The sequence below is a fragment of the Triturus cristatus genome, chromosome 2_2 (genome assembly GCF_964204655.1).
Source record: "Triturus cristatus chromosome 2_2, aTriCri1.1, whole genome shotgun sequence".
In the NCBI taxonomy this organism is placed as follows: domain Eukaryota; kingdom Metazoa; phylum Chordata; class Amphibia; order Caudata; family Salamandridae; genus Triturus; species Triturus cristatus.
The window spans coordinates 1,238,304,362-1,238,376,450 of NC_140582.1; the positions used below are offsets into that span (position 1 = coordinate 1,238,304,362).

Sequence of the window (72,089 nt, forward strand, 5' to 3'; positions counted from 1 at the left end):
GGCACTATGGGATTTGTATTTTCCATACTAAGTCACGTGATGTAACAACTTTAAAAGCACGCATGAAAGCATTTTGCAATCTGATTCCCACCTGTGAACAACGCCAATCAGTGCCGAAACGTTAGAAGGGGAAGCATGCTGTGTTACTTGGACGCTGAATAAAGCTTCACTTCAACTATTGAGCCTCAAGTTTCTTTTTTTGTTCAATTGATGGGCTGCTCCGTGCCCATTGTGATTGAGGCTGCCCTGAAGGGTCGGGTGCTCCAGAATAGGAGAATGGACTTTGTGATATATCTATATATATATATGCATGAAATGTCTCTTTATCGTTCTTTTCCTCGAACAAAGACACAGCGAACCCAGGTATGGTGCAGTTAATTCATTTCGAACCCATGCACCCACCCTGTTATATATATATATATAAAACATTTGTCAACTTTTAGGAAACACTCATAGTCACTGAATGATGTCATCAGTGATGTCATTTGAGATGTCATCAGTGATGTCAATGACCATGTCATGAGTGATGTAATATATGACGTCACCAGAAATGCATTGCGGGTGAGCGAGTTGGACGAATTTCTCTGGTTTTGTATGAGTGAAATGTCTGACTAACTGTAAAGTCCCTGAAACTTATGGGTTTTTCAATGAATTTCTAAGGTTTTTTAAATGTTAATCCCTAACTATAACATCCTTGAAACCTGTGTTGTTTTCAATGAATTTCTAAGGTCTGTTAAATGCTAATCCCTAACTATAATGTCCATGAAACCTTTTTTCTGTGAATATCTATATATATATATATCTCTCTCTATATATATATATATATATATATATATAATATATTGATTTAAAGGCTATTTTCTCAGAATCTACTGAACAGATTTACACCAAACCTACAAAAGGCACTTCCTTGACCTGAGGACTACCTCTCTGCCAAATTTCTAGTAATTCTGTTCAGCCGTTCGGGCTGTAGCTGTGTCTAAAGGTCCTATGGAAAAATGCATGGGAAAAACGCGTTTTGGGACCCCCCTTTTATCTCAGCCCCCGCTTGACGAATCCCCCCGAGACTTTCAGGGTAGGAGCGGAGCGTAGCGCCCCACCTATTTCGAAAAATTCACGAGGATTCGTCAACCGGCGCCAAAGTTATTCAAAATAGAATGTTGCGGATTTCCTATGGAAACGTGGTCCTAACTATAACTACCTACTGGCGACCGCCAGTAGGTAATAATATATATATATATTACCTACTGGCGGTCGCCAGTAGGTAGTTATAGTTAGGACCCTGTTTCCATAGGAAATCCTCAACATTCTATTTTGAATAACTTTGGCGCCGGTCGACGAATCCTCGCGAATTTCTCAAAATAGGTGGGGCGCTACGCTCCGCTCCTACCCTGAAAGTCTCGGGGGGATTCGTCAAGCGGGGGCTGAGATAAAAGGGGGGTCCCAAAACGCGTTTTCCCCATGCATTTTTCCATAGGACCTTTAGACAGGGCTACAGCCCGAACGGCTGAACAGAATTACTAGAAATTTGGCAGAGAGGTAGTCCTCAGGTCAAGGAAGTGCCTTTTGTAGGTTTGGTGTAAATCTGTTCAGTAGATTCTGAGAAAATAGCCTTTAAATCAATATATATATCTGAGCCAGCTTACGGTACGCTTACCGTAAGCTTACCGTACGCGTACGGTGGCGTGCGCGAGCGCGATTCTGATTGGCTGTTACATCTAAGTAAACATTCGAATCGGTCGAAATCAGGAAGCGGCGGCCGCCATTTTCTCTCTCGCACTCTGAGGGGGGGGGCTGTAAACAAAGGCAAAAAACATATAAAGGGGCTGTTTAGACAGCGCCCATGCACATAGCCATGTTAGTTGAGTCCTCAAAGATCCCCCAAGGCCAAAAACGGTAAATTTTTATTTTTTGAAAATTTCGCCGATTACGCTTACCGTACGCGTACGGTGCGCTTACGCTAAAAATTTTAATAAAAAAAAAAAAACACTCTCTGTGCATGGCATATTATTGTCATCACTTACAAATTAAATTTAACAGATTACCTATCACAAGGAAGCGCATAATATGTCCTCCATGTGCGCACGGTGCGTAACGTGGGCACGCGGTGCGCGTAGCGCACTGCGTGCCCACCTTGCGTGTACGGCACTAACTGCGTAAAGTGGGCGAGCGGTGCGCGAAGCGCACCGCGTGCTCAATGTGCGCGCACGGTGCGCGAAGCGCACCGTGCGCGCACGGAACGAACTGCGTTAAGTGGGCGTGCATGCCACGAATGGCGTAAAGTAACTTAGCATTTAAAAAACCATACAAATTCACTGAAAAAACCATAGGTTTCACACACGTTATAGTTAGGAATTAGCATTTAAAAAACCTTGCAAATTCACTGAAAAAACCATAGGTTTCAGACATGTTATAGTTAGCGGAAATTTTACTGATAAAAAACCAATGAAATTCCCCCGTTATAGTTAGTGCAGGCAACTATAACTCACGCGACCGCAATCTTCTGCTGATGACATATGTGTCTTTATGAAAAAAAAATATTTGTAATATATGTATAGCTAAAAATTTATGGAAGAAGACATGGGCAAATAAGTGTCTAAATACAGTATTAGCATCAGCAGAGGATTGCGGTCGCGTGAGTTATAGTTGCCTGCACTAACTATAACGGGGGAATTTCATTGGTTTTTTATCAGTAAAATTTCCGCTAACTATAACATGTCTGAAACCTATGGTTTTTTCAGTGAATATATATATATATATATATATATATATATATATATATATATATTTATATATATATATATATATATATTCACTGAAAAAACCATAGGTTTCACACATGTTATAGTTAGTGGAAATTTTACTGATAAAAAACCAATGAAATTGCCCCGTTATAGTTAGCGCAGGCAACTATAACTCACGCGACCGCAATCCTCTGCTGATGCTAATACTGTATTTAGACACTTATTTGCCCATGTCTTCTTCCATACATTTTTAGCTATACATATATTACAAATATTTTTTTTTCATAAAGACACATATGTCATCAGCAGAGGATTGCGGTCGCGTGAGTTATAGTTGCCTGCGCTAACTATAACGGGGCAATTTCATTGGTTTTTTATCAGTAAAATTTCCACTAACTATAACATGTGTGAAACCTATGGTTTTTTCAGTGAATTTGCAAGGTTTTTTAAATGCTAATTCCTAACTATAACGTGTGTGAAACCTATGGTTTTTTCAGTGAATTAGTACGGTTTTTTAAATGCTAAGTTTTTTTCCCTTATAATAAGCCCTGTACATTTGGTGGCCTACGGCCACCAAAAGCACAGGGGGTGGGGTAAGTGTGGATAGTGTTTTTTTCCATTGTAATAAGCCCAGCACATTTGGTGGCCTTCGGCCACCAAAAGCACAGGGGGTGGGGTAAGTGTGGATAGTGTTTTTTTTATTTTTATTTTTTTACCGTACGCTTACCGTAAGCGTACGGTAAGCGTACCCCGCGAAATTGCCGAAAAAAAAATAAAACCGTTTTTGCACTTGGGGGATGTTTGGGGACTCCCTCAACATGACTATATGGGAGGGAGTTGTCAAAACAGCCCCTTTACATGTTTTTGGGCTTCCGATTTTAAAAATCTCTCTCAGTGCGAGAGACAAAATGGCGGCCGCCGCTTCCTGGTTTCGGCCGATTCGAATGTTTACTAAGATCTAAGAGCCAATCAGAATCGCGCTCGCGCACGCCACCGTACGCTTACCGTAAGCGTACGGTAAGCGTACCGTAAGCTGGCTCAGATATATATATTGATTTAAAGGCTATTTTCTCAGAATCTACTGAACAGATTTACACCAAACCTACAAAAGGCACTTCCTTGACCTAGGGACTACCTCTCTGCCAAATTTCTAGTAATTCTGTTCAGCCATTCGGGCTGTAGCTCGTTCTAAAGGTCCTATGGAAAAATGCATGGGAAAAACGCGTTTTGGGACCCCCCTTTTATCTCAGCCCCCGCTTGACGAATCCCCCCGAGACTTTCAGGGTAGGAGCGGAGCGTAGCGCCCCACCTATTTTGAGAAATTCGCGAGGATTCGTCGACCGGCGCCAAAGTTATTCAAAATAGAATGTTGAGGTTTTCCTATGGAAACGTGGTCCTAACTATAACTACCTACTGGCTATCGCCAGTAGGTAATATATATATATAGAGAGAGAGAGAGAGAGAGAGAGAGAGAAATATATATGTATAACCCAGTGGCTATTGCCAGTCGTTAGTTATAGTTAGGTCAGCATTTCCATAGGGAATGCCTTTTTTTGTTTTTCTAATAACTTTTGCGCAGTTTTCCCAAAAACTTGGGCTTTTTTTGCAAGGTTCATGCATGGAAAGTTCGAGGTGACGCATGGAGTGGGGGACAAGAAAAAGGGAGTCCCAAAACGCCAAACCCCATGCATTTTCCATAGACTTTTTTAATAAGCACTACCGCAAAAACTGCTGGACTTAATTACACCAATTTTGGCAGAAAGCTGGCTCCTGGTCCAGAAAGCACGCTTTTTGTGATTTTCTGTAAATCTTTTCAGTCGTTTTTGAAAAACTAGTGTACAAAAATATTTGTTCATCAGGACAGTTGGGTGCGAGGGACACTCACAAGAGTCACTCAAACCCAAATTTTAAATATGGAGCTTTCTGATTGGCCCGTGGTGCTTTTCTGTACTTAGGCTATCGTGCTCCGCAAGAGCAAGGCTCTGATTGGCTGCCAGCAACATGAAGAAAAATGTTACTGGCAGCCACTACAGAACTCGGGGACTCAGTCCCCTGTCCTTCAATTTGAAAAGATAATGTATAAATAGGGAATGCACTGAGCCTACCTCCTCGGGACCAAAATAGAAAATAAATCGGGCATTTTTGCTGCGGTCCTCCATGGGATCCCAGCAAACCAACAAAGAAGAACACGGAGGCCAGCCATGTTTTTAATATACTTGGGGAGATGGGCGTGAGCGGGGCCCCACTCTCTGACCCAATTCGGTACCCAGAACCCAGGTACCCATATCCCTGGGCCCAACTTAAAAAAAAAGACTTGGGTCACACAGCCCCCCTCCCAGAGCCTTTAGCCCCCCCCCCCTCCATAATGTTAATGTATTTGGTTATCAGCGATAACTATGACCGGTGAATTTCAGCGGTTTTATGAGTTGAAAACGTCACTTTGGCATCGAAATGTTCACCCAACTATGACCTCACTTTAACCTTTGCATTTGTCAGTGAATATATATGGACAGGTGGATGTACATGCATAGTGGTATGTTGGCTACGCGTGTGCGTGTGAACTGCCTCTGATCCTGGGCCCTGGGGTCGCGTGGTGCTCACCACAAAGTGCTTCAAACATTCAGTAGGGACAGTAAGCGCTGTATAAATATCATTTACAATTACAATATTGTTTGCTATTAGGTGACTTAGAGGCTCGGCGTGAAACATGCACGTGACAAGACGACACGCACGTGCACACATACAGACACAACCCCAGGAACATAGAGATACAGACAAACACATAGACGCAAAGATACACACATGAAGACACAAGTATTCACACACAAACACTGACGTGCACACTCTGAGACATGCACGAGCAGGCACACAGCTACAGGAGTGTTCGCACAGCAGACAGGCACAGAGGCATGGGCACAGATACTGGCACGCCGCAGCAGGCACGCACGCACGGGCACACACACGTGCACACACAGATGAAGAGTTACACGCATGTAGTATGGGCACAGCCACTGGCAAGCATGGAGAGACTGGTACACGCACACATTCAGCCATACACACATACACGTGCAGAGGCGCGTGTACACACAGGTACATATAAATACAGACGCACACATGCGGTGGGTATCTCAGGACCTGACACTATTAATACTCCCGGGTCACCCCATCCTCACATCCCGCAGGGCAGCCGCCCCCTGGGGTCTCTCTGAGGCTGAAAGAGGCGCAGGTCCGGGGCAGCGAGTGTGGAGTCCATGATATCCCGAATCGGACCGAGCATCCAGCGCTGCATGCTACAGTCAGGCTTCTAAACGCCTGTCTGCCCACAGAGAACGAGACAGCGCAGCGCGAGGTGTGCGCCTCGGCGCATAGAGACTGCCAGGTGGAGGTGGCTGGGTGCCAGGGTGCACTGCACTGCAAAATCCAACACCGTCCATATACCTTGTAATTATATTCCTAAACGCTAAAACGGCGATAATATGCTCTATGGAATTCTAATTGAAGCCCATGTTGGACGTCCTTCACATCTAACATGGGCTTCAATTGGAATTCCATAGAGCCTATTATCAAGCCCATTATCGCCGTTTTAGCGGCAGTTTTCTGCCAAAGCGACGATAATTTTATCGCCTGGCTTGATAATATGCCCCACAATCTCTCTCACACACAATTTCTCACTCACACACAGTCTCTCTCACACACACAGTCTCTCTCACACACACAGTCTATCTTTCTCACACACAACCTCTATTATGCACACACATACCATCTCACACAAATGCACACACATAATCTCTCCCACACACATAATATTTCTCACTTGCACACACAAAGCCTCTCTCTCACACACACTCTCACACACAATCGTTCTGACAAAAACACTTGCAACCTTTCCCACACACACTCTCTCTCTCACACACACACATACAACCTTTCTCTCGTGCACACTTACAATCTCACTTAAAGGCACACACACAAAGTCTCTGTCACACACACACACACTCACACACCATCATCATCATCAATAATCTTTTTTCGGATATAAAAGTATCCATAAAAGATGACTTACACACAATCTCTCTCACATGAACACTTTAAATCTTTCTCACACCCCTAATCTCTCTCTCACGCACACATAATCTGTCTATCTTTTACACACACAATCCCTCTCACTATCTGCCCCTCCCCCTCACTCATGCACACACACACACACACACACACACACACACACACACACACACAGTACAGGGGCGACTATCAGATTCAGCCCTGAGAAGCCTGCAGGAGACAGGCGTTGGTGGGTGAGGGGTCGCCCGTGAAGACACAACCAGGATGAGACAAGCACACACTCTCAGCTGTTATTAAGAGGAGCAGTCACGGGTGAAGCGGCGCTATAGGCACCAGCTGCGCGTCATCAGAGAGGGTTTAATTCAGGGTTATTCACACATTCACGGAAAGGCAGAGGAGGAACGGGCACGAGCAAAAATGTGCACAGACGTGTCTGCACGCATGTGATTACATATTGAACATACGTGTGTGTATTTAATATCCAATGTATAACTATATTAAACTATCTCTCTAGAACAACATATATGTTATTATATACATATCTATATAAGCATAGATTATGCAGTCCCGTATCACGGAAATAAACGCCCTCTCCATTGCCGTTCCTGCCCGGATCTCACTGCCCTCATGAACAGGTTCAAGCCCTGGTTGTTTTAGAATGTCTCAGGAGCAGCGCCGCGAAGCCCTGGCCGGAGTGAGTTGTGCTATATCAACTGTCCGTGATAAATAAATAAAGATGTATGGGTGAATGTGTGTCCGTGAATATACTATATGTATACATTAATTTTAAGTATACGTGGGAATATATATATATATATTCCCACGTATACTTAAAATTAATGTATACATATAGTATATACGTTCTAATCACACACATATATATATATATATTCACATTTATATCTATGCTTAATAGAGAAATTGATTACCATATATATGGTAATCAATTTCTCTATTAAGCATAGATATAAATGTGAATATATATATATATATATATATATATATATATGTGTGTGATTAGAACGTATTTGCGTACAATATGCAAAATATATATATTTTATATATTCAGATACATATCTATGCACACACACAAACACACGCCTGTGAATACGTGAGGTTTTTTTTAACTATATGGAAACTAAATTATATACATGTAATAAATTCGGATAGTGTGCACTTATGTCCGTGCGCGCGAGAGCATTGCACATTTGATCTGATTTCTCTAAAATCGTTAAAAGCCTGTAGCTAATTGTATGACGCCGCTGTCACCATAATATTGTTTTAAGTGGGATGGGTTTCAGTATATATATCTATATGTATATATATATATATATATATATGTGTGTGTGTGTGTGTGTGTAATGCACAAACAGGATAAAATATATATTAAAAATAGTAATTTTCTCCTTGCGCACACACAGCTCGTCACAGCCGCACCCCTCAATGCAGGTAGGATCGGGGTTTGGGGGTCCCCGAATGTCCTGGTTTCTGGCTTCAGGGGCTCCAAGCAGAGCCCGAATAGCGCCCTGAAGTGGCGGCGGCGGCGCTGCCGATCAGGGCGCGCAGATCTTGGTGCTCGGAGAGACTTCGATCAGCCTCAACGGCAGTATGAAAGAGACGAAGGTAAAAGGGCGAGGCGTGCGCACGTCTGTCCCCCATCACCGCCAACCCCCCCTCCCCCCACCCCCCAAAAAAAGACAGGACTCGGAGATGCCCCCCAAAAAATGAAGCATTTCTCATACAGTGATCGCCCACCTCGTCTAAATTCAGAGTGAAATGCTAACTGGTATATTCTGGCTCACGGATGTGATATGTCTATTGAGCTGGTTTTCCAAATTAAATTAAAACCTTCCAACCGACAAGAATTTAAGCAGAATTTCCGTTTCTTCCAACAACAATGACTTCCCTGAAGCCGCTCCTTCGAAAGCCTTTGTTTTATTTAATTGTTTTACCTGCGCGCAGGGTTGTAATGATGCGCTTTCTGTAGAAAGCGCCTAGGCGTCGACAATGCGGTACTCGTGGCTCTATAGCCCTTCAATAAATAACTACAAAATAGAAAAAAACTGCCCAAACATTATTTTGACAGTGTCACACCAGCCGCGGACCGTGGGGTCTCAGACACGCAGAGTGCGTGAGGAGGGGAGCTGCCTCCGGGCGTGGAGGACTGCCCCCCCCCCCCCCCAAAGTAGCACCTCTCACTGCCCCCAGGCATCTGTTCGTTTACACACAATACAGAATGATTTTTGGCGCCATTTCATGGTAATATCCGATAGTGAATTGGAGGACAGAGGAAAAACAAAGGCTGCCCGTTGTCTAGATAGATGAATCTCTCTCGCGCTCTCTCTAAATATATATATATATATAACGCGTCCTCTTTGCTTGTGTTCTTGTCATCAAGCTCATTACAATAATGAACAGCTGATCGCCGTGAGTGCTGGGACGGGAGGGATATTTATATTAACAAACATAAGAAAGGCGCTCACGCCTTTCCTCTTACGCGTCATTATCACACTTTCCCTTTCACGTTCTATTCACTACTCACTGTTGCTGAGTCGGTAATATCACTTATAAAACATGTGTCCTCTTGTGGCCCCAAATTCCCGATAAGGGGGTTCGACATTGAACGCTTGGAGCTGTAAAACAAGTTTGCAATGTAACATAAACCACCACGTGCCCCCAGCTGACGGCAGCCTTTGCACGAGGCGGTAGCGCCTTTGTGGATATAAAAGGCTCTGTATTTCATAGCGCCCACTGTGGGATCCCGCCCCCAACAGCGCCTTGTGAGGCGTAGACTAGTAGCAGGGCGCTGTGGTCGTGTCCGCCTGTATGCTCTGGGTTTAGGTGTCTGACAGAATGTTAGGATTGTGGGTGTCGAATACTGTGTTTACGGGTGTCAGGCAAAATTGTATAATTGTGGGTGTTTGACATAACTGTGTGTTTGCTCGTGTCTGACAAAAGTTGTGTGTGTTGGTTTCTGACGCAATGTTGTGATGGGGGTGTCTGCCACACTGTTGTGGCTGCCACACTGTTGCGGATGTATGTGTCAGCCAGAACGTTCTGATCATTGCGGTGTCTGCCACACTGTTGTGGCTGCAGGAGTCTGCCAGAATGTTGTGATTGCGGTGTCTGCCACACTGTTGTGGCTGCAGGAGTCTGCCAGAATGTTGTGATTGCGGTGTCTGCCACACTGTTGTGGCTGCAGGAGTCTTCCAGAATGTTGTGACTGCGGTGTCTGCCACACTGTTGTGGCTGCAGGAGTCTGCCAGAATGTTGTGATTGCGGTGTCTGCCACACTGTTGTGGCTGCAGGAGTCTTTCAGAATGTTGTGATTGCGGTGTCTGCCACACTGTTGTGGCTGCACGTGTAGACGTAATGTTACAGTTGGGGTGCCAGGCATCAAGCTACGTTAGTGGGTTTTCGCAAGATAGGTGCGGTGGTGTTTCCCTGACATAATGTTATCATTGCGGGTGTCTGCCAGACTGGGGTTCGTTATCTGTGACGTACCACTGTGGGCTCGCCATACCGGGAACGCGATGTGTTTCCCAGGTGTGTTGTATGCAATATGAGGCCGGGTGTCTGATAAATACATCGTGGGCTCTGTATTTCTGCAGTAGTGTTTCCGGGTGTCTGACAGGGTCTATTGATGAGATGTCGGAGTGCTCACCTGGCGCGGGTTAGGGATGTCTGGCTGTAGATTGTGGTTTCTCGAAGAGGGTGTACAGTGTCTGCAGTGCATGTTGGGTGGGGGTAACTCCCACAGCACAAGCCCCCCCCCCCTCCATACAAACTCAATTACACAATTAACAACGTGTCTTCCTGCGCGACGCGTCACACCGCACCCAGGTTTGATTATCTTGAACACCTGTCTCTGTGCTGGTCACAGATCCCCAGTGTCTGTAAAGTCAGTAATATCTTGGCAAGAACACGCAAACAACAGGAAGCAACAGAACATGTGTGTGATGTATGCATGTGCGCTCCTATCGATATATCCTTTCAAAAACGAGAACTATGGCAGTACTATTGGTACAATTATGAATCCTTTAAAAATGTATTTTACAGTATTTAAAATGCAACACAATACATCGCCCCGCCCAATTCAATTGGCCGCACACTGCTCGTCACACCAGCAAGTTGCCCCAAGGAACTGTGGTCAATGTAGTGGCGACGGCGAGTACGCCCATGCCACCCCACCTCACAGAATACACACCAAGGTGACGTGGGTTCTGCCCCAACGACAGAGGTGTGCGGACCCAGCAGGCTGAAGACAGACTCGTTTGTACATTTCAACACAACCCCGAATTAGTATTTCAGGGTTTTTACATGTTAGTGTGATATGTGATATGATATGTGATATGATATGTGATATGATATGTGATATGATATGTGATATCATATGTGATATGTTTATTTGGGCGCCGATAGTATGAAAGTTGCGTGTTTCCTCAAACAAGAAAAGTTTTGGGTTTTTTTAAAAACAGAGAGTGAAATCCTGCACAGACGGTTCTGCTGTCTGTATAAACAGAACATACAACATGTCAGTGTGTACTTTACAGTAATCATGCCAGGACACTACAAACAGCACAGTTTGACGGCAGAAGTCGGAGAGCTTTGAAGCTGCGTCTGCAGGGTTCAGGGGCCCCAGATATCACTGGGGTTCAAAGCTTGTGTACATGGGATGCACATGACACTTCTTGAACAAAGGGTGTGAAGTGGAGCCGGCATCATGTATGACACCTGTGTTTCATCACAATGACGTCACACGCTCAATAACATGAAACCCCCGTGGAATTTGGGCTTTGAAACCGCTGCTTTTATGAGACAAAAATCTACGCACGCGTCGCCCCCTCTCTTCCTAGAAATAAGCACAGGTGTGTACTTCCATGTACATGTATGTGCATTGCATGATTATAAATATTGCTTCTTAGGCAAGTATAAACACCCCGCCCCCCACCCCCGTAAAGTGGACTTTCTCTTAGGTCTCCCCGAGATATCTCTGGCCTTCTCTTTCCCAGCCCAATGTCCAGGATTCCCCGAGCTCTAAAATGACAGATTCAACTGTTTCTGTCTCACCGCACTTCTGGAAGTTTTTTCGTTTGGTGCCCGCTCGAAGTAACTGAAAATGGTTACAAAATTCAAAGTTTAATTCGGAACAGGGGCCCCTAAAATATGTGTTGCCCGGCCCCATGAGTCCTAAAGATGAGGCTGGCTTTGAATACTTGTCGCCGTGAACCTTGTATCTTGTGCACTTGTGCACGGCGCTTTGTATCTTGTGCACTTGTGCAGGGCGCTCTGGATCTGCCCAACGTTTCTCTGCTCCGGACTGCCCTTTACTACGGAGAGACACATCCCTCCATGTAGCACCTCTCCCGTTTCTCAGCGCTGTAAATACCAGCCGTGCCTCTTACTCACTGTCATGGTGTTCAGTTTACCGACCTCAGAAGGATGTAAGGCTAGATGCGAGCTCGGGAGCGGGGAGGGGGCACCATCTCACTGAGCCATCCTGACCGGTGCCCTATCTGGTCCCACGGACAAAAGAAGGAAAACTGTTAATACAAGTGAGCCGCGCAGCGAGGGGTGGAGGGCGGCAACTCTGGTGACACGCGCGGTATCAGAGGACACACCGCGCTGTATCGGAGGACACACCGCGTTGTATCGGAGGGCACACCGCGTTGTATCGGAGGACACACCGCGTTGTATCGGAGGGCACACCGCGTTGTATCGGAGGACACACCGCGTTGTATCGGAGGGCACACCGCGTTGTATCGGAGGGCACACCGCGTTGTATCGGAGGGCACACCCCACGGTATCCGAGGACACACCGCGCGATGTCCGAGGACACACCGCGTTGTTTCCGAGGACACACCGCGTTGTATCGGAGGACACCCCCCCCCGGTATCGGAGGACACACCCCATGGTATCCGAGGACACACATCCATCGTGGTGTCCGAGGACACACCGCACGGTAACACCGCCAGGAGGCTCCATCATACAGAGCCGTGCCAAGGACGAGCACAGCCCACGTGTCCGACGGGCTGGGAGAGGGCTGTGGGGGCGGGCGCCCCTCTGACACTCACTCCAAACTTTGTAACACTTGTGCGGACTCCTCCCCCTGTGCCCACTGCTGGCACGGCCCCTTTAAGTCAGGACAGCGGTGTGGTAAGTGGCCGCCTGCCATTAATTCATCAGCGCCCAATCAACACAGGCACTCGTTAGCAGGCTGCACTTGGGAGGGGGTGTGACTGAGGCCCCCCAGACCCCTCCCCAGCAGCAGCAGAGGGGCTGCCCCTTCCTGCCTGTTTATTCTGCATTCATGCTCAGTGCAGGGCACTGCGGGCCGCATCTGCGCTCCCTCCTGACTGGGGTGGTGAGCTGGGGGCGAGCCGGACTCATCTCTCTGTGAGTGGACTGACTGTCCTCTCCCCGGACACTCTGCCTGTCCACTTTGCGATTGGACTGCCTGTCCTCTCTCCGGACACTCTGCCTGCTCTCTCATCGGATAGTTTGCCTGTCCACTTTGTGATCGAACTGCCTGTCCCCGGACACTTTGCCTGCCTCCTCTGAGGGTGGACAGCCTGTCTTCTCTCCGGACACTCTGCCTGCCTGTTCACTGAGAGTGGTGCCTGCCCTCGCTCCGGACATTTTGCCTGCCTCCTTTATTAGTGGACAGCCTGCCTTTCCTACGGATACCCTGCGTTCCTCCTGTCTGTGAGTGGACAGCCTGCCCTCGCCTGTCCCTCTGTGGGTGGACTGCGTGCCCACTCTCCGGACACTCTGCGCCCCTTCTCCGGACACTTTGCCTGCCTCCTCTGTGGGTGGACAGACTGCCCTCGCTTGGATACCGCCTGTCCCTCTGTGGGTGGACTGCCTGCCCTTTCTCCGGACACTTTGCCTTCCTGCTCTCTGAGTGGACAGTCTGCTCTCTCTTGGATGCTGCCTGCCCTTTCGAAGGATCCTTCCTGTCCACTCTGAGGTGCGCCCAGGACAGACTGTGGCTACCCGCGCCGGTCCTAGCTCCTAGAAGACCCCCCTGGCCGCAGCGCCGCAGCTTCATGGAGGGGCCCCGGGGAGAGGAGCCACGCCTCGGGCCCTGAAATGAGACTCAAGGCCCCCTCGGCTTCCGGAATCTGCATTTTTGTTTCTGGGGGGCATCGCAGGACGCCCGGGGCAGAATGAGGTTTCGGGGGGCTTGCTGAGGGGCCCCTCGCCGCTGGACAGAGAGGGCTGCACACAGCGCGCTGCTCCTCGACGCACAAGCCTCCCCTGCCCTGCCCTGGCTTTGGAGAGGGGCTGTCGGGCTTCGGAAGGGTGGGGGGCCCTTGGCTATGACCTCCACCAAAGAAATGAAGCCCGGGACCCTCCTGCACCCCAGGAGTGAGGAGAGGAGACGGAGCCCCCTAGACCAGCTTCCGCCCCCCGCCAACTCCAACAAGCCGCTCACCCCCTTCAGCATCGAAGACATCCTCAGCAGACCCTCAGTGAAAAAGCTGCCGGGCAGTCACGGGGCCCCCAGGGGCCAGGAGAAGGGCCCCAGCCCCGCAGGGCCCAGGAACGGAGTGACCGCCCCTTCCTCCCCCCTCTGCGCCCTGGAAGAGCTGGCGAGCAAGACCTTCAAAGGCCTGGAAGTGAGTGTGCTGCAGGCAGCCGAAGGTGAGTCCGGGGCTGGGGCTGGACTCTGACACCTAGAACCAGGCAGGGACTTACTCTGACACCTAGAACCTGGCAGGGACTTACGCTGACACCTAGAACCTGGCAGGGACTTACTCTGACACCTAGAGCCTGGCAGGGACTTACGCTGACACCTAGAACCAGGCAGGGACCTACTCTGACACCTAGAACCTGGCAGGGACTTACGCTGACACCTAGAACCTGGCAGGGACCTACTCTGACACCTAGAACCTGGCAGGGACTTACACTGACACCTAGAACCTGGCAGGGACCTACTCTGACACCTAGAACCTGGTAGGGACTTATGCTGACAACTAGAACCTGGCAGGGACTTACTCTGATACCTAGACCCTGGCAGGGACTTATGCTAAAACCTAGAACCTGGCAGGGACTTACGCTGACAACTAGAACCTGGCAGGGACCTACTCTGACAACTAGAACCTGGCAGGGAGCTACTCTGACACTCAGAACCTGGCAGGGACTTATGCTAACACCTAGAACCTGGCAGGGACTTACGCTGACAACTAGAACCTGGCAGGGACCTACTCTAACACTCAGAACCTGGCAGCGACTTACTCTGACACCTAGAACCTGGCAGGGACTTACTCTGACACCTAGAACCTGGCAGGCACCTACTCTGACACCTAGAACCTTGGCAGGGACCTACTTTGACCCCTAGAACCTGGCAGGGACCTACTCTGACACCTAGAACCTGACAGGGACTTACTCTGACACCTAGAACCTGGCAGGGACCTACTCTGACACCTAGAACCTTGGCAGGGACCTACTTTGACCCATAGAACCTGGCAGGGACCTACTCTAACACTCAGAACCTGGCAGGGACTTACTTTGACACCTAGAACCTGGCAGGGACTTACTCTGACACCTAAAACCTGGTACAGACCTAACCGAGATATCCAAAAACAGGCACAAACTTAATTCAGACACACAGTACCTGGCACAGACTTACTCTAACACCTAGAACCTGGCACATACTTACTCTGACACCTAGAACCTGAAAAGGAATTGAGTACCAGACCCATAACATGGTGCAGACCTAACTCAGATACCCACAATCGGGCACAGACTTTACTCAGGCACACAGCACATGGCATGGACTTAGCCTGACACCTAGAACCTAGCACAGACTTACTATGACACCTAGAACCTGGCAGGGACATGGGTACCACTCCTATAACATGATAGAGACCCAAATCCGATACCTACAAACTGGTGCAGACTTACTCGGACACATAGAGCATGGTAGGAACTTACTTTGACACCAAGAACCTGGGATGGACTTGAGTCAGAAACCCAGGACATGGTACAGACCCAACCTGTACACCCAAAACCTGGCAGGTACTTGAGTCTGACACCGGGATATGGCACAGACCTACTTAGATAAAGTAACTCAGCACAAACTTAATTCATACACCCTGAACCTGGAACAAGCTTATTTTGCCTCCTAGAAGCCGGCAGGAAATTACCACTCCTACTGAGAGAACCTAGCAGGTACATATGCCAAACACCCAGAACATGCCAGAGGCCTAATTAAGTCACGCACAACTGGCATCAGTTTAAGTCTGAGACCTAGAATCGGGCTCGGACTTAAGTCTGACACAAGAGCCTGGCACACACCTAACTCTGACACCCAGAACCTGGCACAGATGCAACTCAGACACCCAGAACCTGGCACTGACCCAACTCAAACAAATTATGTGGGGAGCGCGTAGCCCGTGCTCCACTCCCAGACGCACTGCATGTGAAGGATACCAGATCCAACCTATTTTACTCCATTTCATCTTGCGCAACATTCATCCAGTTTATCCGTAAAGTTTATCATGCGTTTTTCTTCTCTCATTTATCCACATATGTCTCGTCATGTGTTTGGAATGCTTCTCATATTAACGTGTGCCCATCCAGGTCTCTTCGGAAATATGATCCAAATACAAAAGTAGTTCAGTGCAGCATTTCTTTATTCAAAACCCAATGCATTTCGGGCTAATGTTCAGCCCTTCGTCGGGGGTATCTGCTTACACCATTTCGTTCTCTCTACTCGGCGTTCACCACCGGCTGATTAGTTTCCCTCGACCCAACTCAGACACCTAGAATCTGACACAGACTCAAATCAGGCACCCAGAATCTGGCACAGACGCAACTCGGGCACCCAGAACCTGATAGAGACCCAACTTAGACACCTAGAACCTGGCACATATGCAACTCAGGCACCCAGAACCTGGCACAGACTCAACTCAGACACCCAGAACCTGGCACAGATCTAACTCAGACACCCAGAACCTGGCACAGACCTAACTCAGACACCTAGAACCTGGCACAGACGCAACTCAGACACATAGAGCCTGGCACAGATGCAACTCCGACACCCAGAACCTGGCACAGACACAACTCAGACATCCAGAACCTGGCACAGACGCAACTCTGGCACCCAGAACCTGGCACAAACCAAACTCAGTCACCTAGAACCTGACACAGGCACAAGTCGGGCACCCAGAACCTGGCACAAACACAACTCAAGACACCCAGACCCTGGCACAGATGCAACTTGGGCACCCAGAACCTGGCACAGACGCAACTCAGACACCCAGAAACTGGCACAGACCCAACTCAGACACCCAGAACCTGGCACAGACACAACTCAGTCACCCAGAACCTGGCACAGACCCAACTCAGGCACCTAGAACCTGACACAGGCACAAGTCGGGCATCCAGAACCTGGCACAGATGCAACTCAGACACCCAGAACCTGGCACTGACCCAACTCAGACACCTAGAACCTGGCACAGACTCAAATCAGGCACCCAGAATCTGGCACAGACGCAACTCGGGCACCCAGAACCTGGCACAAACACAACTCAAGACACCCAGACCCTGGCACAGATGCAACTTGGGCACCCAGAACCTGGCACAGACGCAACTCAGACACCCAGAAACTGGCACAGACCCAACTCAGACACCCAGAACCTGGCACAGACACAACTCAGTCACCCAGAACCTGGCACAGACCCAACTCAGGCACCCAGAACCTGGCACAGACTCAACTCAGACACCCAGAACCTGGCACAGATCTAACTCAGACACCCAGAACCTGGCAGAGACCTAACTCAGACACCTAGAACCTGGCACAGACGCAACTCAGACGCATAGAGCCTGGCACAGATGCAACTCCGACACCCAGAACCTGGCACAGACACAACTCAGACATCCAGAACCTGGCACAGACGGAACTCTGACACCCAGAACCTGGCACAAACCAAACTCAGTCACCTAGAACCTGACACAGGCACAAGTCGGGCACCCAGAACCTGGCACAGATGCAACTCAGACACCCAGAACCTGCCACTGACCCAACTCAGACACCTAGAACCTGGCACAGACTCAAATCAGGCACCCAGAATCTGGCACAGACGCAACTCGGGCACCCAGAACCTGGCACAAACACAACTCAAGACACCCAGACCCTGGCACAGATGCAACTTGGGCACCCAGAACCTGGCGCAGGCGCAACTCAGACACCCAGAAACTGGCACAGACTCACCTCAGACACCCAGAACCTGGCACAGACCCAACTCAGACACCTAGAACCTGGCACAGACCCAACTCGGACGTCCAGAACCTGGCACAGATGCAACTCAGACACCCAAAACCTAGCACAGATTCAACTCAGACACCCAGGACCTGACACGGTAGCAACTCAGACACCCAGAACCTGGCACAGATGCAACACAGGCACCCAGAACCTGGCTCAGACGCAACTCAGACACCCAGAACCTGGCACAGACGCAACTCAAACACCCAGAACCTGGTACAGACGCAACTCAGACACCCAGAACCTGGCACTGGTACAAGTTGGACACCCAGAACCTGGCACAGACGCAACTCAGGCACCCAGAACCTAGCACAGGCGTAACTCAGGCACCCAGAACCTGGTACAGATGTAACCCAGACACCCAGAACCTGGCACAGACGCAACTCAGATACCCACAAACTGGCAGGAACTTAACTCTGGCAGCCAGAAACTGGCAGGGACTTAACTCTGACAATAAGAAACTGGCAGAGCCTTACCTGTGACACCCAGAAACTGGCAGGAATTTAACTCTGACAATAAGAAACTGGCAGGGTTTTAGCTCTGACACCCACAAACTAGCAGGAACTTAACTCTGGCACCCAGAATCTGGCAGGAGCTTAACTCTGGCACCCAGAAACTGGCAGGAACTTAACTCTGACACTCAACAACTGTCAGGGACTTAACTCTGACACTCAGAAACTGCCAGGGACTTAACTCTGGCACCCAGAAACTGGCAGGAACTTAACTCTGGCACCCAGAAACTGGCAGGAACTTAACTCCGGCAACAAGAAACTGGCAGGAACTTAACTCCGGCACTCAGAACCTGGCATGAACTTAAGTCTGGCACCCAGAAACTGCCAGGGACTGAATTCTGGCACCCAGAAACTGGCAGGAACTTAACTCCGGCACTCAGAACCTGGCAGGAACTTAACTCTGGCACCCAGAAACTGGCAGGAACTTAACTCTGACACCCAGAAACTGGCAGGGACTTAACACTGGCACCCAGAAACTGGCAGGAACTTACGTATAACCCCCCGAATGCAGAGGCACTTATCGTACGCTGGAACCAGGTTCGGTTTTAGGTCTGGCGCCGCTTACCTGGAATGTACTTCGTTCTGAGACACTTTTAGCCGAATTCTTTGTGCCAAGCGAGGGCCTCAGACCTCGAGTCTACTAAAGGAACCCTGGTCCTGTTAATATAGGTTTCTTGAGCACACATGTAAATGCCCCGGTTTCCAGTGACCACGGGTTGAAGGGCCCTCCCTCCCCCGCCCCCACTAACGGAGAGTGGTGTTTACACGTGTGCCCCCCACCCCCGCTATTGTAACGGAGTGTGGTGTGTACAAGTTTGCCCCCCCCCCCCATGACGGAGGGTGGTGTGTACAAGTGTGCCCCCACCATCCCTCGGTGACGGAAGGTGGTGTTTACAAGTGTGCCCCCCCATGGTAACGGAGGGTGGTGTTTACAAGTTTGCCCCCTTGCCCTCCCCCCTCCCCCATGACGGAGGGTGGTGTGTACAAGTGTGCCCCCCCACCACCCCTCGGTGACAGAAGGTGGTGTTTACAAGTGTACTCCCCGCGGTAAAGGAGGGTTGTGTGTACAAGTGTTTACAGGGGCCAGGGTCGCCCCACAAATCCCCGGATGCAGCAGGGCTTGGACCTCACCGCCTGGCCCTCGGCCCGTGTAATAAACTCCGCGTTCACTCGCAGCACAGATTACACCTCACTATCGGTAATTGCCCGTGTCCGGGATATTACAGAGCTTTACAGCGCCCCGATAAGGGCCCCTCTCTGACAGGGAGAGCTCTTAATCGCGCATTACCGGCTTCCCCAGTCCGAGGCCTATTACACAGATATTAACGGCCCTCCTGCTAAGCCCCCTCCAGATAACCCCCCCCCCCCCAACCTCGGCCAGCTCTCCTCCCGCCAACTTTCCACATGCCTTTTGTAATACGACATCGTATCTTTTCTTGTAACCGACGCAGCGATGTTATTGATCGAAATACCGCGATAAATTGCATATTACACACACCGCGATGTTATTACATGGAAATACCGCTATTTATTGCATATTACACACACTGCGATGTTGTTACATGGAAATACCGCTATTTATTGCACGTTACACACACTGCGGTGTTGTTACATATAGACGCAGGGGTTTATTGCATGTTACACACACTGTGATGTTGTTACATATAGACGCAGGGGTTTATTGCACATTACACACACTGCGATGTTACATATAGACGCATGGGTTTATTGCACGTTACACACACGCGGTGTTGTTACATGTCGACGCAGGGGTTTATTGCATATTACACACACTGCGATGTCGTTACATATAGACGCAGGGGTTTATTGCATATTACACACACTGCGATGTCGTTACATATAGACGCAGGGGTTTATTGCACGTTACACACACTGTGATGTTGTTACATATAGACGCATGGGTTTATTGCACGTTGCACACACTGCGATGTTGTTACATATAGACGCAGGGGTTTATTGCATGTTATACACACTGCGATGTTGTTACATGTAGACGCAGGGGTTTATTGCATGTTACACACACTGCGATGTTGTTACATGTAGACGCAGGGGCTTATTGCATGTTACACACACTGCGATGTTGTTACATGTAGACGCAGGGGCTTATTGCATGTTACACACACTGCGATGTTGTTACATATAGACGCTGGTGTTTATTGCATGTTACACACATCGCAGTGTCTCTGTATGTTGTAAACTATGTGCGATGTTATTACATGGAAATACCGCGATGTGTTGCATGTTGCAGACACCACGCGGTTATTACAAGTAGGCGCGGGGATGTATTTCATGGTACACACACCGCGGTGTTATTGCATGCTACACACAAGCCGCGACGTTTTCACATGTACCACACACCTCCTTTTATTGCATGATTTTTATATGACTGAGGCTTTATAAAGCGCGTTGCAGCTGCATGTCACACACGCGACGGCTTTGTGAGTTGTGTGCACCGTGATGCGTTGCACGCCGCGGGTACGTAATATTATGTTTTACACACCGCGGGGGTATTTTTTGTGTACAAAATGTGTTGCATTTTATATAAACACTGCTATGTTTTTGTAAGAGTTCGTAGGACGCATTTAATTGCATGGTGTAGTTCATAAGATGTTTTTAAATGTGGTACAGATTCAAATACCATTGCATGTTGTACCCGTGTTTTACGCACACACCGCGAAGTTACTTCAATGCACACACCGATATCGTACGGTGGACAAATACACACCGCGATGTCATTTCATTGTGTGCGCTCCAGGCTGTAATAATTATGTATGAATGTGTGTATGTGTGATACATATGCGCGGATCACCCCCCCCCCCTCTCTCTCACACTTTCTATGCAGGGGCAGGAAGTGCTCAGACACATTTACATCTTCACCACTTACAAACTCTACATTTCATCCCCTCTTGCGCCGGCGTTAGCTTCGTTTTTGTAAATGAGACAGGACACCTTTAGGTTTGTTTTAATAGGGGAGGGGTGCCCCGGTACTGTTCTTAAGTACCTTGCCCTCGGATAGGCTTCTATGTATATATGTTTTTTTTACTTATTATGTGTAATAAAGCGCTAACATGCCCATCACCGTGTCAGAGCGCTGTACGGTGGTAGAGATGGTGAGGGTTGCAGGGCAGTAAACCCCGTTACTCGAAAGTATTCCATGTACAACACTCCTGTTGACACAAACACACGTTGCGTCGTCTGTGACACGTGTGTGTTGTGGGTCCCCAGCGGACAGACACAAGGTGCGTACTGACTGTCTGTTCTTGCCTCACACATACATGTTCCCAAAACGCTCTGGGCTCCCAGCGCCCCTGTGGTGATAAATGTGTTTTATTCTCTCAGAAACAGCCCACGCCAACACTTCGACAACCCGCGCCTCCGTTTGTACATGAAACACACAGTACTTGGTTTTATACCGCGCACCGAGTTTAGTGTGTCCATGAAGAAGGCGTGCGTGTTCGAAAGGGCCACGCATGTTTTTATAAGTACATGCTTAGTATCCTAATAATTACAGTTGGTAAGTACAGTATTTCACTCCGACATATAATGTACACATGCACGTGAAAACACGGCGCACGCTGCTGCGTACACCCAGGTCCTCTATTTATGATATCTGCACGACGAATCTGTGCACTGTCGCCACTTCAGACACACTGCACACTTGTGCACCCGCCAGGCCGTCTGCCGCACGTGGTATCGGTGCACGACGACTCCACAGATACATTGGGGTGTTCACACTAGGTTCACTTCTTCAGACACACTTGTGCACACGCCAGGCCGTCTGCCGCACGTGGTATCGGTGCACGGCGACTCCACAGATACATTGGGGTGTTCACACTAGGTTCACTTCTTCAGGCACACGTGTGCACATGCTAGGCCCTCTGCCGCACGTGGTATCGGTGCACGGCGACTCCACAGATACATTGGGGTGTTCACACTAGGTTCACTTCTTCAGACACACTTGTGCACACGCCAGGCCGTCTGCCGCACGTGGTATCGGTGCACGACGACTCCACACATACATTGGGGTGTTCACACTAGGTTCACTTCTTCAGGCACACTTGTGCACATGCTAGGCCGTCTGTCGCACGTGGTATCGGTGCACCACGAGTTCACAGATACATGTGATCACGGTCGCACCCTCAATGCTTCAGACACACTGCGTACGCTTGTGCACACGCCAGGCCCTCCGTACCTGATATCGGTTAACTACGACTCCACGTATACAATGTGTGTTCACACTACGTTAACTTCTTCGAACACACTGCACACGCTTGTGCACACGCCAGGCCCTCTCCTGCACGTGTTATCGGTGCACGACGAGTTCACAGATACGTGTGATCACACTCGGCGCATATATTTTTTAATACCGATTTATATCGCGCAAACTCGACCCCGAAGGTATCGGAGCGCTTTACATGAGCACCGGTGACGTTACACAAGGACGCATTCAGGCATGGGGCGGATGTGGACGCGACCCCGAGGCTCGAACCTTGGCTTCCAGCCCCAAAGTCGGCAGTCTTGCGTCAGACCCACTGCACACGCTTGTGCACACGCCCCATCCTACAGTGATATCGGTGCAGGACGGCTCTCAGCGCCTCGAGGCCTCACCCAGATTAGAAAGGCACACGTGCAGCTCGTCAGCGGTTCACATTGCTTTGCCGACTCCCGGCTCCGCCAGAGTCCATCTCCGGCGCCCTCCGATGAGCGCAGAGAAGGGAAATACAAGCCGTATTCGGGCCTTTCTTCATAAACACGGCAGCGGCGACAGCGCGAGACCAGCAGAGTGATAATGACCATAATGATTACAATAAGAATGAGAGTGACGTCAGTCTTAATGGTAATTATAGTGATACAACAATAATAGCGGCGTCCGCGATACTAGAGTTACGTGGACAATAATAATCGTGACAGCGATGACCGGGTGACGCACAACACTAGTGCAAGTAAGAGTGCACGCGCAGGGACACGTGCAAAGCCCGGATACTCGTGCCCGCGCCCGTGTGACAATGAACACTGCAGCACAGACCGCAGGGCCCAGGGGCCCGAAGGCATCTCTTGTGAGTCCCAGTCCCGGCGCCTCCTCGCCGCGCCGGCCCCACGTGTTCTCTGCAGACCGCCGACTGGGGCCCACAGGGGCGCCTGCTCGGGGGCTGTGGAGGGCCCCTTCACGCTCGTGTACGTGACTTCGCAGGGTCACACGTGTGTGCACGAGTGAGTGGCGCGAGGCGTGTCTGGTGCAAGGACGGGTTTAAACAAAGCCAAGCTTCCGAGGATATGTGCCCCCCCCCTGGCACTACTGTTAGGGGGGGGCTCCTATACTTGCCATGGGGCCTGCCACTCACACATGTATGTCTCCGCCGCGCCGTGACCAAACCGGGCGTCCTTCAGGGCAGTGGGGGCTCGCGCCCTGTCCACGCTCATCAGCACAGTGCAAAGGTCCCAGTGACGTCCGTTCCCAGTTTGCACCAGGAGACGCCGTGTGCCCCTCACAGTGCATATTACACTTACATCACACTGGGAGCCGCGATCAAGGCTTCCCTTGCAGTGCAGCCGTATTTAACCAACGCCGGCATGCACGGCACGTAAAAGAATAGATGATCGGTCAATTAAAACCCTAAACAAGACCCAGACATACAATTCAACAGGTTTAAAATGCATACAAGAAAGACTACACATGTGTCATACAGCTACTTCAGCCCTTGGACAGCTTGTGGCCACACCTTCGCAATTGTTAATGTTCCTTCCTAAACATATAAGTAAAGATGCCAACTGTGATATTAAATGGACCCGAATCAGGGGCTGGGCGTTTCCCTAATGCGCTAAGTGCAAAGTTCCAATAGGGGGGGGGGCTGCAATTGACATAGGTAAATCGCTACAGATTTCGGGTGTATGTACGATGCTAAATGGATCCTGGTTTTACCCTGTAAAAGTGCAGATGTGCAAAACTACACATCATTAAAGTGCCAAAGAGCAAAATAAAAAAAGTGCCAAATTAAACACGTTGTTACCTAAGCCCAGCGGCTGTCGTAGGGGGCCCTGGCACCCATCATTGGGGCTTGCCTACTCATGTGAAGTTTACCTTAAAAACGACGAGTTATCACATCCTATAGTCGGATTCGGGGACCCCTGCAGAGTGCTCTACGCTCAACCTATATGCCACATGAAAAGGTTCACAAGCCGGGCTAGTCAGCCGAATGTGCCACATTGTGCCACGTGGCTCCATAGACTCCCCCAGGGCAGACTACAAGACCTAATGCCCAGGGTACGCGTGCAGTAAGTGACCTGGCGCCCACCAGACTTATGACTGCCACGAGCTGCTCCCAGGTGTAAAGTGGTTGTAGTATCAATCTGCGAGGCAGTAAACAGTGCTTTACTCATGCCGGCGTCTCTCGACTGGGAATAAATGCGACCCTTGCACTCTAGTAATCCATGGGTCACCTGTTTATTATTGGCGAGGGCGCTCTAAACAACCGAGTGTTTGTCCGTATTTATGTTATTTTCACACACACACAAGCACACCCCCCCCCCCCCCCCGCACACACACAGCGAGAGAGAGCGTGAGACGTGCGCCGTGTCCTTGCATCTCCGTCGGGCATTAATTCAGCCTAATTACCCGGAACGGCCCGGCCCCTTCAAGCCCCTGAGTGCTGTTTAAAGTTCCTCTCTGCTCGAGCGCCTCAGCCCCCCCGCCCCCACTCCTGTGTCATGTGTCTCTGACCCCAGCCTCTGGTCCCTGCTTTGCTGAGTTTATACAGCGGGTTCAGGCTTTACAAACACTTCACGTTTATAGCGCCCCGAGGTGCGTAAAGAAGCGAACACAAGTGGCGTCTTGTGACTGTGGGTTCACCGATCTAGTGGTGCACTGTGAGGGACACACCAGGTGGGAGCTGAGGGGCACCCCTGGCGTGAGGTGAGGTACACCCCTGGCGTGAGCTGAAGTACACCCCTGGCGTGAGCTGAGGGACACCCCTGGCGTGAGCTGAGGGACACCCCTGGCGTGAGCTGAGGGACACCCGTGGCGTGAGCCGAGGGACACCCCTGGTGTGAGCTGGGGGACACCCCTGGTGTGAGCCGAGGGGCACCCCTTGTGAGAGCTGAGAGACACCCCTGGTGTGAGCTGAGGGGCACCCCTCGTGTGAGCTGAGGGACACTGTGGCGTGAACTGGGGGACACCCTCATGTCAGTTGAGGGATACCCCTGGTATGAGCTGAGGGACACCCCTCACGTGAGCCGAGGTACACCCCTGGTGTAAGCTGAGGGGCACCCCTGGTGTGAGCGGTTTATAATGTGCCATGTGTAGGCTTCCGAGCGCTTGAATGAGGGTGAAGTGTGTAGCTGAGTGGTAAGGCGGGGAGTTTAAAAAAAAAAAAAAACTTCTCTTTTTTTTTTTTTTGCTGCTGAACCAAAAAACAATTTAACGTTAAATACATAAACAGTAAAGCGCGTGTGTCATGAGGCGGCGCAGACCTCTCAGCTCACTGGTAACATTTCAAAGCATTTAATGGCTACTAACATTTTACTGTAACTTCCTTATGACATCGTGGATGTTTAAGGCACAGGTGTTTTTTTTAATGTATTATACGTGTGAATAAGTGCATCCAGGACACTTTAAAGCTAAAAGAGTTTATCTGCTGAAAAAGTGTAAATATCATAGGATTTGTACATTTTCCCACACATCAAAGAATACATAACATGAAAGTATTTTTTACATTTTTAGGGGAACGAAAATGTTCAAATTTTGAACAGCAGAATAATAACTTGATCTAAGTGGTTTGACACCTCTGTAGCAATTACAATCACCCACTGAGCTATCTGCCCGGCGTCGCTCTTCGCTCTGGTTCTCGGCCTGGCTGCTGCTTAGTTTTAGGGCTCCTGGTGCACGTGTGCTTTGCGCGTGCGCGCGTGCCCTCGGGAAGGTCACACTTGCTTCTCGCCCTCGTGAGAGTGACCTCTTGAGATAGGTCAGTAAAGCTGGGGTGAGCGGGGAGCGCTCTCACTGACCTCCACGTGACGTCATCCAACGCACGACACCACGACTATGACGTCTGGCAGTGCAAAAAGAAGAGATATTGGATTTTGCTTCATTCCTCCCCTTTACGTGTGCGTGCTTGTGTAAACGTGGGCATGCATGCGTGTGGGCACATGTCTGGGCGGTTATCTGTGTGTGTAAAACTGGGGGGGGGGGTAATCTGTGTTCTAAGCAGGCGCAGGGATGGAAAGTGTATTTTCCTGCCTTTGGTGACTGGTGACACCGCCCTCCCCCCCCCCCCCCCCCAACACATAAACACACCCCGAGGTGTGCACATAGTCGCCTCTTGTGTTCAGTTTATTCTCCTCAGAGCAGGGGGCACCTCCTGACCCTGGCACAGGGCGACAGCACCAGGACACTCCCATCCTGTACCCCAGATTCGCGGACTCGTTCCCTCGCTGGACGGAGCTCCTCGCCCGCTCCTGTGACGGCCGCGCCTATGGAATTAAATAAAAGAAATAGGTAAACCGTTATCTATAGAGACAGGGGCATGTATCCCTCCGCGGGCTTCAGGTGGCATCATACCACGAGGGTGAGGCCCCGTGTTTATTAAATGCCGCCAGGACCCCGAGATGGCAACACAGGGCATTGCTACGTGTCATACAATATGCATTTTTATGTTTCATGCCTAGTATGAGGTGCATTGCTTAAGAAAATGTATTCATAAGAAGAAGATGTGTATTGAAAATATACAGTAAAAACTTGGACTCCACTGTGTGGTTGTGTTTCGCAAAAGAAGTGCACACTGTGTAGTTATGAATGTACGATTTTAGAATAAAGACCCAAAATGTTGCAAAAAAACAAAAAGGAACGAAGGAAATGCTTAGTGAAAATGTAAAGTTTAACAAAAAATAGACTACACTGTGTCGTTGTTGTTCGTAAAAAAAAACACACACTGATGAATTGTGTAGTTATGAATGACGAATTTTAGAATAAAGACCCTTTATGTTGTAAAAAATAAAACAAAGGAAATGTTTAGTGAAAATATAAAGTAAAAAACATTTGACTAAACAGTGTGGATGTCTCCCGCAAAAGAAACACACACGAATTAATTCTGCAGTTATAAATATAGAATTTACGAATAAAGATTCTCTATGTTGTAAAAATACAACAAGGAAGAAAGGAAATGCTTAGTGAAAATATAAAGTAGAAAAACTGGACTGCACCTTGTGGTTGTCTTCCGTAAAAAAAAAAACACGCATTAATTAATTGTGTAGTTATGAATGCAGAATTTTAAAGTAAAGACCATATATTATGTACAAATACAACAAGGAGCAAAGGAAATGTGTAGTGAAAGTATAAAGTAAAAAAAAATGGACTGCACTGTGTGGTTATCTTCCGTAAAAAAACACGCACTAATTAATTGTGTAGTTATGAATGCAGGTTTTTAAAATAAAGTCCATACACTATGTAAAAATACAACAAGGAGCAAAGGAAATGTGTAGTGAAAGTATAAAGCAAAAAAATAGAACTAAAATGTGCGGTTGTCTTCCGTAAAATAAGCAGACACTAATGTATCGTGTAGTTATGAATGTAGAATTTTAGAAAAAGGACCTTTATGTTGTAATAAACCATAAGCTGTCCGAGAAGGCGGAGATTGTCGAAGCGGCGAAGCCCTGGCGCTGACTGGGCCCACGGCTGCTGCTCGCCCACGAATGTGTTGTTGATTGAACAATGGGCAATGGCGAGGCTGCTGAGACCGTGCAGTGCCCACCGTGTCATTATGAAGTAGAAACCCGTATTTCACTGGGAAGTTGGAACTGCGAAATGTTTCCGTGTTTCATAGGTCCTGTGAATTATCTGTACAACGCGTGTAATAAAAGTAATGTGTGTGCGCGCATGTCTGCGCCCATACCACAAACACGCAGACATTATGTGCATTTTTGGCTATTTTTGTCGCATGGAAACAGTATTTTTTATAGACACATTTCGAGAGAATGGTGGCTTAATTCGCAGAAACAGCATCATTCCCATTTCATTTAGCGAGGACCCGAGCCGCAATAACCACCCCCCCCCCTCCCTCCTAGTTGGACTCTCCCGCACCCTTAGGCAATGACGCCCCAAACCTCGCTGCCCTTGTTTAGCTCCTCGTCCACAAACCCCGACACAAGCGGACGGTTCCGACGAATAACGACGCAATCAGGGACATTGTTAGCTAAAACTCGCAGCTCAAATATCCCTTCTTCGTTCCGTAGCGCTGGGCCGTTCCAACATGTCTGCACCAGGAGTCATGTGACATGGTTCATTCCATCGCCATGTGCAATGCCACCTCTTCTAGCTCCTCGAAGCCTGACTCCGGCGGAGCGTCTCGGCCAGAGGTGTTCCTGTCCTCGGATCATACATGTCTCTCTCGGACCTCGGTCCTGCGGTGTCTCATGTGAGAGTAAAACACCAGCCGACGTGAGGTCCGAGCCCCCGCATCCCACGCATCACGCGTCACTTTACACAAGTGACAGGAACATGGTTCAAAACAAAATGGGGTGAATGTCGCACTCGCGCTAATTAAAACGCGCCCTTCTGGACAGCATGCACGTTTATCTGATAGTTCCGCATTTTACTTTCTGTTGTCCACGAATGTTCGCCTGTTTGAAATAAAGCGGCTTTGGAGTACCTATACATGTGACACAAACAGATAACGGCTGACACGCGCAGTATAGCGCATTGTAACCATCTAGCGCTTCTGGGGGCGGTTACAAATTACCTGCCACCCTTCACGTGCTTGGATCATTTCCTTCCTGCGATGTATGGGGTTTGAACCCTCTGCTTTTAGTAGAACAGAAAAATAACTATGTTACAGATATGAGTACATATGTGTGTGTATTTATACATACATGTGCTGCTGGTGTGTGCGTGCGATGTGTGTTGCTATAAATACTAAACTATCCCCTCTGAGTCCCGAATACTATGTGTCTGTGCTCATGCGTGCTTGACAGATGGCGCTAGTTCCAGCGTCCGGCTCAAGGCGCTGGAGCACAATTGTGGCGTGTTTGTGATGGCGCTCCGGGATTTACAGGGAGGGAAGGAAACAGGAGAAAAACCACAGCAGCAAACGTATCATCATAATAAGAACAGCGAAACCAACACCATTGACGACAACAAAGAGAATCATTATGGTAATAACAGCATTCTAACAATAGTGCTACAGATAACAATAAAAATAATAATACAATGTTGTTCATACTGTTTTTAAGTCGTAGCTTATCCAGCATGGACGCCTTGTAGCTGCTTTAATGAAGATTTACATTTCGCAGACTAGAAAGTGTTTGGTTTTCGGCATTAACAACAAGTGTTTTCAGGGCGGGCTCATTCGTACGCATGTTATCTTCCCTAGAAGTATGAAAGGCCGTGTCAACCCCGTATAACGCTGAACTGTCAGACCTGCCCGTTCTCTGCCGCCGGCACAAAACACACCGCGTAGGAGCAGAAGTAGGGATGTGATCATGGCACCCGCCCATCCGGGGTTGAATGTGACGTCACAGCATGAGACTGTAGCCTGGGTGTGATGTCACAGAGGACGAGGCCGCGTGCCAGTGTGACGTCACAGAGCATGAGGCAGCGGGCCGATTGTAAGATTACAGGGGACAAGGCAGCAGGCTAGTGTGACGTCACAGAGAACGAGGCCGCTGGCCGAGTGTGACGTCACAGAGCACGAGGCAGCAGGCCAAGTGTGAAGTCACAGAGCATGAGGCCACTGCCTGAGTGTGATGTCACAGAGCATGCGACTGCAGGCCGATCGTGACGTCACAGAGCACGAGGCTGCAGTCCTAGTGTGACGTCACAGAGCGTGAGGTTGCAGACCGGCTGTGACGTCACAGAGCACGAGGCTGCAGGCCAAGTGTGACGTCAGAAAGCACACGGCTGCAGGCTTGTGACTTCACAGACCACGCGGCTGCAGGCCGAGTGTGACGTCAGAGAGCACGAAAAGCACGCGGCTGCAGGCCAAGTGTGACGTCACAGAGCACGCGGCTGCAGGCCCAATGTGATCTCACAGCGCACGAGGCTTGTGATGTCGCAGAGCACGAGGCCGCAGCCGAGTGTGACGTCACACAGCACGTGGCTGCTGGCCTAGTGATGAAAGAAAACAAGGCCACAGGTGGAAAGTAACTTCACAGAAGATAAGGCTGTTTCACCTCAAGGAGGGCAAGGCTCAGTGTGACAGGTGGGGCAATGGGAGGCAGGCAGACAGGCAGGCAGGCAAACAGGCAGATAGAGAGAGACAGGCAAGCAGGCTGGCAGGCAGGCAGCCAGTCAGTCATTCGTCCAGATAGACAGGCAGTCAGGCTGGCAGGCAGATAGGGATAGACAGAGAGGCAGGCAGCTAGAGCTAGACAGGCAGATAGACAGGGAGTCAGACAGACAGAGGGGCAGGCAGATAGAGACAGGCAGGCAGATAGAGAGTCAGGCAGTCAGACAGAGAGGCAGGCAGATAGATAGATATCCTTCGTCCAAGAAGCTGGTTCTGGTGGTTCTGGTGGTCACAGGGTAATAAGGGGTTCTTCACTAACTGTGACGTTGGGAGCCTGTCACCTCTGGTGTATTGGGGCACCTTCCCGCTGAATCTCAAATTGGGCCCGAAGTGCACCCCTTTAGACCCTGCTAGGAGGCAGAGCTGTCTAGGCCCCCAGGGAGGTGGTGTGGGCTGCAAACTCAGATCTCAGGGAATCACACAGAATACCTTAACAACTCAAAGTCAGCCAGTGACTTCACTTGTAAAAAATCATAAAATATATATTTAATATACATACACGCAGCAGATCACTAAACATGCAATACAGCTCCGTTTAGAGTGAAGCAGGTCCTTCTAGCCCCTTCCTAACTTGAGAAAAGTCTTTGACATTGTTCAAAAAAACATATTCATTCACTTCAAACCTTACCTAGTCTGTAGCCCAGTGACTGCACGTCCCTGGCTCTCTCTAGCCTTTCCCGGCTAGAGATCTGGCTTCCTGCCTCTGAGACGGTTCAAAGTTTCAGCCATTTCCGGCTTGTGCCAGTAGCAGGCGGCACTCCAGTCACTCCTGGCTTCTGCCAGCAGGCGGAGACACTGCTTGAAGTTTCAGTCACTTCCAGCTTCTCCCAGCAGGTGGCGACACTGTTGAAAGTTTCAGTCACTTCCAGACTTCTCCGAGCAGATGGCGACACTTTTGAAAGTTTCAGTCACTTCCAGCTTCTGCCAGGAGGTGGCGACACTGTTGAAAGTGTCAGTCACTTCCAGCTTCTGCCGGCAGGCGGAGACACTGCTGAAAGTTTCAGTCACTTCCTGTTTTTGCCAGCAGGCGGAAACACTGCTGAAAGTTTCAGTCACTTCCTGCTTCGGCCAGCAGGAGGCGAAACTAGGAAAAATTCAGTCACTTCCGGCTTCTGCCAGCAGGCAGAGACATTATTGACATTTTCAGTCCCTTACTTCTTCTGCCAGCTGATGCAGACATTCTTGAAAGTTTGCGTCACTTCCTGCTCCCCCCAGCAGACGGAGATGCTGTTAGAAGCTTCAGTCACTTCCAGCGTCTGACAGCAGGTGGAGACACTGTTGAAAGTTTCAGTCACTTCTTGCTTCCCCCAGCAGGTGGAGACACTGCTGGAAGTTTCAGTCATTTCCTGGTTCCGCCAGCAGGCGGGTAGGCTGTTGGAAGCTTCAGTCACTTCCTGTTTTTGCCAGGAGGTGGAGACACTGTTGAAATTTTCAGTCACTTCCTGCTTCCCCCAGCAGGCGGAGATGCTGTTGAAAGTTTCAGTCACTTCCTGCTTCCCCCAGCAGGTGGAGACACTGCTGGAAGTTTCAGTCACTTCCTGCTTCCCTCAGCAGGCGGAGATGCTGTTGAAAGTTTCAGTCACTTCCTGCTTCCCCCAGCAGGTGGAGACACTGCTGGAAGTTTCAGTCACTTCCAGCGTCTGACAGCAGGTGGAGACACTGTTGAAAGTTTCAGTCACTTCCTGCTTCCCCCAGAAGGCGGAGACACTGTTGGAAACTTCAGTCACTTCTAGTTTTTGCCAGCAGGTGGAGACACTGTTGAAAGTTTCAGTCACTTCCTGCTTCCTCCGGTAGGCGGAGACACTGCTTGAAGTTTCAGTGACTTCCTGCTTCCCCCAGCAGGTGGAGACACTGTTGAAAGTTTCAGTCACTTCCTGTTTTCCCGAGCAGGTGGAGACACTGTTGAAAGTTTCAGTCACTTCCTGTTTTTCCCAGCAGGTGGAGACACTGTTGAAAGTTTCAGTTACTTCCAGCTTCCGGCGGAGACTCTGTTGGACATTTCAGTCACTTCCTGTTTTTGCCAGGAGGTGGAGACACTGTTGAAAGTTTCAGTCACTTCCTGCTTCCTCCAGCAGGTGGAGACACTGCTGGAAGTGTCAGTCACTTCCTGCTTCCCCCAGCAGGCGGAGACGCTGTTGGAAACTTCAATCACTTCCTGTTTTTGCCAGCAGGTGGTGACACTGTTGAAAGTTTCAGTCACTTCCTGTTTTTCCCAGCAGGTGGAGACACTGTTAAAAGTTTCAGTTACTTCCAGCTTCCGGCGGAGACTCTGTTGGACATTTCAGTCACTTCCTGTTTTTGCCAGGAGGTGGAGACACTGTTGAAAGTTTCAGTCACTTCCTGCTTCCCCCAGCAGGTGGAGACACTGCTGGAAGTGTCAGTCACTTCCTGCTTCCCTCAGCAGGCGGAGATGCTGTTGAAAGTTTCAGTCACTTCCAGCGTCTGACAGCAGGTGGAGACACTGTTGAAAGTTTCAGTCACTTCCTGCTTCCCCCAGCAGGTGGAGACACTGCTGGAAGTGTCAGTCACTTCCTGCTTCCCCCAGCAGGCGGAGACGCTATTGGAAACTTCAGTCACTTCCTGTTTTTGCCAGCAGGTGGAGACACTGTTGAAAGTTTCAGTCACTTCCTGTTTTTCCCAGCAGGTGGAGACACTGTTAAAAGTTTCAGTTACTTCCAGCTTCCGGCGGAGACTCTGTTGGACATTTCAGTCACTTCCTGTTTTTGCCAGGAGGTGGAGACACTGTTGAAAGTTTCAGTCACTTCCTGCTTCCCCCAGCAGGTGGAGACACTGCTGGAAGTGTCAGTCACTTCCTGCTTCCCTCAGCAGGCGGAGATGCTGTTGAAAGTTTCAGTCACTTCCAGCGTCTGACAGCAGGTGGAGACACTGTTGAAAGTTTCAGTCACTTCCTGCTTCCCCCAGCAGGTGGAGACACTGCTGGAAGTGTCAGTCACTTCCTGCTTCCCTCAGCAGGCGGAGACGCTGTTGGAAACTTCAATCACTTCCGGTCAGTCATGCTCTTCTCCTGGACAGGCTGAGCGATTTTGGGATCAAGGGCTTAGCATTTAAATGGCTGCAATCCTTCCTTTCGGGTAGGACACAAAAGATACAACTAGGGGATGAAACATCTGAGGTGGGGTTTTTAGAATGTGGGGTGCCACAGGGCTCCGCCCTGTCCCCACTCCTCTTCAACCTCTACCTACAACCTCTAATTGCATCATTGGCCTGCATGGGCTGTAGAGTTTTTAATTATGCGGACGACACGCAGCTGTTACTGAGTGTCGACAACACAAGGACTGCACAACTTAATGCCCAGAACATCTTGAGGCATACTGTTCAATGGATGACTGAAAATCTGCTGAAGATTAACCCAGACAAGACTGAGGTATTGGTGATTCCATCTACCGCCTCACCTTGGAATGACCTCTACTGGCCAGCAGAGTTAGGTCTTGCTCCAAAACCAAGTTTGAATGTAAAGAGTCTGGGGATTAAACTGGACTGTGATCTCTCAATGTCCAGTCAAATCTCCTCTGTGGTGGGAAGCTGCATAAATGTGATCCGTCAACTGCGGAAGCTAGCCCCTGTCCTCTCTCAATCAATGATGCGCTCAATCGTAGCAGCAACTGTTATCTCAAGGCTAGATTATGGGAATGCCCTCTATCTGGGACTCCCCAAAACCCTGACAAATAGACTACAGGTCGTGTTGAATGACGCCGCACGACTGATTTTTAGACTCCCACGGAGAACTAAGGCCTCCCCTCTGCTTCATAGCCTGCACTGGCTCCCCATTAAAGAGCGTGTGGAATTTAAGAGCCTATGTACGGCCCATAAGGCAATTTATGGCCAGGCTCCCGCCTATATTGCAGATCGTTTGGTTGTGTACAGCCCAGTGAGAACACTTAGATCTTCAGATTCTCAGCTACTGGTCTGCCCCCGTTACAAATTAGTAACCAAGGGAGGCAGAGCCTTCTCTGTGTTAGTCCCTCAGCTATGGAACACGCTGCCTGAGATGCTGCGCAGGGAAGGGAACCTCCTGCGGTTTAGGAAGATGCTAAAAACACTGATGTTTAGAAGGATTCTGAGTGTCAGCTAGACCAGGGAGTGTTTTCTTGCAATGTCTGCCAAGCTTATTGTTGTAACTAGAGATTTCGAGCGCCTAGAGACCTGCAGGTGATTGGGCGCGATATAAATCCAAAATAACAATAACAATAACAATAACTTCCTGTTTTTGCCAGCAGGTGGAGACACTGTTGAAAGTTTCAGTCACTTCCTGTTTTTCACAGCAGGTGGAGACACTGTTAAAAGTTTCAGATACTTCCAGCTTCTTACAGGCACTGCTGGCTGTGTGCCCCTCCATGGTCCAAGCTGGGGTCTAGCTCTAATGGCGCCCCATGTTGCGCTGTCGCAGGAAGTGGATGCGGTCAATCCCAGGAGGTGTCTGGGGCATGCCTATTCTGGGTGATCAGGCCTCACCACCCTCGGTGGTGTCAGCCTCCTGGGAGTTCAGGGGAACAAACATGGGCCCAGTTGGTCCCACAAGCCGTCAACCATAAGGTATGCTTTGAAATTGCCAATACCTTGGTAAATTTGGTCGATCCGGTGTACCCCATCCAGCGGGACCTACAGCCACGTAGGACGTAGGTGAATGGAACCAACGCAGCAAGCACTGCACAGATTTCAAGTAGCCATGGGAGGAAGTAACATTCCCTCAGGGTAATTTGCACAATTACGGGAATTTTGTGTCACTCTAGTTACGCGGAAGTCCACTGTTATGCCATTTTGCGTAATTACGCGCCGTTCGCGGTAAAATGTAACACCCCTTCCCACAAGATTCTGAACCCCAGTGAGGTGCCCAGTGTTGTAATGCAGCCTCACGGGTCAAAGCCTGGTGACGTCTCATCCGAGGCGCCCACTTCCTGTTTTCAGTCACAGACAGGGAATCCGCAATGGATTGTTTGCTGCAACCAGTCTGACAGGCACACAGGTCCGCACTCAGGTCTCTCTGTCCCACCCTCTCTTCACACACATGTTCTTTCACTCTCTCTCTCTCACACACTTACCCTTTTCCTCTACCGCTTGCTCCGTTACGTTGTGTTTTGTATTGTTAATTTTAATGGCATTACCAGAAATGTTACCTGCAGCTACCACATATGTACGAAGCCTTCCATGCCCTGCAAAACACCTACACAGTGTATTTGTACAAGACCAAAACCACCCTGATCGGCAAATGCTGATCACTTTTTAGTCCTGGACTCTGGACGGTGCACTTGTGGCTGTCTCAAAGAGAGACATGCTGTATCTACTTTGTGGGCTTACAGCCCGCCCATTGGCTTCCCATTTGCTGGCTCCATTTTGCCTTCTCCACATTTGCCGAGGGCATACATACATCATGCCTGTTCCGGTGTTTGGCCCTCCCACAGAGCACCGGCCGACTACTGTTAAAAATACGCAGCAGCCATTTCATGCATTGTTTTGGTACAATTTTTTTATTTTTGGTAATGGGTGTCTGGTCCTGCCACACGCTAGGAGCGGATCGCTGCCGGTACGGGCTTTTGTATGCAGAACATAAAATATATGTTTTCTATTTAGTGCTTCATAACGCTCTGTTTTTAATAAAGTCAATTTGTGGGTTCGGGCTCTGTTCGTAGATCATGTGCTCTGTATTCAAGTGACCTAAGTCACTGATTCGGCCTTTATTGTTGGGTAATTACCCCGACATTCAGCCGGAAGGAAAGGCTGCGTTACGGGTGGTTGATTTTCTCCATCTCAAAGTGTGCATGCTCCCCATCCTATGCCATGCAAACAAAACATGTTAAACAAAACGGGGAATAACATGTGGACACTAATGCTGTATGTGGATTGAATGAGAATCTCTATGTGCACATTATCAAAGCACGCGTAAATTGCAGCTTTCTAAACATATCATTAGATACGATTAATAATCATAAAACATGATTTGATCACTAAACACATATCATATACAACCACATCAGCTTTGTATGTTTACATCACAATAAATAAAAGCATAAGCCCATTCATTATATAAAATCTCATAGTCAATATACCTATAAAATATACCTCCTCTTGATATCATCGTCGACCCATATTATATGATAAAAATTAATCATCATAAATGACCTATAAATACTAATCTATATACACATGACGAGTACGACCTTCTTAGCAGCAGTCATAGCCCTTCCTATGGCACACGCTACATCCTAAAACAGATTTCAGTTCAAAATTCCGTAGCCTGGGCACATTTTGTAATGTCATATTTTATAACAATTGGACTTAAAATCAATTTCCGTGCAATTAAAACTTTTAGACAATCCAATCAAATATGTAAAACATTGCACCTCATACTCGAGCCACACGTACAATTTACCTCAGGATCAATTGTGGTCACTTTTATCCTTTCATTATCATAGCAAGGGTCAATCCAACCTTTAGCCCTAATAATTCTCTTCTACTCCAATGATTGGGTCGTGCATCTTTACACGAGTACCCCACTTCCTTTTGCCATACGTTAAACATAAAACATACCGATTTGTTTCTCTCAAGGTACTGCCTATCATTTTGCGTTAATTCCTTTGCTAATACCATGAACTCACTCTTTACAAACTCAATTTGTATATTTTGCGAGCACAGCTTAATTCTCATATCCCTGCAAACGTTATCCATCATTTTTCTGACCCATATGCCCACTTTAATTCACTTTTCTTTCTCTCATCTTTGCACCACTGGGATACCTTTTGCTCATCCCCAGAGCTCAGGCGCTTTCAGAATCTTATCAACGCCGTACGGGCCGTTATATTCCACCATACTGTCCCAGGTTCCATTCATACGGCCTGGATCGTAGCTGATCCTGGAAGAGGCCGTACGTTGTTTACACATTTACCCTCCTCAACATCTCATCCACGTTTACCCCTCAGAAATAATAATTCAGCACCATTTTGGAATGGTGGCGGTGTCATGGCAGCACCGGCTTTCAAGGCGTGCCTCTCTGACTTCTCACCGTGAACTTCTCCAGGCAGGGGCCTGGCCCTCAACGCATCCAGGTGGACACCCCCTTTAGGGACTTCTCAAACCTCACCCCAGATACTTATATTGCTTTACTTTTTCCAGCTTGGGCCCAGAAACCATCTAAACTCTGTTTACCACCAAAGCTCAACACCTTGGTTTTTCCCATATTTACTACTGTTTTTTCATGACTACAATATTCCAGAACCATGCCCAGCTTTCTTTGCAGACCTATCTCTGTCTGATCTAAAATTACAAGATCCGCTGCATACAGGAGACATGCAATATATTTGCTGTCAATTTTGGGGCGAGCACCTTTAGCCCCCCCTAAATCTGATGGCGAGTCAGCTGTAAATAAGGAGAAAAGGAGGGGGCCAGGAGGCATCCGTGGCTTAATCCATGTCCGATTGATGTTTTCTGTGCCAGGGTCCCCTCAGCGCCCATTATCACCGGTGCCCAGTTATAACTCTGTAGCCCCTGAATGATGGCCAAGAGACCCCCTGGAATGTCTCACCTGGTCAGTGCCTCCCAACGATGCCGGTCCACCAGATCGAAGGCAGCCCGGACATCAGTGAAACAGCAATAATTCTTAGGGGCATTTATATCTCCCCACTTATGAATGGGTCCAATGATCGCCCCTCACCAATTTTCTGGTATCTGTCCCGTGTCAAAGATACTCGTGAACATTTGAGAGGAAAATCCTGCCCACCAATCAGGCGGGGTCTTTTTAATGCCTGCTGGGTGTCTACCCGGGCCAGCTGCTCTAGCCAGAGTTCAGTTTGCGATGATGCATCGGACAAATCTTGCTGCAAAGTCAGACCCAATGTCCTCGTTTAAGTGAGATCCAGTGATCGCTCTCTTTACTGCGGGTTCCATCCCTCGCCCGCACATTTCCCCCAAACACTGCTCCCAAGAATCCGCTGCCACCACATGGTTCATGGACCCCTGTATCCGCTGCCACACACAGTTCATGGCCCCCTGTATCCGCTGCCACCACACGGTTCATGGCCCCCTGAATCCGCTGCCACACACAGTTCATGGCCCCCTGTATCCGCTGTCACCACATGGTTCATGGCCCCCTGTATCCGCTGCCAACACATGGTTCATGGCCCCCTGTATCCGCTGCCAACACATGGTTCATGGCCCCCTGAATCCGCTGCCACACAATTCATGGCCCCCTGTATCCGCTGCCACCACACGGTTCATGGCCTCCTGTATCCGCTGCCACCACACAGTACATGGCCCCCTGTATCTGCTGCCACCACACAGTTCATGGCCCCCTGTATCCGCTGCCACCACACAGTTCATGGCCCCCTGTATCTGCTGCCACCACACAGTTCATGGCCCCCTGTATCCGCTGCCACCACACAGTTCATGGCTCCCTGTATCCGCTGCCACCACACAGTTCATGGCCCCCTGTATCCGCTGCCACCACACAGTTCATACCCCCTGTATCCGCTGCCACCACACAGTTCATGGCCCCCTGTATCAGCTGCCACCACACAGTTCATGGCCCCCTGTATCCGCTGCCAATCACGGTTCATGGCCCCCTGTATCAGCTGCCACCACACGGTTCATGGCCCCCTGAATCCGCTGCCACACACAGTTCATGCCCCCCTGTATCCGCTGTCACCACATGGTTCATGGCCCCCTGTATCCGCTGCCAACACATGGTTCATGGCCCCCTGAATCCGCTGCCACACAATTCATGGCCCCCTGTATCCGCTGCCACCACATGGTTCATGGCCTCCTGTATCCGCTGCCACCACACAGTACATGGCCCCCTGTATCTGCTGCCACCACACAGTTCATGGCCCCCTGTATCCGCTGCCACCACACAGTTCATGGCCCCCTGTATCTGCTGCCACCACACAGTTCATGGCCCCCTGTATCCGCTGCCACCACACAGTTCATGGCTCCCTGTATCCGCTGCCACCACACAGTTCATGGCCCCCTGTATCCGCTGCCACCACACAGTTCATGCCCCCTGTATCCGCTGCCACCACACAGTTCATGGCCCCCTGTATCCACTGCCATTCACGGTTCATGGCCCCCTGTATCAGCTGCAACCACACGGTTCATGGCCCCCTGAATCCGCTGCCACACACAGTTCATGGCCCCCTGTATCCGCTGTCACCACATGGTTCATGGTCCCCTGTATCCGCTGCCAACACATGGTTCATGGCCCCCTGAATCCGCTGCCACACAATTCATGGCCCCCTGTATCCGCTGCCACCACACGGTTCATGGCCTCCTGTATCCGCTGCCACCACACAGTTCATGGCCCCCTGTATCTGCTGCCACCACACAGTTCATGGCCCCCTGTATCCGCTGCCACCACACAGTTCATGGCCCCCTGTATCTGCTGCCACCACACAGTTCATGGCCCCCTGTATCCGCTGCCACCACACAGTTCATGGCCCCCTGTATCTGCTGCCACCACACAGTTCATGGCCCCCTGTATCCGCTGCCACCACACAGTTCATGGCTCCCTGTATCCGCTGCCACCACACAGTTCATGGCCCCCTGTATCCGCTGCCACCACACAGTTCATGCCCCCTGTATCCGCTGCCACCACACAGTTCATGGCCCCCTGAATCCGCTGCCACACACAGTTCATGGCCCCCTGTATCCGCTGCCACCACACAGTTCATGCCCCCTGTATCCGCTGCCACCACACAGTTCATGGCCCCCTGTATCCGCTGCCAATCACGGTTCATGGCCCCCTGTATCAGCTGCCACCACACAGTTCATGGCCCCCTGAATCCGCTGCCACACACAGTTCATGGCCCCCTGTATCCGCTGCCACCACACAGTTCATGCCCCCTGTATCCGCTGCCACCACACAGTTCATGGCCCCCTGTATCCGCTGCCAATCACGGTTCATGGCCCCCTGTATCAGCTGCCACCACACAGTTCATGGCCCCCTGTATCCGCTGCCACCACATAGTTCATGGCCCCTTGTATCCGCTGCCAACACACAGTTCATGGCTCCCCTGTATCTTACTAGAACCTTCCTCCACTAACTTCCAGAACTTTTTTTTATATTTTTTGTTTTAATTGCTTCCAGAAGATTTTCCCAACATTTCTCTTGGTGTATGCTTTTTTGCTCCCTAATTAACATTGTATATATTGTCTTTGTCTTCTGGAGGTTTTTATAACTTGCAAAGTCATCCCTTAGTTTGAGGATTCTTTCCTCTTTTATTATCTGTGCTTTTAAATTCAGACATTCCTAATTAAACCTTTCTTCTCCTTTGATCACAACTCTCTGCTTCCTAAAATCACCAGCTTCATTTCCTTTCAATTCGACCCTTAGACTCTGGACGACTTTCTGTTTCACAAACATATGAACAGGGACACCCCCCAGAGGCACACGGTGCACACGCACCCTTCAGCCATGTCACACAGGGACAGAGGGCACAGAGGGTGGAGCAACCTTTTCAGACATGGTGTGGCCACCATATACCTACCCCCAAAGGAGACGGCACTGCCAGTCCCAAAACACCTAGTGGGGGGAGTAGGTGCTCTTTTCTGCCAGGGGTGCACTTGATGTGCCGCCGTGACCTCAGAGCCACGCCCTGTGGTCTTAATCTGTGTAAAGAGGGGGGACTTCAATGAACATGCATGACTGTCGACTCCGCTGATGCACACGTCAGAAAACCATCACCTGCCCAGGGCAATACCACTGGGTGGGGGAGCACCCTCTCCAGGGGCATTTCATCCTAACAAGTCCATGTCAAGGAAAGTATATATGAAAGTATGTATGTATGTATACATACTGTATAAGTATGTATGTATGTATGAATGTATGTAAGTATCTATGTATGTATTATGCATGTATGTCTGAATGAAAGTATGTATGTATAAATGTATAGAAGTATGTACGTATGTATGTATGTACGTATGTATGTAAATATGTATGCAGACATGTAAGTATGTATGTATGAACGTATGCAAGTATGTACATATGCATGTACATATGTATGCAGACATGTAGGTATGTATGTATGTATGTATATAAGTATGTAAAATGACAATGGGCAGTACCGGGTCTCATCAAGAGCCGATCTCTGGGGAGGGCAGTCGTACAGGATTTAGAAAGTTATGGCAGATAAGTTAGGGCTGGTCTCGCGCACACGCTCCTAAAGCTGAGTTTGGGGGCAGATCTGGCGAAAGTGCGACCGTGGGATCCTTTTTTAACCCGGGTAGTTCAGGTATGAGGGATTTAGAACTTCTAGAAGCCCTCCCCCCTCCTGATCGTTTGATCCTATTTGCTGGGTGTTTAGGGCCAGAATGGTGAAGGGCTTTGTGGGTTGGGCACGCCGCCTTCAGTGGGATCCTGGCTTCAATATAAATACTTATAATTCTATCAATATTCAATTACAGATTTCTGTATTCCCATTGTGACTATTTAAACAACACATGAAACCTTATAATAAAATCCTATATGAATCCTCGCTTGAGCTGCGGCGTCACCGCTCACCGGTCATATAGAATGACGTCACCACACATCTCTAAATCCAAACTTACATCAGCAAGAGGAGTCACCTTACAAACGGGGGTGCGGCCATCTGTGACTAGGAACCTGCTACTTCTGAACACTAATGCAAGACACCCCTTGGATCTCTGACCCTATAAGTGACCTCCGCGTGCCCCTGGTCAGTTACTCTTTATGGTAACAAATCTACCCAGTGACTCGCGCCATCCTGACCATGGACTGGAGGGGATTCCGCCCCGGGCACATTTTATTAACAGGGATATCATATAGAACATTCTTAATGCACTGACTGTCATAATTCGTATTATTGCGGCATAGAAGTAATACTTTTTAGTGTCTCATTCTTAAAGAAGTAATAACGACAACAATTGTCGTTGTTTCTGTTATTTTCGAAGTACTTTTTTTCCTATTATTGTTTTTTAATTATCATCGGTTTTATTTCTATTGCTTCTGAAGTTCTTATTATATTAGTTACGGTACCATTTTGTTGTCATTATTTTAATCTCAATTATTCTGATTAATATTTTAGTCGTCAATTTTTAGTATCTTATCCGTAAAGTAGTACAGGTCATGATTATTGATGTCATCGATATACTAACTTGTGACATATTCCCCTGTTCAATATGTGCAGATGGTGTGAACTGATATATGTTTAATTCGATAATCATTGACACCGCCGCCGCCGAGACAGCGAAAGCATGTTTAAGAATCCGCGCTTTCAATGTATGTCTCAGATAATACATCTATGTGTGATCAAGGGTTTTATCTAGGCCTGGGCTAAATTTCCGTTCCACTCGCGGAAATTGCAATAATTTGACATTTTCGCGTTCCGCGGAGAGCGCGAAAATGTCAAAATTTCCGCATTCCGCAGCTTAGCGATAATTTGTTTCTTGCTCGCGCTGTAAAATAATACATTCTCGTGAGCGCGTGCGATCGCCTTACCTGAATCCCCGAAGTTCACCGATAAGTTTTCCTGATCCGGTCGCGTTCTCCACGAGATGTTGGATTGTTGGTAGCCATTTGCGCTGTCTCGCGACAGTTCGCGCCCTTAGTAACGTCATACGTTGCGCGATCACGTCTTTTTGCTCGCGATCATGCACACGAGAAGAGTGAAAACAAGATGGCCGCGCTCGCGAGCAACCGCATGGGTAAGTTGGCGAGCCGCGACCACGCAGAAAATACCGCGAACGGGCGGGAAAAAAACTTCTGCATCTTCGTGATATTTCCGCGTGTTTGCGGAGATTTTTAACATTTTTGCGATCATTTGCGAAAGTCGCTTTCGCAAATTCCGCCCACCCCTAGTTTTATCAAGGGTTTTATCTCTTAATAAGAGCGCCCTGCTCTAAAAGGAGAAATGGCTGGTACCCACCAGCAGCTGCCACAGTTTATTTTAATATAGCATCGTGAAAAGTAATATGAATAGTTCGGAACCAGTTCTATGTTTAAACTCTCCTATGCATCCTATGCATTTGTGTTCAGAATGCAGGAAAGAACCGAGCTCTAAATATAGTCCATGCCGGGAAACACAAATGTGGGCAAACACCAAGTTCATTGTAACAAGTGTCCTCAGAAGCCCTCACTTATTAGCCCTTTCAGAACCACCCCCCGGTTATACCACAGTCGAGCGCCCCTGACCTGACAAACCAATGGTACAGTCGCAGGGATTCCATTTTAGAAGCAATGACAGAAAACAACCAATGGGGCGCAGGCATGCAAATCTCAGTCAATGAGATGCCATCTCACTGCAGGGATTTAACCCCTTGTGCTCTGGATAGGATTTATAAACCACTGCTTATAACTAATTCACACTCAAGCACGGTGTGGCATACACCCTACATGAAGGCGTGCAGAGGTTATATACTATTTATTGCACTGGGGGTTGGGGGGGGTGGCGTACCATGACTCACTCTGGGCTTCCTCTTGTGACTCGCGACCCCGCTCCAAACTCAACAAGGGTAGTAATAAATAGTTTATTCCATCTTGGTATCTGCACAGAGTGTATTGCGTCCCACTCAGCTCATACAAATTAATCAGCTATATTTTGACACAAAATTCACTTAGCGGTGAATTATGAACCATACCGTATTTAATCCAGAAATAGGTATTAAAAAATAGTCAACAATAGAAATAATTGTTATAAAAATCACTTATTGAAAACTAAATGATTATTAAAGTTTTTTTTAATATTAAGTCGTGAAGTAAAAATCTTTGTGTTAAAAAAATTAGTCAATTTGAGAAAAATACGATTTTGCAGTTCTCAAATCTGAATGCGCAGAAAATTTAACCAAATTTGTAGATTGGCAAGTAAGCAAGTAACTAAAGCTTTAAGGGGAGATTGACAAAATCTCCACGCAGCGCAGCGCAGCCCCCGCGAGACTGAGCTGCGCTGAGCGACAGGGAGGAGCAGGAGAGCCGCATATTTTTAAAGATATGGCTCTCTCCTCCCCTTTCTCTTGCGCCGGCGCTGATTTGAGTCGCAGTACGCCAGGCACACGCCGTAGCGCCGCAGCGCTAGGGTGTGTGCATGAGGGTAGCATAGGTTTTGTGCAGGAGGGCACCCTTCCAGTACAAACTACTATGCTAGGCACGGTGCACAGCTTGTTTCACGTTGTAAGCGTGTTGCACAGTGCAGCAAACATGCAAAGTTGGAAAAGGAAAGAGCTATGGAAGCATTTCTCCTCCCTTGCGCCTCCTTGAAAAGGGCGCAGTTTTCTCACGCTAAACCCGACCCACTGTTTTTAGTGAGTTGGGTTTAGCCTGAGAAACCTTGGGTGGTTGCATGGGCACGGCCAGGCACCACCCTTGGCACGACCCCATCAGTGCGAAGCAACGCTATGCCCCGCTTTGCGTTACTTTTACGTTAGTTCCAGAGCTAAACAAGTTTAGCGCTGGAAAGTAAATTAGGAAAAAAAGATTTTGCGCCAATTTGTGATGTAAACATGGCGCAAATTCTTAGTAGATCTCCCCCTAAGAGCGCAATTCAAATTTGTAAATGAAATAAAAACAAACCCCCATTCAGCCTGCTCGAATGAGCGCTCACAAAAGGTGGCTGTCGTTGCAAACCCCGGTGGAATGCCGGAACTAGTTTGGGCCTTTTTCAAAAGAAAGGCTCAGCCGGGCCTCAGTTGCGATTGGAAAATGTGTACATTTTGTTACTAAAAACGCAGTTTTTTGGTAAGTGTAGGTGAATGCTGACTGAGCTCTCACAGGTAGGTCAGTGGTCGGTTAGGCTGAATTGATGCTCAGTTTGAGCAGATTCACTCATCCTCAGATGTGCTAAGATTCAAATGAAGGCGACAAGTGACGTGTGTGAAAATCCCTGTGAGTGCTGACTGAGGTGAAGTTTCACTACAGTTGAGGAACAGTTGAGCGCTCCGAGTCATTCATATTGCCGCGTCTCTTCTCCCTCAGTACCTCCTCTTTGGCTCGCCATATTACCTCCATTCCATCTCCACACCATCTTCCTCCTCACTTCCATCCACCCTCTTCCTCCCACACCCGCGCCTCCTCCATGTCTGTTCCTTCTCCACCATGAAGTATCTCCAAGGCTTGACTAACCTCTCGTCCTCTCCTCCATCCACCCTCTTTCTCCCGCACCCGCGCCTCCTCCATGTCTGTTCCTTCTCCACCATGAAGTATCTCCAAGGCTTGACTAACCTCTTGTCCTCTCCTCCATCCACCCTCTTCCTCCCTCGCCTCCTCCATGTCCGTTCCTTCTCCACCATGAAGTATCTCCAAGGCTTGACTAACCTCTTGTCCTCTCCTCCATCCACCATCTTCCTCCCGTGCCTCCTCCATGTCCGTTCCTTCTCCACCATGAAGTATCTCCAAGGCTTGACTAACCTCTTGTCCTCTCCTCCATCCACCATCTTCCTCCCGCGCCTCCTCCATGTCCGTTCCTTCTCCACCATGAAGTATCTCCAAGGCTTGACTACCCTCTTGTCCTCTCCTCCATCCACCCTCTTCCTCCTGCACCCGTGACTCCTCCATGTCCGTTCCTTCTCCACCATGAAGTATCTCCAAGGCTTGACTAACCTCTCGTCCTCTCCTCCATCCACCCTCTTCCTGCCGCCCCCTCGCCTCATCCATGTCCGTTCCTTCTCCACCATGAAGTATCTCCAAGGCTTGACTAACCTCTCGTCCTCTCCTCCATCCACCCTCTTCCTGCCGCCCCCTCGCCTCATCCATGTCCGTTCCTTCTCCACCATGAAGTATCTCCAAGGCTTGACTAACCTCTTGTCCTCTCCTCCATCCACCCTCTTCCTGCCGCCCCCTCGCCTCATCCATGTCCGTTCCTTCTCCACCATGAAGTATCTCCAAGGCTTGACTACCCTCTTGTCCTCTCCTCCATCCACCCTCTTCCTCCTGCACCCGTGACTCCTCCATGTCCGTTCCTTCTCCACCATGAAGTATCTCCAAGGCTTGACTAACCTCTCGTCCTCTCCTCCATCCAACCTCTTCCTGCCGCCCCCTCACCTCCTCCATGTCCATTCCTTCTCCACCACGAAGTATCTCCAAGGCTTGACTAACCTCTTGTCCTCTCCTCCATCTACCGTCTTCCTCCCGCACCCGCGCCTCCTCCATGTCCGTTCCTTCTCCACCATGAAGTATCTCCAAGGCTTGACTAACCTCTCGTCCTCTCCTCCATCCACCCTCTTCCTGCCGCCCCCTCGCCTCATCCATGTCCGTTCCTTCTCCACCATGAAGTATCTCCAAGGCTTGACTACCCTCTTGTCCTCTCCTCCATCCACCCTCTTCCTCCTGCACCCGTGACTCCTCCATGTCCGTTCCTTCTCCACCATGAAGTATCTCCAAGGCTTGACTAACCTCTCGTCCTCTCCTCCATCCAACCTCTTCCTGCCGCCCCCTCACCTCCTCCATGTCCATTCCTTCTCCACCACGAAGTATCTCCAAGGCTTGACTAACCTCTTGTCCTCTCCTCCATCCACCGTCTTCCTCCCGCACCCTCGCCTCCTCCATGTCTGTTCCTTCTCCACCATGAAGTATCTCCCAAGGTTTGACTAACCTCTTGTCCTCTCTTCCAGGCCGGGACCACCTGAACTCCTTCGGACACCGGCAGACCTCCAAGAAGCGCAGGAAGTCCCGCACCGCCTTCACCAACCACCAGATCTACGAGCTGGAGAAGCGCTTCCTCTACCAGAAGTACCTGTCCCCGGCGGACCGGGACCAGATCGCACAGCAGCTGGGCCTGAGCAACGCGCAGGTCATCACCTGGTTCCAGAACCGGAGGGCCAAGCTGAAGCGGGACCTTGAGGAGATGAAGGCGGACGTGGAGTCCCTCAAGAAACTGCCCCCCCATGCTCTAGAGAAACTTGCCACCATGCCCGAGCTGGAGGAAGAGACGGGGGTGCACACCGCTCCTCACTCGCGGGCCCTGTCCCCCTGCGGGTCTGCCTCGCCCCAGGGCTTGGGGGGCTGCTACCCACACTCCCCGCAGTCCTCCTCCAGAGACCCCACCACAGATGAGTTCTCAGAAGATGAGGAGATTGAGGTGGACGATTGAGGGGGCGTACAGTAGATTTACATTTGTTGAGGGCCAGGGGACCCTTCTTTTCCACCTCCGCGTGCTGGGTATATATGACTATAGAGTGATGGCAAGGAAACATGGAAGGGCCAGGAATGTATTTATTTAATTATCAATAAATTTCTCATCTCCTCCCCAAGGCCACGTGGCCTTCCTCTTCACCAGTCCAGCACAAAGAACCGCCCCTGCGGACGGATGAAATGTGTGCAGATGTGGGACTTGGAGCAACAAGTGGCCAACGTGCTGTGGTGGCACATCCTGGGACGTCCCATTGTACCTGTGCAGGGGGAAACAGAAATAACATGAGCAAGGAAGACATCTTGGTGTCCGCACATTGGTGGAGAGTAGTCATTGAGTGGCGTCTCCATGGTGTAAGGGGAGGCCACTGTAAGACATCAAGTGGTATCTCCCTGATGCAGCGAGGGGCCCCTGTGAGACATCAAGTGGTATCTCCCTGATGCAGCGAACGGGCCCCTGTGAGACATCAAGTGGTATCTCCCTGATGCAGCGAGAGACCCCTGTGAGACATCAAGTGGTATCTCCCTGATGCAGCGAGAGGCCCCTGTGAGACATCTAATGGTATCTCCCTGATGCAGCGAGAGGCCCCTGTGAGACATCAGGTGGTAGGTCCCTGATATAAAAGAAGGCCCCTATGAGACATCAGTTGGTATCTCCCTGATGTAACAGAGGCTCCTGAGAAACATTACGTGGTATCTTCTTGAGGTAACAAGATGTCCCCAAACACTCAAAGATAAGGTTAATGAGTAGGGGGCGGGGCCCCCCTTCCCCTTGATCAACTTCCGACGCTTTCCAAAGACAACTTCTGCCCTCTGTTTCCCTCCCCCCCCTTTCATGTCTGCCAGCTGTTTTCTCGCCTCTGGAAGCAAACGGACAAAGTCATTACATTTGTGTTTTTACCAAATACACCTCAGATCTTAAGAAAAGAAACGGGACTGCAAACTGTGAAGAAAAGACCCCACTGCCTTTTCGTCCTTTCTCTGGAAAGGGGCGGGGCGTCTCTGTGTGATTATTGAAGGAAACCCTGGCTTTTGTATCTTTTTCTCTCTCCATTGACCCTTCCGCCACGTTAACTTGGAGCGCAACAGCGGCGTCCTGTAAATCTGGTCAAAACTCCTACACAAAACGGAGAACGAATATAAATCCGGAAGAAAGCAAAGGTACATTGATTGGATAATAAACCCCAGAAATGGAAGCAAAAAAGGCCATGAGAAAAAGATACAGAACTGGGAAAAGCAATTGTGCGAGTGACATCCACGGAATTGCATTATTTAAGAAAAGGGCAATTTATTGTGAATTTTCAGGTTTTCGTCGCTTGATGATTTTTTCCTAAACGAGGTCATTCAACGTTGTTGCCGCCACCAAAGGGATCCGGACTAGCCAAGCAGCAGGGGGCCTGTGGGGACATGTACATATTTTAAATAAACTCGCCCCACGCCCCGCCTTCTGTGGTGATCGTGTTTCTTGGCGGGGGGGGGGGGGGGGGGGTGGAGGAAGGGGGCTGGGATCAGAGACTCCATGACCAGTTGGGAAGGGGAGAGGGCACCGGAAACAGGGGGCACAGGAACCGGCAGTCCTTTCAAAAGCAGTTTAGGAAATTGAAAGGTATCTAGAAAGTGTTAAAAGTATCCCGGGTGCACAGTTCTGTGAGGGCAGCAGCTGCGGAAGAAGTGCGCAATAGTGTAAACTCGCTAGTCTTGTGGTCTCTTTGGGAATACCCTCAGTGCTTAATTTGTAAACGAAGTAAGTGCCGGGGCTGTCCTTGGAGGCACCACACACTGCCCCTGCCAGCGCTGCCAATGATAGTAGCAACACAACTCCTAACGCGCTCTAGAAGTGTGACAACTCGGAATATTCCAGGCCCCCAAAGCTGTGAGAATGGCTTGGGTGGCAAGTAACAGTCATTTTTAATGTCTATTGAATTATTAATTGACTTGTTTTGTTGGATCATCTCTAAATTAGCCAGACATCGCCACCTTGTGGCGGACTGTCAGAAGGGCCGCTGTTGACAATTAAGGGCCATTGTGGAGCACCAGAAAGCAGGGGCTCAAATTAAGTGCAGTACCCAGTAAATACAGTAACACAGCAGATGGCAGCCGTGTTTATAGGACGGTGCGTCTCAAGGTGCTGTGACTTGTCTCAGACAAACAGAGACAGCATTAATTACAAACCTTGATGAAATTCTTACACAATATTTAACATGATTTCCAGAAATAACATACTTGCCCTAAAACATCGATACTCAAAGTACAGCCCGGGGAGAAGGTGGGGGGAATGGATGGGGGTGCATGCTGCCCTCCTGACCTTTACGTCAGCACTGGGCTGGTGCTTACGCGACTCAGCTTTAACAATAACAAGATGTGAAATAAGCCGGCAAGCATTTACTTACGGTTAATTGGTGTTAAAGAAAGCAAGTAATGAGGGTGTCCTGCTTAAATTGAGGAACACCTTCATTTTGAAAGACATCTTGCAGAAAAAGTGTAAACATATGATAAACTCTCCTCAAAATTCAAAAAGATAATTTAATTAACATGCAGAACCTTTTCACCTTAGTACATCAGATATCAGTGCACTGACAAGCATTAGATTAAAGTGATAGTTTTCAAACCTGAATTTAGGAACATTTATTCTTCCGCCACACCCTGACCACAATGTCAAGAGTGAACTAAGAGGCAAGTCAGTTGTTGCGTGCACCCTTTGGGTGGCCGGGGCTCCTATTATACGTGGACAACATTATAGTTTATTAAATCAAACACAGGAGAAGGTTTTGCACAGCGCACATCCTGAAGTTATGTATTTCAAGGTCTTCTTATGTGTAATAATGAAGAAAAAGGAGGGAAAGTGAAATAAAGGATTTGCCTAGGATCACACAATGTGGTACAGTGGGGAACCCGGGATTAATCCCAGGTTTTCTTGTTTCACATTGTTTGATTCAGCCACTGGAGGTATATGCTTTGCTTACCCTAACCCGCCTTACCAGTAATCCCCCCCCCCCCCCACCGTGTTGACATCAGTGTGGCTCGTGGTCTCATGACAGACCAAACCTTTTGCCCGTGCAAAGCGTTTGTGAGTACCCATGCCCTAAAATGTTACCTTTGTCCGATTGGAGAAGCCTTAGGTCCAATCTTACCCTAACCTCACCAGCTGGTTAGTCTCAAAGCTGGACAATGCTTCTAGCTTTGGAAAGAAAGGTTCAGAGCACACTGCTCCGCTGCCCTTTGTTTGATCAGCATCCGCTGAAAGAAAGGTAAGCAAAGCCGGAATACTGCGATGTCAGTCAAGGCGCATTGAAGCGCCCTCGAGCTCTGATGCTTAACAGGGAGTGAGAGAGAGAGAGTGAGAGAGACAAAGAGGCAGAGGGGTAGACACTCAAACAGAGAGCGACAGAGAAACGCAAAGAGCGACAGAGAAAGTGAGACGGACAGAGATAGCGAACACTTTGTGTAATTGATAGGTAACGGCCCTATCATACCAGGTCCTGTATTCTACAAGCTTTAAAATGCAACATGCATCTGAGCCCCTCCCATGGTCGAGTAACATCCCCCCCCCCTCTCTGTAAATGTAATAAAAGCACAGCTGCATTTAGCTCAGCGCATGCCACGCAGGGCGCGTGATGCTACGCTAGTGTACACACGCTGCCCGCGCGTGACTCACGCACTGGTTATGTTTGCCAGGAGCTCACATGGTGTGACCCTGGGCACCGACGTCATCGATTGCCACTGAGTCGTCACACATGATGATGCCTTTCGTGACATTCCTGTGAGTTCTAAGGATGGTCTGAAAACTCGGCCTCTCCATCGACACCTCATCTTGCTGTCTAAAGGGTTTAGTGTTTGAAAATGTTGAATTGATTATTTGCCTTAGTCGATTTTGGTTTACGATAATCGATTTTCTGTATTTGATTAATCATAATATATTTTAAGCTGTTTTGTAATATATGCACAATAAGGTCAACGTTCGTTGAAAAAAACATGTCCTGGATAAAATGTCCAGTCCTTTAAGAGTTTTTATATCATAACCCGAACTATACTCAGAGACATTAGAATTATGCGGAAGGAGAGGGCCGAATTCTGCGGCAAAGTTTGGTTTATTATGCATCAAGAAAAGGCAAATTATGCAGCGTAATGCGGAACATTTTATGATAGAATGAAATTATTATTTTCTCATTTTTCCACTTTTTAACACCTCTCTAATACCAGTTTAAAACCCAAATAGAGCAACAAGGAACAGAAAGGCGGCCAGTCAACCTGTGCAAAGGGCCTTCCCCTGCACATCAACACAAGCCACTGTGTTTTCAGCAACTTTGAAACCGTTTGAGCCGGAAACAATTTGTTTTTGTTAAAATCTGTAGATTATGCAGCAGATGATGGACTATATGGCAAATCGATGATTATGTGAAAACGCCCCGGGCTGCACCATCAAATAATTCCAGTGACCCTGACTATATTTAAACTTAGATGTTTAATCAACATATTCAGTGTACAGTAAGACCCAGGAAACCTCAGGGCCCGATGGCCGTTACTAGAAGTGTGTGTAGTGTGTGTGGCAGGAGGTGTCTGTGTGTTGTGTGTATGTGTGAAAAGTATATTTGTGTAGCAGAGAATGAGAGACAACCTGAGTTTGTGTGTAACCCTTTGTATGTGTGGATATATGTATTTAGGTGTATGTCTGATTGTCTGTGTTGGAGTGTGAGAAAGAGTGTGTATTCATGTGTGTGTGAATGTGTGTGTGTGTGAGGCTAGGTTTGTGCACATTAGTGTCTTTTTGTCTTTGTAAGACAGCCTATGTGCGAGGGATGGTGTGTTTCTGTGCATCAGCCTCTGTTGGCTAACCTGGGTCTGTCAGAGGGTTTGTGGGAGAGAAAGCGGTGGATGGAGTGGTGGAGAAGAAAAAACATGGGAGCGAACAAGAGTGAAACAGTGTGCGAGAGACCGAGAGAGAAAGGGTGAGAGAAAAAGAACATCTGTAGGTGAGCAAAACAGGAGGAAAGAGAGAAGGATGATTGTGTTTGTGAGAGAGAGAGTGTGAGAGAGTCTGAGTGAAAGTGAAACCAGAGAAAGAGAGAAGGATGATTGTGTTTGTGAGAGTGTGAGTGTGAGAGAGTCTGAGTGAAAGTGAAACCAGAGAAAGAGAGAAGGATGATTGTGTTTGTGAGAGAGTGAGTGTGAGAGAGTCTGAGTGAAAGTGAAACCAGAGAAAGAGAGATTACTAGAGAGAAAGCAAGAGGAGGAGAGAGCGGTAGAGAAAATGTAGGAATCCTATGTGAGTGAGAGCGAAAGAGTATACACGTGAGGGAGAAAGGAGGAAAGGAGGAAAGACAAAGAGCAGGAGGGTAGAAATAAAGGGCGAATGTGTGAGCGAGAGAAACCAAGAGAAGAAGGGAGAGAAATTTAGTGGAGCAAGTGTGGAGAAAAAATGTTTGGGGAGTGACAACTCGGATGATAGAGAGTGTGTGCGTGTGTGTGTTTGTGTAAGAGACAGAGAGATTCAGAGAATGAGTAGGTGACCGACAATGAGACAGAGATTCAGAGAGTAACACACTGTGCGGGAGAAAGACAGCAAATGAGTGTGAGCGTGTGTGGGAGGAAGGCAGAAACAATGAGTCAGAAAGAAAGGACTAGAGAAAGACTGTGTGAGTGATAGAGAGAACGACAGAGCTAGACGTATATGAGTTTGAATGTGGCATTTACATCAAACACAGGATGAAATCCATGGCCAGTGAGGTAGCAGGGGGTGGAGATGGTGCTTCATGATGTACTGTTCAAAATGAAACCCGCACCGGCCTTTTCCTGCAGGGCCACCAAGGACATTCATCTCACCCTGCGGCCCTGAGGCAGCTCCTTTACAAGCCGTAGATGACCCCGCCTGCCCACAGATAAAGATGACCCTAACCCGCTGATAGGCCTGCCCCTCTGAGCTCCCTTCAACGACATCGACCCCCACACTCCTCCGTACCCTGAAGTCTTGAATGGGATTTACGGGAAATGTCCTTCTCTGGTTCTACTCCTGCCTCTCCGGTCACACGGGCCCTCCAGACCCCAGGAGATCGCAATCACCTGCCGAGCTCCCCAGGGTTCCATACTGTCCCTTATCATCTTCAGCCTCTCCGTGGCACCCCTGGGGCACTACTCACAGATGACACATCTCCTCCACTCCAGATATTCAATGTCTCAGACACCGCCCGCATCTCATACGTGAACCCCCAGATCCCAGAAGATCGCGATTACCTGCCGAGCTCCCCAGGGTTCCATACTGTTCCCTATCATCTTCAGCCTCTCCGTGGCACCCCTGGGGCACTACTCACAGATGACACGTCTCCTCCACTCCGGATATTCAATGTCTCAGACACCGCCCGCATCTCATACGTGAACCCCCAGATCCCAGAAGATCGCGATTACCTGCCGAGCTCCCCAGGGTTCCATACTGTCCCTTATCATCTTCAGCCTCTCCATGGCACCCCTGGGGCACTACTCACAGATGACACGTCTCCTCCACTCCGGATATTCAATGTCTCAGACACCGCCCGCATCTCATACGTGAACCCCCAGATCCCAGAAGATCACGATTACCTGCCGAGCTCCCCAGGGTTCCATACTGTCCCTTATCATCTTCAGCCTCTCCGTGGCACCCCTGGGGCACTACTCACAGATGACACGTCTCCTCCACTCCGGATATTCAATGTCTCAGACACCGCCCGCATCTCATACGTGAACCCCCAGATCCCAGAAGATCGCGATTACCTGCCGAGCTCCCCAGGGTTCCATACTGTCCCTTATCATCTTCAGCCTCTCCGTGGCACCCCTGGGGCACTACTCACAGATGACACGTCTCCTCCACTCCGGATATTCAATGTCTCAGACACCGCCCGCATCTAATACGGGAACCCCCAGATCCCAGTAGATCGCGATTACCTGCCGAGCCCCCTAGTGCGCCATACTGTCCCTTATCATCTTCCGCCTCTCCCATGACACCCTGGGGCACTACTCATCGATAACAGCATCAAAGGTCGCCAACACGTCTCCTCCACTCCAGGTATTCAATGTCTCAGACACCGCCCGCATCTCATACGGGCACCCCCGGATCCCAGAGAAAAAGGATAAAAGAGAAAGAGCAGGAGGGTAGACATAAAGGGCGAATGTGTGAGCGAGACCAAGAGAAGAAGTGACAGAAATTTAGTGAAGCAAGTGTAGAGAAATTATTTGGGGGGAGTGACAGCTTGGATGATCGAGAGTGTGTGCGTGTGTGTGCCTCACTCCCCTACATGACAGCACTCCCTCCTGATGTAACCAAGGACCGTATGGCCTCTATAAAAACTAATTTCAACTTTGATCTCCTTCTACTGAAACACAAAGCAAATTGGTCCGAATTTGAACTAATGACTAAAAGTGAAGTCTTCAATATAATTGCAAAGTTGAAGCCCACATCCCACACTCCGGATCCTGCGCCTTCCACAATAGTTCAAACCTCAACCATATCATTGCCCCATTCGGGACTAAACTCATCGACTCATCTCTCTCCTCAGGCAGCGTTCCTGACTGCCTCCAACGAGGCCAAGTCACACCCATACTCAAAAACCCAGGGGCCGGCCCCAATTACCTCAAAAGCCTCAGACCTATCACCAACCTTCCCTTTCCAGCCAAAACATTGGAGAAGGACGTCCTCCAACAAGTAAACCAACACATGGAAGAATTCCACCACCTCGAAACCTTCCAATCGGGGTTCAAGAAAGGCCGAAGCACTGAAACCGCTATGCTCGGTATCTCGGAAGACCCTCGCAGATCCTTGGATGAAGGTGACGCATGCCTCCTAATCCTACTTGAGCCATCGGCGGCCTTCGATACCGTAAATCTCCCTGCTGTACTGGAGACACTCAAGACCCGTGCTGGGATCAATGCACAGTCCTAAGAGGGTTCACATCGAGCCTGCAACATCGCTCGTAACAGATAAAAACCAACAACTGTTTCTCAAAACCAACACTAGGTCCTCAGGGTGTACCCCAAGGCACAACTCTATCCCCGGCCCTTTTCAGTCTTCTCATGGAACCCCTTACGGTTACCCTGAACCAAGCAGGGGTCAAATGTCACCTATATGCTGATGACACCCAACTCTATCACAAAATTAAATCACCCAGGGACATCCTACATCTGAACGCCACACTCATCAAGATACAATATTGGCTTAATATCAACCACTTAAAGCTGAACCCCAACAAAACTAAACTACTACCTTTCTCCCCGAAAACGAACCTGCTACCAATCCAAGTATGGCTCAAGAAACCGTTCTCTAACACTGTCCCGCACCCTTAACTCCTTCGGTATCACCTGGACAGAAACATGTCTTCGAAAGCCCACATCAACAACCCAGCTAAAGGTGCGCTCCTCACAGTGAAACACCTCAGGAAAATCCAATCTGTCATTCCCCCGGAAGAGTTTAAGACGGTAGAGCAAGCACTTGTCCTCTCAAAACCGGATTATGGTAACTCCATCTTCACAAGAACTCCGAAAACTCACCTGGCTCCCTTAAGTTCAGTTCTCAACATGGCAGCCCGGCTAATAACAGGCTGCAATCGGTTTGAGCAGATCACTGCGGCCCTCAAGGGCCAAAGGAAGATGTTTCGACAAGACGCTTGCATCACCCACAAAGCCCTCCACACACATGACCTCAACTATCTGGAGGACAAACTTTCGAAAGCTGTTAGAGCCAGATCCTAAGGAGCTGCAACGCACTTCTTCTCATACCTCCCAAAGTGAAACCTAAATCCTCCCAGGCACTTTCTTTCTCTGGAAATGCCCCCACAATATGGAACTCACTCCCTAGTGGCCCGCGCTGCAACCCCTCGTGTTCCTCTTTCAAACGGGACCTTAAACACCTGCTGCTCAGCAAATACTTTAACATGCCCCCTAACTGAGCTACGTTCCCAAAGCTCCCAAAGACCAGTTGTAGCAGTAATTAGCGTTTCAGCGGCCACTGTGTCTTGTATGGTTTTTAGCTCATGCGGTTCCTATGTTTAAAGACTGTAACTACGGCTGCGGCCCAACGATTTACTTTGTTTTTTTGCATGCACTTCAATCCAATGGTCTCACATTATACGGAAAGCGCTCTGATACCTTCGGGTCTAGCTAGCGCTATAAAAAACGTATAAATAAAATATGATAAAAACATCGCCTCTGATTACCCATGGGTCCTCGAGGCGCTAGAGCACCCCCACGCAGATGGCAGTACCACCGTTTACCACCGAAATGTACGTCCACTTGACGAAGGGATGTGGCCAAAGGGATCTATCTGCCTTTCATCCTCCCAAGACCGATAAAAGGAGAGGTGACCACAGCACCTTAATAGTGCTGTGAAGGCGCTCTTTCCGCCATCACTCGTGGCCGAGACCAGACGAGGACCCGGCCCTCCCCTGCGCCCCCACCCTCCGACCCCCCGCCTGCGCTCAATGCGGCCGCAAGGCTTGTTTTCACTTGTTTATTCTATTAGAAGAGAAGGAAGGGAACGAAAACGTGTTAAGTCCCGAGGGGGCTGTGTATGTGTTAGTGGTGGTGAAGGGCGGGGAGGGGGGGGGGCCACAAATGAAGCCCCGCCAGCCGCGGTGGGCAGCCTGCTAGCAGCCCCCCGCCATATGGTTTCTGAATCTCGGCAGCACTCACTCGTCACCATGATTGATTAAGTGCCCGCCCCCTCCCGGGCCTTAACAGCTTTGTCCCGGCGCAGCCCCTGACGCACGGCATCTGTGCCCGCCGAGGGGCGTGTCGGAGGGGCCATGAATAGCAATTGATTAGCGCGGGGGCCTAATGAATAAGAGTCAATGGGGGGCTGTAAGGGCCGTCTGCTTCGCCGCGCCCCCACCCTCCCGCCTATTTGTAACACTTAACCAGATCAATGGATTGTTTTTGGAAGGGGGGTGAGGGGGGTGGGGGGGGAGAGGGGGCAGTCAGGCTGAAGTTATTAGTTGGGTTGAAAAGTCAACAGCCCCCCCCCCTCCCTCCCCTCGGCGACTCTCACTTTCTCAGCACTCGGCGCTTTAAGGGCCTTTGACCAACTGCTGCCCTCCTGTGCTTTCACTGCTCCTTTCACCCGTTACCCCGCCCCCCACGGCCATCGGCCCCCTCCTTTGACACCCCCTTTCTTTATTTCTATCCTTACTTCATCTCTTTCCCTTCCTTCTTTCCTTTATTCCTCTTCCTTCATTTATTCCCTCTTCCCGTCTATTTATTCCCAGTTCGTTTTCTCTTTGAAGTCGCATTCACGTCTCCTTTCTTCTTTTCCACTCCCTTCTTTACTTCTGCACTCAGATATTTATTTCGCCCTTCTCTCCTTTCATTTATCTTTTTTCCTCCTTTCCACTCTCTTCCTTCTGTCCACCCACCCTTCCTTGCCCCTTCCCCCTTCCCCCTCCATCCTTCAACCATTCCTTCTTCACTTCCCTCGTCTATCCTTGCCTTCCTCTCTCTATCTGCCCCGCGCCCTCCACTCCTCTCTTGTCTATCTTTCCTTCCTCTCTCCGCCTATCCGCCCCGCGCCCTCCACAGCTCTCTTGTCTATCTTTCCTTCCTCTCTCTATCTGCCCCGCGCCCTCCACACCTCTCTTGTCTATCTTCCCTTCCTCTCTCCGTCTATCTGCCTCTCCCCTCCACACCTCTCTTGTCTATCTTCCCTTCCTCTCTCCGTCTATCTGCCTCTCCCCTCCACACCTCTCTTGTCTATCTTCCCTTCCTCTCTCCGTCTATCTGTCTCTCCCCTCCACACCTCTCTTGTCTATCTTCCCTTCCCCTCTCTGTCTATCTGCCCCTGCCCTCCGCACCTCTTGCCCATCTTTCCTTCCTCTCTCTATCTGCCCCGCGCCCCTCCACACCTCTCTTGTCTATCTTTCCTTCCTCTCTCCGTCTATCTGCCCTCGCCCTCCACTCCTCTCTTGTCTATCTTTCCTTCCTTTCTCTGTCTATCTGCCCCCTGCCCTCCGCACCTCTTGTCTATCTTTCCTTCCTCTCTCTATCTGCCCCGCGCCCCCCCCGCACCTTTCTTGACTATCTTTCCTTCCTCTCTCCGTCTATCTGCCCCCTGCCCTCCACACCTCTCTTGTCTATCTTTCCTTCCTTTCTCTGTCTATCTGCCCCCTGCCCTCCACACCTCTCTTGTCTATCTTTCCTTCCTCTCTCTCTCTATCTGCCCCGCGCCCTCCACTCCTCTCTTGTCTATCTTTCCTTCCTTTCTCTGTCTATCTGCCCCCTGCCCTCCACACCTCTCTTGTCTATCTTTCCTTCCTCTCTTTCTCTATCTGCCCCGCGCCCTCCACTCCTCTCTTGCCTATCTTTCCTTCCTTTCTCTGTCTATCTGCCCCCTGCCCTCCGCACCTCTCTTGTCTATCTTTCCTTCCTCTCTCTATCTGCCCCGCGCCCTCCACACCTCTCTTCTCTATCTTTCCTTCCTCTCTCCGTCTATCTGCCCCCTGCCCTCCACACCACTCTTGTCTATCTATCCCTCCTCTCTCTATCTGCCCCCTGCCCTCCACACCCCCACCTCCCCTCTGTCTCCTTATCTCCCCTTTGAAGCCGGATTCGGTGACATCTCATCGCAGGGGGACTCGGCGGCCGCCCTCGGGGGTGGGTGGGGGTCCTTGGCCCGGTGGGGCCCTCTGCACCCCTGCCAGGGACAATTCTGCTGAGGGAGCAGCCCTCAGACCTCAGATCTCCCCAAGAGGCCCTTGAGTTCTCGCCCCCCAGGGGAAGTGATAATAGAACCATTTGCCAGACACAGATGCTTTACATGCCCCCCATACATTCACCCCAACACTTTTCACTCAGTTGGCACGTGCGACTCTTACATCACAAACTGTCTTTTCAGTTTCTACAGTTTCTCTTGTGCGAAAACCACAGAGCTTTTATTTATTTATTTATTTTAAAAGTTTTATATAGCGCTAGCTTGACCCGTGGGTATCAGAGCGCTTTACATACATACTCTAAATAAAAACAGACGGAAATTGCATTACAAAGTAGGCAGGCAGTAAGGAAGCAAAACCAGGGATAGAAAAAATACAGCAATGAAGATAAGGTGGTTCACACAGTCCGGTCACCAACTATCCTTGAATGTCAAGCGAGAGGAGTAAACTCGGATATTGAAGTCTAGGTTAGTTGACGTTGGTCAGGAAAGTATTTGTTCACCGCGAATAATTAAGAAGGAAAATTAAGAACAAGTTGAAAAGTGAGCAGCCCTGAGAAAGTGTGCCCCCCCCCCCCCCTCCCGCCTGCCGGGGTCCTCGCGTGTGACCCCCGCTGTGGTCCATCTATTTCATGGCTGCGTTTCGTGTTCACGAGCGTGGAAAGACATCTTTCAAAGCCTACACACGGCCCTCTGCCATACCACGTCTCTCTAAATCGCAATCTTGTAGGTCGAGGCGTGTAAACTGCACTTTAAACAGCTGTCATTTGGCATTTGACTCCCTCCTTATGCAGTAAAAATACTTCTTTTTGTGAAGCGCTTCATACTGCACTTCTGCCGTTTCTAAGAGCTGTGAATTCACAGGTGAAACTGTTATGAAGTTCAATGGGGCGAAATTGACCGACCGATAAGGGTGGATTTGTGACCAGCAGATCACAGAGGATGTCAGCAGCGAGTGTTCAAATCACTAACCCGCTGGGTCCGCCGCAGAGGTGCGCATGGTTAGAGAGTAGTGTGAGATGTGACCGGACGCTGCATAGTGGCCATTAATAACTCATTTGCATACTTCTCTGCTTGGTTTTGTTATTCAAAGCAGTCATGGAATGTATAGCCCTAACTGGATATAGGTTCACCTACGCAACTGGCTTGCACTGACGACCCCTTTCCCATTGGCTACTCAAAGTCTGAAGCTCTAAAAAGAGAAAACACAGTCTTTAATCTTTTAAAAACATACTTTTCTTTAGCCTGAACAGCTGTCCACAAGTGTCTTTCCGCCTAAGCCACCGAGCACACCCTGCATGGTTCGATGCATTTTAGTGCATTTAATGCACACTCTACAGCAGGGCCATACATTAGCTGCGTGTGCAAGTGTACAAAATGTGTGCAAATACATTTGCACCTACATGGGGCGTATATACTGTTGGAAAACGAGGCAGCATCTGTGAGGCCTGCACAAATAACATGACTACATTTCTCCTTCACTGGGAACCAAACACCCAATTGTAGCGCCTGACTCTCAGAGGGTAGCGTTGCAGAGCAGTCTGAGGCTTACTCAAGGGAGGTGGTGTGGGCTAGTAATCGCCATTTGCAGGTGCACAAAAATAACACTCAATAATTGATTGTCCAGTCTGTACTTTGCTTTATAAAAGTAGGAGTACATTTATTAAACACACACACCACTCAATACTATTCACCAATTTACAAATATACATAAGCTGTTGGAATTACTTTGTGCCATTGCATAACATCTCCACCCCTCCTGCAGGGGGCGGGTGGGGTCTAGTACCACCACTCCCATGTATGCACATCAACTTGCCCCCAATGCAGATAGTTGAACATAACCTGGAGCGAGGTCCCTGCGCACTGGCACCATCCCCGTGGCGACCCACCCCATTACCTCAACAAGCATTAAAAAGGGGTAAACCTGCCTTGGTGACACATGACCCTGACTGAGCATCTCCTACTGACCATAAAGTATGCACCTCTATATCTTAAGGGCTAGCAGTCTGGGGTCTTCACCTAAGCGCAGCAGCAAGAATCCATGTTTACGCACACTTTAGAATAACAGTACTCGTCGACTTGGTTGATCATTTGAATGCATTGCAATTACAGCCCCTAAAGGCATCACAGTTGAAATCACAGGATTGCGCATATACAGCCAGACACCCTAGCAGGACTGTCTGGCCACATAGCCCCCCTTGGCGTATGACATCTCCTTACACATGTGACTTACGGTCCCTTCAAAAGAAGTACTCCTGGCAACTACACTTCTCCTGCAGTGCGCCTCTTCACTTTAAAAGGAATCACAGGTAAAAGCATGGGATTACGTAAATACAGCCAGACCCCCCAGCAGGAAGGTCCAGCAACATAACTCCATTTAGCTTAACATCTCCTTACACATGTAACTTACAGTCCCTTCAAAAGAAGTACTCCTGGCAACTACACTTCTCCTGCAGTGTGCCTCTTCACTTTAAAAGGAATCCCAGGTAAAAGCATGGGATTACGTAAATACAGCCAGACCCCCTAGCAGGAAGGTCCAGCAACATAACTCCATTTAGCTTAACATCACCTTACACAGGTACTTCACTCTACACATGTGACTTTCAGTCCACCTAAAAAGAAATAACCAATACTACATGCATTTTGGTGCAATTACACCACTTCACCTCCAGGGGACGCCCTTCTACAGACATCCCCAACTCAGCCCTTCACTCCATGATGCACTTCATAGTACACCCTCCGCTGTAGAACATAAGTTCCAGCCTAGAAGGTGTTAAAGGCTGGCTGAGCCCTTGGGTTATTCTTTCAGATGCCACGTGAAACTTACGGGTGGACTGTTCTTCTTTATGCTGGGGGAGGCTGCGGTGCTCCTGCAGCCCCCCTGCACCCCTTTTCACACATGAGGGTGACCCCCTCCTCTGGGGGCCACCAGGCACCAAAACGGCAGATTTCTTCGTGCTGGGGGGAGGGGAAAGACTGCGCTTCTCCAGCAGCTTCCCCAGCACCTTTTCACAAGTGAGGTTGACCCCCTCCTCTGGGGGCCACAAAGCACCATTCACTTTGTAGCTTCTCCTGGACTGCGCACGCTAGGAATCTCCCCTGCGCAGCCCGTACACGTGTGCACACGCATGTACACATGTGTCTTCATGTAACCAGCCCGGTGTCCCTTACTCCAGCTGCTGCGCAGTGGCCTGGTCAAGCCAGGGGAACACCAGTAAAATCCCCATACAGTCTTTTACATCCTGAGTTCACTGTGGGTGAGTCCCAACTTATGAGGCTCCCCCACAGTAAAAGCTCAACAATTAGGTGCTCAAAAAGCGAAAAATCCGGGCGGCCCATAGTGTCAGAACCACCTTCTAACACACGCCGCGCCCAGCTGATTCCTACAGGGAAGAAGTAGCCACTCTACATGGGTACACTTCCCGTAGTCAGCGATAACTAGTTATAAGGGGTTCTGACCAGACCCCCCTTACTGACCAGATATCCGCTTAGACCACCTACTCCTCTCATCCATGAAATCTCCAACCATGGCAGGGATCCCAGACTACCCTAAGAACCCTCCGGGCTCTAGGTTAGATACCTCTGGGTCACTCATGGTCTACATGGACTTAGCCTAATTAGGCTCACCTTTGCCCTTGGGCATGCAACACTATGCCTACCACTTCTCCGGACAAGGGTCCAGTGCCTCAGCACCGATGCGGTCTTCTGGGATAGGTCTAAATCCCATCCCCTGGGTCACTAGCTGGTCTCCCTTCCAGAGTTTGTTCCAACCAGTACCCTCTCTCCGTTTGGTCCTTGCACCCCAAAGATGCAACCTCTCTGGACCCTCACCCTCAGTCTGCCACTGAGGTCATTCTGCTGCACCACCCTTTCGGTATGACTGTCTTCCCTAAAGAAAGCACAGCCACTTGTGCTTCCCCACACAGAAAAGCGCCCTTTGGCCACTGGCCAGGCTCCCTGATAGGACCTCAGACCGGCCTCACCACCACACTGGCAGTGCCAGGGAGGAACACTGAGGGTGCCTCATCAGACATCCTACAGCTCATTCCCCCCGTCAGTAGCTACACCCGGAAACTACCCCGGGAACCTAGACCCCTTCCTTGTTCTCCGCTGCGAGAACAGGGCCTATGTACCCTTCCCTCCGAGAGGTGCGCTCTCCTCCCGGAGTACCCTTAGAGAGCCTGTGGGTCCCGAGTTAGCTAGACCCAGGCCCACCTCTCATGGCTCTCACTGGTCTCCCTGCAGCACCTTGGGAGACTGCCCAGGGACCTACAGGGTCCCTAGATGGCCTGCACCACCCCTTCTGAAGAGCAGGGTCCCGTCACTTAAGATAGGCCCCACCTGCCTTCAGGGTAGTACTACCACTCTCAGCCCGGGACCCTAAGGATCCTGGGTTGGCCTGCACCACCCCTTCGCGAAACACAGGGTCCCTTCACTTAAGATAGGCCCCACCTGTGTTCAGAGTGGTACTACCTAGCAGAAGTCCACCTCCTACCTCGAGCTAGGGGAACACCCCCATGCTCCTGGTCCTTGGGTCCAAGTCCCACAGGACCTACCTGACTGGTTACCGGCTAGGCATCGCCCCAGACACCACTTCAAGTTCCCTCCACCAGCTCCTGGTCCTGGGGTTCAAGTCCCACCGGACCTACCGGACTGGTCACCGGCCACCTGACCCCGACACCTCAGGGTCCACTGCTAACCCTTCCCCTGGAAACTAGGGAGCACATCGCCCCCACTCAGAACTCCACTGGATCAGTTACCTAGCCCACCTAGGGGCTACCACTACACACCATCACTAAAGAACTACCCTCCTTGGGGGCCACCCACTACCAGCGGCCACCCCTGGGTTGCTCACCACCCCACCAGTTAACCTGGGGGACCTGCCGGACACTCAACTCTACCACACCCTCCTCCCACAGTGGGAAAAGTTTCTTGGGGTCCCCCACCATGGGAACTCCTGGGGCGCTACTACCCGGGGTAAAGAAACCTCCTGCCTCACCCTTCCAGTGGCTTTGGCCTGCGCCATTAGCAAGACACTTCCAGTGGGGGAAGGATATCTGGGGCCCCTCCTGTGGAAACCCTCCCTGCCCTTAACAAGCGCAGGAACCTCCCAGGACCCCTACTTCTCCTGTCCCCCTTGAAGGTCAATCCACCCCAACACCCCCACCTGTGATGTAGGTATCAGTTGCTGTCCCTATCTCTTGAGGAGACACCCTCCTCATGCAGGTGTAGTGTATGTAGTGTTAGGGTTCAAAGGTGTACAATAAGGCTTAGAACATTTGTATGCAATCATTTCCTGGAAAGCACCATCCCGCTAGCACATTATAATCAACATAGCGCGGTCATATCAATACAGCTTACATTTAAACCATAATAACTTCACATGACACATATGGGCGCGGGGCTTTCCTTTCCCATACCTTTAGTTCACATAACCAAAACATTGAACCCTTCTCAGAGCCTTGCGCTCCTCCATTTGCTCATTGCTGCATAGGTAATGTGTGGCAAAACTGGACTTATCAACTGCTATAAATGCACACCAGAATGGGATACTATGTATCCCACCGCTGCCACCAATGTTGGAAAACGAGGCAGCATCTGTGAGGCCTGCACAAATAACATGACTACATTTGTCTTTCACTGGGAACCAAACACCCAATTGCAGCGCCTGACTCTCAGAGGGTAGCGTTGCAGAGCAGTCTGAGGCTTACTCAAGGGAGGTGGTGTGGGCTAGTAATCGCCATTTGCAGGTGCACAAAAATAACACTCAATAATTGATTGTCCAGTCTGTACTTTGCTTTATAAAAGTAAGAGTACATTTATTAAACACACACACAACTCAATACTATGCACCAATTTACAAATATACATAAGCTGTTGGAATTACTTTGTGACATTGTATAACATCTCCACCCCTCCCGCAAAGGGGTGGGGGGGTGGGGTCTAGTACCACCACTCCCATGTATGCACATCAACTTGCCCCCAATGCAGATAGTTGAACATAACCTGGAGCGAGGTCCCTGCGCACTGGCACCATCCCCGTGGCGACCCACCCCATTACCTCAACCAGCATTAAAAAGGGGTAAACCTGCCTTGGTGACACATGACCCTGACTGAGCATCTCCTACTGACCATAACGTATGCACCTCTATATCTTAAGGGCTAGCAGTCTGGGGACTTCACCTAAGCGCAGCAGCAAGAATCCATGTTTACGCACACTTTAGAATGACAGTACTCATCACCTTGGTTGATCATTTGAATGCATTGCAATTACAGCCCCTAAGGGCATCACAGATGAAATCACAGAATTGCGCATATACAGCCAGACACCCTAGCAGGACTGTCTGGCAACATAACCCCACTTGGCGTATGACATCTCCTTACACATGTGACTTACAGTCCCTTCAAAAGAAGTACTCCTGGCAACTACACTTCTCCTGCAGTGCGCCTCTTCACTTTAAAAGGAATCACAGGTAAAAGCATGGGATTACGTAAATACAACCAGACCCCCTAGCAGGAAGGTCCAACAACATAACTCCATTTAGCTTAACATCACCTTACAGAGGTACTTCACTTTACACGTGACTTTCAGTCCACCTAAAAAGAAATAACCAATAGTAAATGCATTTCGGTGCAATTACACCACTTCACCTCCAGGGGATGCCCTTCTCCAGACATCCCCAACTCAGCTCTTCACTCCATGATGCACTTCATAGTACACCCCCAGTTGTAGAACATAAGTTGCAGCCTAGAAGGTGTTAAAGGCTGGCTGAGCCGTTGAGGGGTTATTCTTTCAGATGCCACGTGAAACTTACGGGTGGACTGTTCTTCTTTATGCTGGGGGAGGCTGCGGTGCTCCTGCAGCTCCCCTGCACCCCTTTTCACACATGAGGGTGACCCCCTCCTCTGGGGGCCACCAGGCACCAAAACGGCAGATTTCTTTGTGCTGGGGGGGGGGGGGTATTGAAGACTGCGCTTCTCCAGCAGCTCCCCCAGCACCTTTTCACAAGTGAGGGTGACCCCCCTCCTCTGGGGGCCACAAAGCACCATTCACTTTGTAGCTACTCCTGGACAGCGCACGCTAGGAATCTCCCCTGCACAGCCCGTACACGTGTGCACACGCATGTACACATGTGTCTGCATGTAACCAGCCCGGTGTCCCTTACTCCAGCTGCTGCGCAGTAGCCTGGTCAAGCAAGGGGAACACCAGTAAAATCCCCATGCAGTCTCTTACATCCTGAGTTCACTGTGGGTGAGTCCCAACTTATGAGGCTCCCCCACAGTAAAAGCTCAACAATTAGGTGCTCAAAAAGCGAAAAATCCGGGCGGCCCATTGTGTCAGAACCACCGTCTAACATATACTAATCGTCCATATAACCCAGGGCGTGAAGCAAAGTTGTTGCGCTGCGTTGCGTGACAGGGAGAGAGAAGAAATGCTCCATGTTTGCAAAGATAGGCAGAATTTCTGCCCTCTCCATGCACTGACTCTGTGCAGCAGAGCGCCAACGCAGGCACCCGTGTGCCATAGTGCTAGAGGGCCTGCATTATGGGCAGGATTGTTTTACTACAGGAAGCGAGGGACACCTTCCTCTACAAACACAATCCTTTGAGGCATTTGTCTCTATCCATGTGTGCTACAGCGTGCAGCGCACATCGGAAGAGGAAATAACAGGAATAAATACAAAGACTTCTCCTTGTTACATCTCATTGGGAAAGGTGTAGCATTGTGACACATTTCCAGGTTTACTAGCTTTAGTAAAGCTGGGAATGTGTGGGAACGCCCATGGAATGCCCCCCAGCTTGAAATGGAACATAATGGCGGTCAAGTCCCTGCATTGCGCTTCTTTACAGAGCCACGCAAGGCGGCGCAAATCACCGCATGGCTGTGCAGCGTGGCTCAAAGTAAAGTTATAAAAAAAATGCTATGACGCAGCCAGTGTTATTTCTTTTTAGATTATGGCAGATGGGGGTGAGCAACACTGACAATGGGAGTGAGGGTGACAATGGCCATCGTAGTCAATGGAAGGGTCAGAGGGAAGGGCAACAAGACAATAAAAGATGTGACGCAGTCATTGCTGGACACATCATAGTCCTTTTTTGTTCTATGGTGGGTGGTGGGGTGGGAGGGAAGAAACAACACAGGCAATGAGAGGGTGGGGTTGAGAAGGAAAAAGCATCACACACAAAAATGGAAGGTTTGAGGGTAAAAAGCACCATAGACAGTGGGTGGGGTGTCGGAGGGAAAGAAGCAGCGGTGGTCGAAAGGGAAGTATGAACACGGACAAGAATAAAGAAAATAGTGCCTGAATCACAGCAAGCAGTGTATGGACAGCAGAAGGACACTTATCAGTACTTGGTCCATGCTCCAACCGAAAGAACAGAAATGACATTGGCATGCACTGGCTAATTAGGAGGCAACAAATAACAGTGACAATATAGCCATTGAAAAGTAAGGAATGGGCGGGCCCCACCCCCTTACAGCAAAGTATAGTTTGCCCTTTCGGTAGGCGAGACCTAACAAGCCCACAACTGAGAATACCACAGTAGGGGGGCAAATGTTCAGGGCTCAGTTAGTGGAGAGATAGGGTTAGCTGTAGATTAGGATAAGAGTAAAGCTAGGCTTAGGTTAGGTTAGATTTAGAATAAGGTATATATTAAAGCCTGTGGATGAGTTAGATTTATGATTGGGTTAGATGTACTCAAAGAGTTAAGGAAACCTTTGTAACTGTTTACCGTACTGGCTTTTCCAACTCGCCCAATCCTCTCCTTAGAGGTACACTTGCATGGGCCGCAGGAGTAGCGTGGGAAGCAACCATGGTTACGGCCACCGGAGCAAGGGCTTCCAGAGTAAGGGCTGCTGTCTGAGTGAAGCCCACTGGAGGAAGAGCTGGCAAGACTGCAGGCCTTACGAGTGAAGGCTGCTGGAGTGAGGGCCCACTGGAGTGAGGGCACCAGCAGGTCCGGCCTTTGGCATGGGCAAGCTGTGCTCATGGCCAGGGCACCATCCCTCGGAGGGCTGCAGGGATCGCTCTGCATTAAGATCATGCGAAAAGCATCATTATGCTGAATTGGTTCCAGTGGGTACATTTAAGCATTCAGAGGCGTGTTTCTTAACACCCCGTCAACCTCCTTTCATATCCTTCAAACCACAACCACCATGCACCCACAGCTCCCTGCCTCCACCAACAACATGGCATCAGAATGGTGGAGATAAGCTGACGGTATTTCAGGTGAGCTGGGGTAAGAGTGAAGATGTTTGTGTTCAGACGCCTGTGTGGCCAGTGAACACACAAGTAGGGGTGGGGGTAAACTCCACTTCGCTGGTGGAGTTTGCTTGAGTTTTTCCACTCTGTGCTCTGCTTGGAACGTGGAGTTCAGAAAAAAACTGCACAAACCCATCAGTGGAGGGGAGTTTACCGGTGCACTCCTTCCTAGTCTCAGCAATCCTGCTGTGAGGGACTCACTCGTGCCATAAATAGGGGTTTTCGTCTGCCAACGATCCCCAGCAGGAAAGGGGACTTCACCCCCAAAAAGTAGTGCGCCAGGAGGACCCTTTGCAGAGTGGTTGAGAAAGGGAGGTGAGGCCTCTAATGACGTCTCAGCAATTCCGCTGTGGGTGAATTACTTGTGCCAACCATAAGGGTTCTTGGCCCCCATTGACCCTCAGCAGCAAAGGAGACGTCATCCTTCAACCAGTAGCGTGCCAGGAGGCCCCTTTGCAGAGTGGTTGAGAAAAGGATGCGGGGCCTCCAACGACGTCTCAGCAAACCCGCTGTGGACGAATTACTTGCGACAACAATAGGGCTTCTTGCCCCCCATTGACCATCAGCAGACAGGGTGACTTCATCCTGCAACCAGTAGTGCACCAGGAGGCCTCTTTGCAGAGTGGTTGAGAAAGGGGCAGGGCCTCTAATGATGTCTCAGCAATCCCGCTTTGGGGGCTTTACTTGTGGCAACAATAAGGGTTCTTGGCCCCCACCAATCCTCAGCAGCAAAGGGGACTTTATCCCTCAACCAGTAGTGCGCATGGAGACCCCTTTGCAGAGTGGTTGAGAAGGGGGGTACGGAGCCTCTGATGACATCGCAAAAGCCCTGCTGAGGGGAACTTACTTGTGGCAACAATAGGGGTTCTTGGCCCCCAGGGACAAACAGCAGCCAAGTGGACTTCTTCCCCCAACCAGTAGCATGCCAGGAGGCCCCTTGCCAGAGTGGTTGAGACAGGGGGCAGGGCCTCCAACAACGTCTCGGCAATCTCGATGTAGGGCACTTACTTGTGGAAACAATAGGGGTTCTTGGCCCTCAATGACCCTCCGCAGCCAAGGGGACATCAACCCCCAACCAGTAGAACGCTAGGAGGCCCCTTTGTGGAGTGGTTGAAATAGAGTGCCGGGGCCTCAGACGACGTCTCAGCAATCGCGCTGTGGGAGACTTATTTATGGCTACAATAGGGGTTCTTGGCCCCCAATGACCCTCGGCAGTCATTGGGACTTCATTAGTGGTGGACGAGCAATACTACGCCTGCTCACGGAACTCAGCGGAATTTGGCAGAGTTTTTCGGCAATTCCGCAGAATTCCGTGGAGTGAAACTAACCAAGCTCTGCCAGACCTTCACAAAATTGGCTCTTTGCTGCCTAATTTCATTCACCAGCAGCAGGCAGGGAAGGTGCCAAATATCTTTTCACCCAGAAAGGTTTCAGAGCAAAGGCTGTCTCCAGCTGTCAGAGTCAGGGTAGAAGGAGTGAATGCTTCAGGTGTGAGGGCTACCAGAGTGAGAGCAGCAGGAGTGAAGACTTCCCGAGTGAGGTCACCTGGAATGAGGGCAATCAGAATGAGGGCTTCTAGAGTGAGTGCTGCTAGAATGAGGAACACCACAGTAAGGGCTTCTGGAGTGCAGGACCTCATATTGAGGGTGGTTGAAGTGACAGCCTCCAGAGAGAGACTTCCAGAATGAGGGACGCAGGAGTGAGGGACACCACAATTGGGGTCACTGGAGCGCAGGTCACCATGGTCAGGGTAGGGAGACTTGGTCTCCTCAACCTTCCCTGCCTGGGCTGTAGAGCTGAACTGAGGACAGGGTCTCAATTCTCATCACACATAGGTGAACAGTGAGGAAGCCGCTGGTCACGGTTATCAATTTATCAGGCCCAGACCTTATCAATAACATCACTTTTGGCACATTTTAGATTTCCGCATTCTAGGGGGCCAGCAGCTTCAGGGCACCAGGTTGGGCAAAACAAAGCCTCAAACAAAGGACTCTTCAAGAGTCAAAGTCTTGGTGTGGAAATGTACCCAAAAGTGAGCACACTTGTGCAGGGACACCCTCTCGTCCACAGGTCCAAAGACTATAAAAAGTATGATCGGCACTGGAGCTGAAGTAAAACAACAAGTTTATTAATCACTCATGAGCGGGACCACGTCCACACAACACTCTCAAGTATTGTAGGAGGAGGTACACTGAACTCACAAACCATCGTCCTTATATACAGTTTTGTTGCAATGTATGCATATGGACAGAAATGGAAAGAACAAGTTTAAACACAGAAATAGTGATCGGCAAACAAGGGCAGATGAATGACCACTTGGTCAGCAAATAGGGAGGGGGAGCAGGAATACTTATGGCAGCAGTAAACAATCAATAGATAGCCTCTAAGACCAGGTGCACTGGCAGCTACAAACCCCCAGCACGTACATTGCTGAGCCATGTCGATAGAGCTCAACTAAAGTTGATGACACAGGCAGGGTGAAAAGGCGAACATCAGAGGATGAAGGAAATGAAATGGAAGCCACAGCCAAGATGGCTGTTGCTTATGCTAATGTAAAATATTACACGTTTTCACAGACAACCCTTTTAGCATAAGCTAAGACATTTTCTTGTCACTTCTAAGGGGTATGATACACATCGTGAATATAAATTAACATCATTTCACAAATTTCTCGTTCCATTGCTAAACGGGCATTTGTATTTCGGACATTTGTTTTAGATGGTACACAAGTAGTACAACTGGAAATACAGAGGGAACAGAGCATTGGTTCACATTGTATGCATAAACAACAAGAGAAGATAATTGCAATAATTATGAATAAGGCCGACAATACTTTCAGACTCCATACCGAAAATACGTGTTCGAGGCATATGAGCTGCAGATTACACACTATGCATAGATCGCCATCTGGTGTTGCATCCGGATGTTTGCACTTGTTTTTGTGCTGGAAAGTCTTTGGAAGTCACAAGGTAGGTGACTCCTCCTTAGGATCATAGTGCGCATGGGCATCGGCTCCATCCCCAGATTGTTTTTTTCCGCCATCGGGTTTGGATGTGTTTCTCGTGCTCCAGTTCAGAACCGTTACCGATTTCTGTTTCGACGCGCAATCCTTCACCCTTTCGACAGTATTGTCTCGATCGCGAACCCTAATCGGCGCGCATCTCTACAAGTCTTCAATTCCGGTCGTCAAAGAAGGCC

At 49.5% G+C, this 72,089-nt stretch overlaps 1 protein-coding gene across 1 annotated transcript; it reads left to right on the plus strand.

Moving 5' to 3' along the window:
• Positions 1-13,033: 13,033 nt before the first annotated feature.
• Positions 13,034-49,394, plus strand: LBX2 (ladybird homeobox 2). The gene is made up of 2 exons (XM_085642903.1): positions 13,034-14,453; positions 47,453-49,394. Exons 1-2 carry the CDS (start codon positions 14,129-14,131, stop codon positions 47,929-47,931), a joined length of 804 nt encoding a protein of 267 aa, XP_085499029.1. The 5' UTR covers positions 13,034-14,128; the 3' UTR covers positions 47,932-49,394.
• Positions 49,395-72,089: the final 22,695 nt, after the last annotated feature.

Excerpts from the sequence above, each read along its gene's own strand:
- LBX2 (XM_085642903.1), top strand. The coding sequence starts at position 14,129 with ATGACCTCCACCAAAGAAATGAAGCCCGGGACCCTCCTGCACCCCAGG. Across the intron at positions 14,454-47,452 it reads TGTGCTGCAGGCAGCCGAAG|GCCGGGACCACCTGAACTCC; the intron begins GTGAGTCCGGGG and ends CCTCTCTTCCAG.